This window comes from Heptranchias perlo, chromosome 25, assembly GCF_035084215.1.
Source record: "Heptranchias perlo isolate sHepPer1 chromosome 25, sHepPer1.hap1, whole genome shotgun sequence".
NCBI lineage: Eukaryota > Metazoa > Chordata > Chondrichthyes > Hexanchiformes > Hexanchidae > Heptranchias > Heptranchias perlo.
Window position 1 is genome coordinate 20966511 of NC_090349.1, and position 60948 is coordinate 21027458.

General features: G+C 42.1%; 1 protein-coding gene across 2 annotated transcripts; it reads right to left on the reverse strand.

Annotated features, from left to right (window-relative positions):
• Positions 1-13633: 13633 nt before the first annotated feature.
• sdsl (serine dehydratase-like) lies at positions 13634-59199 on the reverse strand. Of its 2 annotated transcripts, none has more exons than XM_068005709.1 (8): positions 58758-59199; positions 48317-48471; positions 48168-48207; positions 43155-43294; positions 37443-37531; positions 29565-29792; positions 25633-25757; positions 13634-22851 (listed from the first exon to the last, which is right to left on the reverse strand). In XM_068005709.1, the coding sequence occupies exons 2-8, from the start codon at positions 48467-48469 to the stop codon at positions 22658-22660; spliced, it is 969 nt and encodes a 322-aa protein (XP_067861810.1). In that variant the 5' UTR covers positions 48470-48471; positions 58758-59199; the 3' UTR covers positions 13634-22657. The 2 variants fall into 2 exon arrangements, with proteins under 2 accessions (XP_067861810.1, XP_067861812.1); XM_068005711.1 differs by lacking the exon at positions 58758-59199 and adding an exon at positions 57800-57854.
• Between the last annotated feature and the right edge of the window lie 1749 nt (positions 59200-60948).

A 60948-nucleotide genomic window follows, 5' to 3' on the forward strand; every position in this document is an offset into this window, starting at 1 on the left:
GCTGCCGGAGGATCTTGCTTTAATGAAAGTTGACTCACACTGCCCTCTATCTAGCATAACCCAGGGATGTAACAATAGCACCCCCTTGTGATCTGGACTGAATATTTGTGCCTTTTGCATTAATACTTCTTTGAATCCAAGGCTTGACATGAATCATTAAGCTGCTTTATTTCATGGCAAGTGAACATACAGCGCAACAATTATGGTCAAATTCACTCAGTTTCATCAGTACAACTTACCTTCATGTAATGATCCAAAATAAAGAACACTTCCCCACATCAGTGGGTTGTCTTATTTGACTTAAACAAGATGTCTTCCAACTGTCCCTCCAGAAATCCTGACTTCCTGAGCCTCCTTAAAGCTTTCACAGCTCTCTTTATAAAAGGCTGACTGCACCCACAGCCCTTCTGTTTCAGGAAGCTTGTCTGCCTAGTGCCCCCCTGTCTTTTTATCTCCCTCTTCACAAACAGACTGAGATCAAAGGACTTTCCAAAACAGTTAACCACCTTTAGTTTAGATGTCTTTTTTTAAATGTGGGAGTACACTTTGTTTAAAAAACATTAAAAGGAATTCAGTTGTTCAAATCCTTTCTGTGCAAAAATTGTCAAAAAAATCCTAAAATGTGACAAGTGGAAAGAGGAGATGCCATTGAAGAAAAGGTTTAGCAGTAAAATGCAAGAAAAAAAATTACGTTACTTATTTAAGATACCAATTAAATTGTGATAAAACAGTTAATTATAGGAATATGTTAGGATATATTGGACAGTAATTCAGAAACTGGCTGCTATACAAAAATTAAAGTGCTGAAGGGACTGACTGAGGTAGTGAAGAGAACAGACAAAACCTCCATCGGACAGTGGAGAAATCTTTATTAGAAAAAGATGTATGAGATTAAATAATGTTATATGATGTGTAGGAGTTGCAGTTAAGGAAAGGGTTGGAGTGCAGTGAAAAGTCAGAACTGAAATAATATGAGGATAACAGCTGCAAGGAGAGTACTTTCAGTTTCAGAGCAGGCTCATTGAAAATGAATGACAAGATAAAGGAGCAACATAAAAGAGCAGAATGTGCAGCACAGAGCTAGAAATTAAAAACAATCATTCATTGTATGCTGCTCTGTTCTATGTACAGTAGTCTACGTCTGGAACAAAATCTAATATAGAATGGGAGATGAAAGGGCAGCAAGGTGGGAGAACAATGAGTGCTATGAGAAGATAATCACGCTGTGCAAGAAAAGTGGAGGGGGCAAGGATGTACTGTGCTGTTTTAAAAGTGCTGGGAAGCTGGGTATAGCCAATACCAAGAACTTGTCTCAAAAGATAGCCCAATGTGACCAGCTGGTAACTATGGTGATTATTGTACATTTAAGTACAGAGAAGACTCACTTTCACTGCCTGCTATCTTTTGCAGTAGAAGAGATTCCAGCTGCCAATCAAAGAATTTAAAATTTAAAATTCAACCTCAACTGCCATACAAACATTCCTCCCCTTGTTGCTCAAACTTTATAACTTCTCAGCCAATCATTTGATGGAACAATGAAGCACTCGATCTCAAAATTGCAGCCAGTCCCACCCAACTTCCTGTTGGCTAGTCACATTGTTACATTGATGGGGGCCCAGAGATGTCCATGCTTCAGGTCACCCAACCCACTCAGAATAGTAGAATACAATGCTAGGAAACAAAAAGAAGCATATTAAAGGTTGAATAAATAAGCAAGAGGGGTACAAGGAAATTGGCCATTTATTTATTTTTATTAGACACAATGGGGGTGACTTTAAACCCCAAGAACGGGTGGCTTGGGGATGGGTGGGAGTTGAAAATAGTTGTTTTTTGGGTTGCGATCACAACCTGGCTTTATTTCCGGGTTTAATGTTGGCTTGGAAAAATACAGGCTTCCCACTGGGAATGCAAAGTCTGAAAATTTTGCGGTTGCAACCCAAGAAAACAACTATTTTTAACTCCCACCCGCCCCCAACCCATCCGTTCTTGGGGTTTAAAATCACCCCCAATGTGTTAGGATAAATATCTGAAATAAATAATGTAGATACATGAAGGGCCTACGTAGGCATATTCTAAGGTAATGACACTATCGCTCTTCCTGTGTGTGTGGGACAAACATCCATTCATGCACATGCACATATACACTGATGGAGTAAGAGGTATCATTGCTGTGTATCATCATCCAAGATTGACAGCCAACCCTAAAATTGCAATGTGAGCAGATGGTGAGCATATTTGTTTACAAATATTGAAATTTCAACTAGTTTTAACTACAAAACAGAACAGATTTGCATTACAACTTTTTTCAATAATCATATAATTTTGTGATTATTGTTGATTTTCATAAATCTCAAATCTTCCACAATTTTGATTAAGATCAAACTGAAAACAAAGTTTTATATTGCTAGTTTTGATCTTTTGTAATTCATTTGAATTATTTCATTCTGAAAACAATTCGACCCTACATCATTTAAAAAAAAACTCCCCTTTTCCCCCCCTCCTCTTCTGAAGGCAAATATTGGACACACCTGTTGAGTTCTGTAAGGGATGCGAGGGAGCAGAAGACCCTGAGTTTGAATCCTGGCCAGGTGCACTCATATTCTCAGCTTTTTGAGTTGGATAAAGTGATTACCACATCATAGGTTGTGAGAGGAGAGCCGAAGACTACAGGAAATGTGCATTGTGCTTGTTACTCTATGACAAGTAATGTCTTTGGATACTACTGGTTGTCAGTAACAGAAGCACAGATTAGCACTGCCTCATGCTACCATCTGGTGGTGACGAGATAAGTCACTCTCTGTCTTCTGAAGGTGCCATCTCCTACTCGGGGTACAATTCCACAAGCACCATCATCCCTTCTGTAGCTTGCATGAAGGGTACTGACGTCAATTTTATCACCCCAACTGAAATCAGTTAACTCATCACAGACCTGGAATCAAACCTGGGAACCCTCTGGTCTGTATACAACAAGCAGTGTCTTTACCAATGGTAAACTATGTAATTTTAAAAACTTTTTTGTATCTCTTTTTAATATATATTCTGGTGCCCTTTTAATGTTCGTGCATCCCTTGAACCAAACAGCAGTAGACCGCGTTTATGTTACGGTTGGAATGTGCAGTCTGGTTATGCAACCCCAAGCTGAAAATCCTAGAGCACAGGGTTTCACCTCAGCAGCTCAGTGCAATCCACTTTGAAACCACTTGTTCATGCACCAACATCTGCATTTCAGCAAAGTGGCTCAGACCTTCCATTGAAAGTGAGGTGGCGCTATTATACCTGAAATGCTGCAGTGGCTAATTGTTCTGATGTTGTATAAACTTGAACTCATCCAAAACTCTGCTGCCCGTATCCTAACTCACACCAAGTCCCGTTCACTCATCACCCCTGTGCTCGCTGACCTATATTGGCTCTCGGTCCAGCAACGCCTCGATTTTAAAATTCTCATCCTTGTTTTCGAATCCCTCCATGGCTCCCTCCCTATCTCTGTAACCTCCTCCAGTCCTATAATCTTCCAAGATCTCTGCGCTCCTCCAATTCTTGCCTCTTGCGCATCTCCGATTTTAATCGCTCCACCATTGGTGGCCGTGCATTCAGCTGCCTAGGCCTGAAGCTCTGGAATTCCCTCCCTAAACCTCTCCACCTCTCTCTCCTCCTTTAAGTCGCTCTTTAAAACCTACTTCTTTGACCAAGCTTTTGGTCACCTGTCCTAATATCCCCTTATGTGGCTCGGTGTCAAATTTTGTTTGATTATGCTCCTGTGAAGCGCCTCGGGACGTTTTAGTACATTAAAGGCGCTATATAACTGTAAGTTGTTGTCGTTGTTGTAAGTATATAAGCACAGTGGGGATCGCTTTATCTTTGGCTGATGGTATAAAATGGCACTGAAATCAATGAAATGGAAAATTGGACGGGCTGTATAACGGGCAGCTAATTCGATATTGCCCATTTTACACCATTGGCCAAAGTTAAAATTACCCCCAGTAAATGAAATCATTCCAATTACAGAACATTTACAGTAGGAGTATTAGTGAGATGATCTCAAAAACATTTTTTAAAAATTAAGTTACAATTTTCATTTTTGGGAATACTAAAAGTAAAACTGTTTTCCACCTTTTATAACCCTATAGCAGTGCCCCACTTTAGGATTTTCAATTTTATATTTGCAAACATGCATGAAAAATGTAGAAAAATTCAAAACAAAATCCTAGCCCAAAGTTATTCTAAAGGCGGGAAGTGATGCAAACCAACTTTCTGAGCACATCTGTCAAGAAGGCAACCTCCTATAACAATCAATATTAAGTCTAAGGTAACTGCTTGCAGTTTAACAGATGTTAGGTGATTATAATTGCGACTGATCTTTCAGTTTCTCCGCATATAAGTATAGCTATCTTTTAAATCAGTTTTAATAAACTTGTCCTTTTGATTTTGAATGAATGAAACTGATGACTAGATCTCTGATAGTTTTAAACCTTTCCCACTAGATGGCATTGAGTCAAACTAGTAAGAAAACCCAATAAGACAGTGAAGAGTATCAGCACTTCTCTACCAGCACTATGGAAAGATGACAGCTTATTTCAAGTTATTCAGATATATTTTGGACCTAAATGACAAAGAAATGTGAAAGACTCACAAATTATAACAATATGTTTTTACTGACTTTGTCAATATTCCTGCTAATATCTAATGTATTGTTTGCCACCTGTAGTGATAATCTAATAAGATTCACTCACTGGTAATATAACATTAATCAACAATATTAAATGTTATAGATGGATGATTAGATAAAAATGTACATATATGAACATATATCAGGAGCATTACTAGGCAAGGACTATTTTAGCACATGGTCAAGGTACATCTTTGACCTACTCTTGATATTAGATCAAGTTTATTGTCTTGTATATGAAACAATAATATTATATATGGGAAGATAATCGAGTTACATTGAAACTACAGCACAGAAACAGGCCATTCGGCCCAACAGCTCTATGTCAATGTTTATGCGCCACATGAACCTCCTCCCTCCCTACTTCATCTAATGCTTTCAGGATACCCTTCTATTCCTTTCTCCCTCATGTGCTAATCTAGCTTCCCCTTAAATGCATTCATGCTATTTGCCTCAACTACTCCTTGTGGTAGCGCGTTCCACATTCTTACCACTCTTTTGGTAAAGAAGTTTCTCCTGAATTCCCGATTGGTTTTATTAATGACTATTTTATATTTATGACCTCTAGTTTTGGACTCCCCCACAAGTGGAAACATTTTCTCTACGTCTACCCTATCAAACTTGTCTTAAAGATCTCTATCTGGTCACCCTACAGCCTTCTCTTTTTCTAGTGAAAAGAGCCCCAGCCTGTTCAACCTTTCCTGATAAGGATATCCTCTCAGTTCTGGTATCATCCTTGTGAATCTTTTTTGCGCTATCTCCAATGCCTCTAAATCCTCTCTATAATATGGAGACCAGAACTGTGTACAATACTCCAACTGTGGTGTAACCAAGGTTCTCAACAAGTTTAACATAACTTCTTTGCTACTCAATTCTATCCCTGTAGAAATGAATCCCAGTGCTTGATTTGCCTTTTTTATGGCCCTATTAACCCACGTCACTACTTTTAGCTCAGCTTGAGAGCGAGGATCTTGGGTCTGAAACTAAACTTAAATAAGGGCAATTATAAAGGAATGAGGGCGGAATTGGCTAAAGTGGACTGGGTAAACACATTAGATGGTATGATGGTGGATAAGCAGTGGCAAACATTTAAAAAGATATTTTATGACTCGCAACAAAAAAATATATTCCTGTGAGGAGGAAAGACTCCACAAAAAGGGTGAACCAACCATGGCTAACTAAGGAAATCAAGAATGGTATCAGGTTAAAAGAAAAAGCATACAACATGGCAAAGGTTACTGGTAAGGGCCCGAAGATTGGGAAAACTTTAAAAACCAGCAAAGGATGACTAAAAGAATAATAAAGAGGGAGAAAATAAATTATGAGAGTAAACTAGCAAGAAATATAAAAACTGACAGTAAATGCTTCTACAAGTATATAAAAAGGCAGAGGGTAGCTAAAGTAAACATTGGTCCCTTAGAGGATGAGACTGGGGAAATAATAGTGGAAAACAAGGAAATGGCAGAGGAATTGAACAGATATTTTGTATCTGTCTTCACAATAGAAGACATTAATAACATACCAATAATAGTAGAAAATCAAGGGGCAAAGTGGGGGGGAGGAACTAAAAATAATTACTATCACGAGAGAAAAAGTACTAGGTAAACTAATGGGTCTAAAGGCTGACAACTCCCCTGGACCTGATGGCTTGCATCCGAGGGTCTTAAAGGAAGTGGCTACAGAGATAGTGGATGCATTGGTTGTAATCTTCCAGAATTCACTAGATTCTGGAAAGGTCCCAGCAGATTGGAAAACCACAAACATAACACCCCTATTCAAGAAGGGAGTGAGACAGAAAGCAGGTAACTATAGACCAGTTAGCCTAACATCTGTCATTGGGAAAATGCTAGAATCCATTATTAAGGAAGTAATAGCAGGACATTTGGAGACTCATAATACAATCAAGGAGAGTCAACATGGTTTTATGAAGGGGAAATCATGTCTGACAAATTTATTAGAGTTCTTTGAGGGAGTAACGGGCAGGTTGGATAAAGGGGAACCAATGGATGCAGTATATTTGGATTTCCAAAAGGCATTCGATAAGGTGCCACATAAAAGATTACTGCACAAGATAAGAGCTTAAGGTGTTGGGGTTAATATACTGGCATGGGTAGAGGATTGGCTAACTAAAGAAAACAAAGAGTCGGGATAAAAGGGTCATTTTCAAAATGGCAATCTGTAACTAGTGGGGTGCCGCAGGGCTCAGTGCTGGGGCCTCAACTATTTACAATGTATATCAATTACTTGGATGAAGGAACAGAGTGTCTTGTGGCCAAATTTGCTGATGTTACAAAGATAAGTGGAAAAGCAAGTTGCGATGAGGACGCATAGGGCCCGATATTACCAGGGCGGCGGGTTCGCGGCAGGGGGGCGATTGGGCGCGTGGGTAACACGCCCGGTGAAATCAGTCTGCCCTGCGCGCAATCGCAGGCTGATTGGATCCACTTACCTGTTCTTCCGGGTTCCCCGCTGCTGAGCTGCGCGGCGGGCGGACTGCGCATGCGCAGTAAGGTCTGTCAGTTGGAGGAGCTCTATTTAAAGGGGCAGTCCTCCACTAACTGATGCTGCAAGAAATAGGAAAAATTACAGCATGGAGCAGCCCAGGGGGAAGGCTGCTCCCAGGTTTAATGATGCCTCACTCCAGGTATCATTGGATGGGGTGAGGAGGAGGGGGAGGACAGAGATCGTCCCCCCAGCGGGCGGGAGGAAGCGGCCTGCATCTGCCACCAAGAAGGCCTGGCTCGAGGTGGCAGAGGAGGTCACCTGCACCACCAACATATCGCCCACCTGCATACAGTGCAGGAGGCGTTGCAATGACCTAAGCAGGTCAGCCAAAGTGAGTACACTTACTCATTCCCCTACACTCCGTCTGCCACATCACCGCCCCCACCCCACATCTCCTTCTGCACTGCCAACACTACTCTGTCACATCACCCCTCACACCCACTCAAACCTCATCCTCATTTTACCTGCACCTACTCACCTCGCCAGTACTCATCCCGCCACTACCACTCAACCCAATCCTCATACAATCTCATGGCTCTATCTCATACTCACCCTCTCATGCATCTCTTTCACAGTCAGCCTCACTCAACCTGCCACTACCTGTGCTGCAGCCACTGGGCATGCATCACATATGTGCAGTAGGAAGCGTAAGGCAAACGCGTCATGAGCATGAAGGGGATGCACAAGGGTGTTTGAGGGTTTGTCGTGGTTTTTACTTAGATTTAATTTCTGAGCAACTCACATTACATATTATATTGGCACCACTACTGTCACGTCTTTGCGAATCTTGTCTGGTTTGTGCAATAATGCCCTTTCCTGAGGATCACAATGAAGACCCACACCTGATGCCACCCATTGTGTCACTGCAGAGTGGGTGTAGGTGTATTTGCAGGGCTCTTTTGTGCAGACGACTGAGAGACGTCGGCGATGTCCCCGGTGGCACCCTGGAAGGATGCGGAGGAGAAGTTGTTGAGGGCAGTGGTGACTTTGACAGTGACAGGTAAGAAGATGGTGCTCAAGCCAGCCGGGAGCAGCTCGGCATGAAGGAGGCTGCAGATGTCCACGACTACATGTCGAGTGACTCTGAGCCTCCGTGTGCACTGCTGCTCAGAGAGGTCCAGGAAGCTGAGCCTCGGTCTGTGGACCCTGTGGCGAGGGTAGTGCCCTGTGTGACGCATCTCTCTCTGCGGTTGCCCTCCCTCCTGCTGTGCAGGTGGATGTGTCACAGCACTGAGTTGTGGAGCTCCACGTGTCAGAGGTGGACGGCTTGGCTGGCGAGGCTGGTGATGCTGTTCGCCCTCTGAGGAGGTCATGACTGCAGCTACGGCGGCCCCCATCCGGAAGATGTACATCTGAGGGGGTCCGCAAGGTAGGTACTTGTGTCTGGACACCGGGGTAAGTGTGCAAGTTGGTGAATTTTGTTGTTAGGAGGAGGGTGGTGGAGGCGAAACTTTGTCCAAAGTGACAGAGTGGCCTCCTGCAATGGGTGAGGGTCTCCCCCACCGACCTGTCAAATGGACCTTTGCAGCTGCCACAGGCTGATGGCTGCAACATGTCCATTTGAACTGGGAGTGTTTCCCCCAGTACGGGAAACAGTCCCAGTTGTTTGTAAAATCCCAACCCTCCTAAAATATCACCTTAATCAGGTCTCTAAACGACCTGAAATACCTAAATAAATACCTTAAATGGCACCCCGCCGGCAATTAAAGCCGGCGGGAGTCCCACATGCGGGGGTTGCGTGGGCATGTCAGCGCGTCAGTGGGGAGCCCGGAAATGGGGCGGGTTGGAGCCGCGCTCCCGACCCGCCCCAGGAATCCCCGATTTTCATAGCTCCCACCCCGCCAGGAAAGCACCCGATCGCGGGTGCTAAAATCGAGCCCATAATGTCTGAAAAGGGATATTGACAGGCTAAGCGAATGGGCAAAAATTTGGCAGATGGAATATAATGTGGGAAAATGTGAAGTCATCCAGTTTGGGAGGAAAAATAAAAAAGCAAAATATTATTTGAATGGAGAAATACTACAAAATACATGAAACTCAAAAAGTCAATATACAGGTGCAGCAGATAATCCAGAAGACAAACGGAATATTGGCCTTTATTTCTAGGGGGATGGAGTATAAAAGCAGGGAAGTTATGCTACAACTGTACAGGGTGCTGGTGAGACCACACCTGGAGTACTGCATACAGTTCTGGTGCCCCTATTTAAGGAAGGACATACTTGCATTGGAAGCAGTTCAGAGAAGGTTCACTAGGTTGACTCTGGGTATGGAAGGGTTGTCTTATGAGGAAAGATTGAACAGGTTGGGTCTATACTCATTGGAGTTTAGAAGAATGAGAGGAGATCTTATTGAAACATACAAGATTCTGAGGGGACTCGATAGGGTAGATGCTGAGAGGATGTTACCCCTCATGGGGGAATCTAAAACTAGGAGGCATAGTCTCAGAATAAGGGGTCGCCCGTTTAAGACGGAAATGAGGAGGAATTTCTTCTCCCAGAGGGTCGTGAATCTTTGGAATTCTTTACCCCAAAAAGCTGTGGAGGCTGAGTCATTGAATACATTCAAGGCTGAGTTAAACAAATTTTTGATCAGCAAGGGAGTCAAAGGATATGGGGAAAGGGCAAGAAAGTGGAGTTGAGGTAAAAATCAGATCAGCCATCATCTCATTAAATGGCAGAGCAGGCTTGAGGGGCCGAATGGCCTACTCCTGCTCCTATCTCTTATGGCCTTATGGTCTTATAGCGATTTGTCTATCTGTACCCCTAGATCCCTTTGCTTCTGTATCCCGTTTAAACTCTTATTATCTAAGCAGTAGGTGGCCTCCTTATTCTTTCTACCAAAATGCACCACCTCACACTTTATCTATATTGAAATTCAGTTGCCAATTACATGCCTATCCTGCAAGTTTCTTAAAGTCCTCTTGCATTTTGATGCATTCTTCCTTTGCATTAACTACACCCACCAATTTGGTGTAGTTCACAAATTTTGAAATTGTACTTCCGGTTCCCAAATCCAAATCGTTAATGTAAATTGTGAACCACAGTGGTCCCAGCACTGATCCCTGTGGAACACCACTTCCTACCTTTTGCCAGTCTGAGCAGCACCATTAACCCATACTCTCTGTTTTCTGTTTTGTAACCAGCTTGCTATCCATTCTGCTACCGGTCCCCTGACTCCACATGCACTGACCTTAGTCATGAATCTACAATGTGTTACCTTATTGAAGGTCTTTTGAAAATCCAACTATATTACATCTAATGCATTACCGATGTCTATTCTTTCTGTTACTTCTTCAAAGAATTCAATAAGGTTGGTCAAGCATGACTATCCCTTCTGAAATCTCTGCTGACTATTCTTTATTATATTTTCATTCTCTAGATGTCTTTCTATTACATCTTTGAGTAAAGATTCCATTATCTTTCCTACGACTGACATTAAGCTAACTGGTCTATAGTTCCCTGGACTTGTTCTCTCTCCCTTTTTAAATATAGGAATCACATTAGCTGTCCACCAGTCCTCTGGCACTATTCCATTTTCTGTTGATTTTTTATTTTTATATATATATATATATATATATAAAATAGTGCCACTGCTATCTCCTCCCTAACTTCTTTTAATATTTGCGGATGCAATCCATCTGGACCAGGGGTCTTATCCTCCCTAAATTTGATTAGTTTATCAACTATCTCCCCCCTTTCTATCATAAATGTTGTAATATCTTTTTCGATCTCTTGTTCTAATGTCCTGCCCACCTTGTTAGTCTCCCTGGTAAATACGGAGGCAAAGTAGCTACACAAAACAATTGGAATTGAAATGAACATCTGTTTGTGTACTGGACAGATTGCAGTACTGTGGTGATGATCGCAGTACTGTCTCATTGGTGATCTAATGTACTTTAATATCATTTCATCTCTCATCTGTTTTAACAACAAAGCAATAATATATATGGAACATATATTCCATTATTAATTGCAAAACAAGCATTGATAACATAGAATTAAAGACACTAGCAATACATAATCAAAGTTAAAATGAGAGGTGGCAGAACCTTGTTACTAAACCCTAAAGTAAATGTAACACTTGATAGCAAGACTTCATTAATGAAAATTAAAAGAATATCTGTAAATTTGCTTTTTGATAATGTCAAGAATCAGAAAGGACATCACTTTGAGTTGTTTGAGTCCTCCAGAATAGGGAAATGTATTATGATTTTTCTTTCTTGTAGGTAATGTCGGCAACAATACCTTTTGGTACGTGACAGCAAAAAGAACAATCAAATCTTCTTTCAATAGATGATGAGACCTCAGTGCTGTTTGGAAGCAGATTTTTGCTGCCATCTCCTGGACAGAGGTTAAGGTAGACTGAAATAATTGCTCGCGTTCTGTCAAGGCTTCAAAAAAATAAAATAGAATAATTTTACATTTTCTTGTTAATTTAGACTTTTTTATGTTGGTCTTGACAAGGCCAACAGTTGTAATAATACAGCTGTATTATTCATTTTTTTTTTTGCAGGTGATGAAAACATCCTGTTTGGTTTTTCCTAACTAGTGGAAGAATTTGTAGTAAACCATCCCCAGGAGCTCCACTAATCCAAATCTGGCAGGTTTGAACTCATTTAGTGAGAACTGAATACTGGGCTCTAAATGATTGATTCTAACCCCAGGATCTGTGGAATTGAAAGTAAATTCAAGTTCAGAAAGTTTATATGCATATAAAGGGAGGATGCAAGTGTCGGCAAAAGCTTGGAATCAGATGTAGATCCTAGAGCTTAGACATTGCTGTTGGAGATATCTTCGGGCGAACACTCAACATATTCAAATCACATTCTTCTGTCTGCTATTTTAAGAGTAATGAATCCATTTATTTTAAATGTATTAATGCCTCCACTAAAATAGCAGAGAAAGTAACATCATAAAAGTGTTCATCTGGTTGTATTAATAATTTCTAGCATTAAAACTTTTGTGCAAGATTGCATTACTTCCAAGTGTATTGATCCCCATGTTACCGTCCAGATCAGTTCTGCCAACTAATTTAAATATAAAATTTCTCAGTTAACATTTTGGTGACTTCATCTTCAAGGTGACTGAAATCAGTACTAGCAAATGAACACTTTTTGAGCTCTTGTACTCCATGTCAGCATCAAACACTAGCCTATTGTAAAGCTCCTTCTACTCTCCCCACAAAAAGGTTTAGCTTCAGGCTCTGAAGGGCAACACTTTTATGTTTTAGATTTACTAATTTAGTTCCCATTTGCACTCAGTTGTGGACAGTTTCATGAACTGGGTTGAGGCTATCCAAACACATTTCACTGTGGAATCCTTATATCCAGCAGAGAAAGGATTTCATCTCATCTCTCTGACCACATTTGAACCCATTTTCACTCAGTTATGCACCAAACACCATTTCCCATCACTGCAAAAGTGGAAGTATAATTTCATCCTAAACTTAATTGTCTTTGCTTCTTGTCCTAAATTACGCTGTTCAACTGAAAAGATTAAACTTATACATATCGAGTACATGTGATTGCTAGTTCATGTGACCTTTAGAGACCCCAATATTATCCTCACTGTAGGAGGACATTTATTTTTAATACAGAAGCTACTAATTGAAAATTGTGACATGATTCATGCTGTTCCAGTCATTACTATGCTGAACATCAATGTTAATTAATTAGAAATTTTACGTTATTCACTCAATAAGTGTAATGTCTGCCAATGTACAGAGAAAGCAGTCCCGATGTGTTGTTAAAAAATTAAATAAGATGGTTGGCATTGTTTGTTAAAGTACTTTGAAAAATTAATATTCATAGAATTGTAGATTTATCAGTATATTGTACTGATTTATACAGTCTGAAAACTCAGTACAGATATTGTTCAGCTAAACTATCTTAATTGAAACAACGCTGGAGATAATTTCAGTCTTTCAAGGATCTAGTAAAAGTATTAATGAGGGAGGGAAATGCCACTTTTACTCTCTGCTTATTATTTTCACTCTATTATTTATTAAATAGCCCTTAGTGGAGCACCAACTACGGTGAGATGGACTTTTCTAACCTGATTTGCAAACTGCATCATTGGATCAAAACTGACAACGGGCAGCAGCGTACTGTCTAGATATATTACTCTGCATAACTTGAGCAGTTCAGAATAAGGAAGTTCAACTAGTACAAAAAGAATTACGTTATCAGCCTCCAATTCCTGTCCACCGCTGCTCTTTATTTTTTAAAACACATTTTATATTGTCAGATTTGGTCATTTATTCCTCTCTCCCTTTTAGGTTATGCTCCCCAAATACTCACGTACTATGTATCATACCTAAGTCAAGAGGGCTAGCAGGCAACATATTCCAAGGTTCTATCAATACCATTGCATAATTTAGTTGCAAGGTGGAGGTGTAAGAGAGTAGAAAGAACCATCACAAATTTGCTTCATTTCCTTTTTTATCAAAAAATCAGACGATGTCTTTTGACCCAAAATTTCAAAGTACTTTATTTCAATGATTGATCGATCAGAAATTGCTACTGGTGATAATCCACCTTTCTGCAAACACAAATGTTATTATCCCATTTATTGGATTGTTTGAATTCTGTCCAGTTTCCCTCTGTATGATGTATATTTTGGGGTATTTATGTGCAGCCTAGTCCATTGCATATTCATGTGTAATATTAAGTTTGTCTGATAATCTGACTTCAAATGAAGTGAGTCTTTTAAACAGGATACTAAAAATATTGGAGATCTTGCAACATTTGGCAATAGATCAGATGCAAGGCTTATTTTTAAACTTACTGATATCAAAAGTGACGCGTGAATGCTGAGCTGATTGAACTTTTCTTGCCAGTAACCAGAGGACTTTGTTTTTGAAGGCTAAAGAGCATTTATGTTTATATCCAAAGACATTTCTTTATCAAGGGCAATTTATCCACTTTGTTCTTTTTTTTAATATTTTGTGTTATCCACTTTAGTGCGTGCCAAATATTTGGTATCTCTGTTTTAAATAATGTTTTAGCTGTTACAGTATTTTTTAAAACTCTAATCTTTGGTTGATATTTGCCAATCTGAAGTGTAGTAATATGGCATGGGATTATGCATAATCCAGTCATGCATAACTCTGGCCATGATTTCAAAGGGGGTAAATGGATATAGCTTGAAATCCAGGGCAAGATACAAGTAGACATGTCCATAATAAATCACCCAAAAATATTTTGGGGGATTATTATGTACAGAGATCAAACGACCTTTCTCATTGGTTGTTTTCTTCTCTGTGTCTCAAAGTTTTGACTACCCACCTAGAAAATTACCCATGAGATTTCTTTATGGTCACTCCATCAGTACAGGCCGAAAGAACGTCAAAAGTAATAGTAGCAATTATAAATTCAGACACTGAATTTATAACTAAGTAGCAACTACCAATGAAAGTATCAAAGATCGGTGAAGAAAGCTCAGAGACAATAGATATTTCAAAATATACAGAAATGTGCACACACACATTTCCTATGCCACCCTTTCTTATCGGATTTATGAATGAGATTACAAATTTAATGCCAGTGCTCCAACTGGAAACTTATGCTATTGGGAGCAGGACTACCCAAACTCATTACATTGAAGAGCATTACAACCAGAAGGAACCTTTCATCCCACCCACCTGGGCTAAGTTTAAACAAAGTGACATCACAATGGTTTAACCCACTATACTACCTAGTCCATGGACAGAATGTACTTTGAAGCTGAACTGGAGTAAGTTTCAAGAGTAGGCTTAACCAGTTGATTGCGCTGTCTTTCCTCCCCTTCTCTCTAGGGAAGTTGAGGCCAATTGTAGCACATCAACTGCTGCCCTGTTTAGATCAGTTAGTGCAGTATACACTGGGAATTGAACCTGGAGTATTATAATCTGTGTGGTTTTGTGCTACAATGGGCAGTGCATTAATCTACAAGGGGCTCAATATCAAAATTAGAGCTAGGTCATTCAGGTAGCACTTTTTCAGACAAAGGGTAGTGGAAATCTGGAACTCTCTCCAAAAGACTATGGATGCTGGGTCGATTGAAATTTTCAAGACTGAGATCAATAGATTTTAGTTAGGAAAGAGTATCAAGGAATACAAATCAAAAGTGGGTCAATGGAGTTGAGATGCAGATCAGTTATGATCTGATTGAACGGCTGAACAGGCTGGAGGGGCTGAATGGCCTACTCTTGTTTCTATGTAATAGGGAGGGGGTTGACTTCGCTGTTTTAACTGATATTACCTTTGCCATTGATCTGAAACAAAATGGGTTTAATTTAGTATAGAAGTCATTCATAGCAATGGCCAAGTAGACTCTATAGCTTTCTAAAAGACAGTTTCCAGTGTTTCAGAATCAAGTTCAATCATAGTCATACCTTAATTAAAACGGAATCCAAGTTATAATGTTGCTTATGACAGATTATGAACTGATTTAGAAGCTGCCTTTCTGACTTTATACCTGTAGGTGGCATTATTGTTTCAGTAAATGGCAACTCAAACTTCAATATCAAAGTGTGAACAGCACTACACCAAATGGGGCTGTATTAATACTGAACAGGTGCATAATTAGTACTGAACACAAATATTCAGCAATATGAAGAGAAACTCAATTTTTGATCAACAAGGGAGTCAAAGGATATGGGGAAATGGTGGGAAAGTGGAGTTAAGGTAAAAATCAGATCAGCCATGATCTCATTAAATGGCGGAACAGGCTCGAGGGGCCGAATGGCCCACTCCTGCTCCTATCTCTTATGGTCTTATAATACTTGCTGAATTGATTACCACTAAATAATCACTTACACCCATTTTTTAAAAATGGCTTGGAAAATGCATTTTGGATGAAATTTTGTGGTAGGGTTGATAGAAAATCAAATGCAAATAAAATACATGGCTATATGAAATATTCACAGGATCAAGGGACCTTTATTAAATTGGAAAATGTACTGACTCATTAACAACAGCATTTAAACTCTTCTCAGATTGTATCATTCTCTGTACAATATGCAGCTCAGGTGGTTAAACACTGCAACATATAGCACAAGCTGCATGAACCTCACAAGAAGCTATTTCCAGAGGGCTGTGTTCAAGGAGCGAAATTTGAGGGGGGGAAAGAATTTTTTTTTTTCATACTGACAACTGGGGCACTGTACCTATGCACTCTGTCATCACCTAGATGCCTTTAATCACCAAACATCAGTTTCTTGTTTTAATTCTTAAAAGAATGAGCTTTGTCTGCACTTCATGTGCAAAAGAAAAAAAAAATCCAAATTTATTATACTGTACTTAAGGTTTGTGCATGGTCCATTTGAATGGTTGCAGTTCCTATGAAGAGCATAGCAAATTTCTCACACACAAAAACCCTTGATAGTTGTTAGGAGGACTTAGCATTATTTTGATCCATTGCATAGAACACTAGTTAAATTGCTAATGAGTGTAAATTGCTCATACATGAAGCAACTGTTGCTTTAAAGGGGCATTCTGGTCATGGGGATGCAATTATGCTTTACTCCATTTTTAGAGGATGGTTTACTGATGCGATCAGCAATCAAAATGATAACATCACTAAACGCACAGTGCTCAATCTGTCAATATATAGCTCTGGAACAGAGAAAAGTTTTTTTAAAAACACTTTGGCTCAACATTCCAAATGTATACTGGCCTTGCAATAGTGAGCCAGGCTGTTCATACAAGTTGATCACATCATGTGCAAACTTAACAGTGCCTAGGGTTTCATAATGTTTGAGATTCCACAAAATACATCCCATATCCCATAAGCTATCCTCCTCAATCACCCTTTATTTTGAAACAAATTCCTGTTACAAAACAAAAATGATAGACAATCGACTGGGGCATTCCTCACTAAAGTGGGACATTTTTGACCTTAGTGTTGTGCCTGAAGCTTTATTTAAAATTGATGTACGTTAAAGCTTGGAAAAATCTTCAGGGGACCCTGTACTGAAATTCAGATTTTTTTTTTAAAAAAGTTATTTCTTTCACCAAAGGAGGCAAATGTATCCTTTGTAGGCTTAACACAGATATGGGAAATGTGTGCTTCAATAGTGAAAAATGGTTGGTTTCTATTTAATGGAGTTTTCTGAGCATTACACCGTGATAAGGGAAAAGACTAATATTTCCCTTATCCAGTGTTGCCACTTGCAGTAATCCACTGGTCAATCAGCTTTACATTCACTTGGTCACTCTGGAGCAAGTTATTGAAAACAGAATTACTGTATTGCTACCTTAAATCACCATTTCAGTGGTGAAAATTACCCTTACCATGCAAAACTGAAATCCCTATAGGGCATATGCATTCTGTGTTTAAAATTAATCCTGTGCAATAATACAGAAAAATCTTTTTCATGACACAAGTTCACATATGCACTTACCAGTACTTTGAAATGGCACTCAATTCACAGAAAAACACAAATACTGAGACATGGGAACGGCCCAGGATTAGAACAGATTTAATAGTAACTGGTGAGATTTTCACTCTGCATCATTGGAGTCTTAATATTGATATCTTAAAACAACTTTCGCATGTTTATTTCCCTCAACAAACAAACAGTAAAACTACAAATAATCGGTGTAATTAATGCTGATCAACAAAAGATAGAAAATCTGTATCTTCTTTCTAATTTAGTTTCCAATGATGTGTTATTGATTAATAAAACCTGATAACCAAATATGTTAAGCATAGTCCTAGCCTTTCTCTGAATCTTGTGGACTCAAGGAGGGGGGGAGGGGGAAGGGGGGAATTATTGTCCAGGAAGTCAGATAATATCACAAACTAGCAGAGGAAGGCTTGAGAAGTTTACAGTCATCTGATTTATGAGATTGTCGCACTGCATCCTAACTCTCACCCTTTGGATCTTTTCGTGTTTGTTTGCGTTCATCAAGGTTAGATGTGGGGGATGAAGTACCTTCCATTTTGGGAAGTCAGTGTCACCATCAAGTGCTCCCAGGTCAGGTATAGCATGGTTAGATAGTAAGTAAAGCTCTCTCCACACTACCCCAACAATGTGCCTCAGCCCCAACTCAGAAGAGCAGCCTCTGCTGCACAAGTGTTGCATTTTTCTGAGCAAGAATGCCAATTCAATGGCAGTTTTGTGCTGTAGGCCTGTTTGTACTAGGAATTAGCTTGAGACTGTCCAAACCCAACTCCCAAAATTAATTTCATGTAGTACCCTACATCTCGGGTACTACACCATCCCTGTTGTTTTATAAACATACTAGGCTCTCAGCTCAATTTTCTTAATTTTGTTTTATGATTTTAAACTTTTCATTACTGACTAAGAGTATGAGGAAATGGGAGTGCATCACAATGGCAGTTGTTTGTTTGGCCTTTCACTAGAGCATCTTTGCTGTAGAAATATCTGATCATGTAATTCATTATGAGGAACTGTGGGTAAAAGTGCAATTTGATAACATACTGACAAGAGTTTCAAGTGCATTTTGCTTGTTACTGGCTTGAAATTCCATCCCAGGCCAAGACACAGCTGGAGCAGATCTCTGGTCAGGGGACTGGAATACAGAGTGAAACCAGGTTGCGCCAGGATTCTGCCCTTTTTTTGTCAGCTCCCAGTCATTTTCTGTTTGGGAGGGTTGTGGGCAGATCTTCCACCCACCCCCATGTCATAGAATCATAGAAGTTTACAACATGGAAACAGGCCCTTCGGCCCAACATGTCCATGTCGCCCAGTTTATACCACTAAGCTAGTCCCAGTTGCCTGCACTTGGCCCATATCCCTCTATACCCATCTTACCCATGTAACTGTCCAAATGCTTTTTAAAAGACAAAATTGTACCCGCCTCTACTACTACCTCTGGCAGCTCGTTCCAGACACTCACCACCCTTTGAATGAAAAAATTGCCCCTCTGGACCCTTTTGTATCTCTCTCCTCTCACCTTAAATCTATGCCCCCTCGTTATAGACTCCCCTACCTTTGGGAAAAGATTGTGACTATCTACCTTATCTATGCCCCTCATTATTTTATAGGCTTCTATAAGATCACCCCTAAACCTCCTACTCTCCAGGGAAAAAAGTCTCAGCCTATCCAACCTCTCCCTATAAGTCAAACCATCAAGTCCCGGTAGCATCCTAGTAAATCTTTTCTGCACTCTTTCTAGTTTAATAATATCCTTTCTATAATAGGGTGACCAGAACTGTACACAGTATTCCAAGTGTGGCATAACTAATGTCTTGTACAACTTCAACAAGACATCCCAACTCAAGGGGGCACAACAGAGGGAGTTCCTAGGCTAACCCGGAAATTTCACCCTTCAAGTCCTTAAAAGGCCTTGGCAGAATGGAGGTCTTTTGAAAGGTCCCAAACCTTTACTAAACTAAGGTAATCAATCCCATAGAGGATTAATTACCATGTCTTGAAGCAAAACAGCTCCTTTTGGCACTGAAGACTGGTGAAGTTTATTTTTATTTTTGGTCTGGAAGGGCTAGGGGGAAACCAGCACCCTTGCAGGCACTGGTAGTCTGCTCCAACCATGGAAATGACCCCGTCCCCACAATTTGGGACAGGGTGGGGGAAGACAGCCTAGCACAGGGACAGACAGGGGTTCTGCTCTGTCATTCTTCCACCCAGTGGAGCAGCCCCCATAGAATTTTGGGCCCTACAACTTTACTGACTGGTTATATTATTAGAAACTGTGGATTAACCCTTTGATCGCCAATCCTGTTCAGCACTTGCACAGGTGAAAGTGAACTAGTAAAGGAACAGAGTAGAGGCCACATGGAGAGAAGATACACATTTGATCAAAAGATTATACAATAAAAAGTAATACAAAGCAGGTACAAATAACCTGCACGTTCACTTATTTGGAATCCACACATAACTCAGTCAGTTATTGGTGTCTGCATTAAAACAGCAAATAGTTTATCAGGGTATTAATTTGTTTCTGTACTTTTGAGTCTCTTTACAGAAACAAACACAAAAAACACAAAGAAACAATCACAAAGTTTCTAATTACATCCATTTCATGAAAACTAAAGTTCCCCAATAAATGAGTACGTACACGACCTGACCGGAATCTGCACTGCTTAAGGGGTAAAACAGGAGTACAAAGTAAACTATATTTACGAATTTAAGAAGTGCTTCAAGGAATGTATTTTGTATCATTGCAATAACAATGTAGTAAATCATCTATTAATATGTTAACATAACAGATGTTAGTTTGACAATTAATAGCATTAGTGTTAATAGTATTACAATATTTAACACTGCTCTGGTGTCCTCTTAAAAGAGTACATGGAATATTAATAACAATGTAGTAACATTAAAAAAAAATCATCCTACATGTTGGTTTATGTCCCCTTACATTTATGAGGAAATATATTTCATTAATAGAACAACTTCTTGTTAGTCCTCCATCCACTCCCACTGTCACACATTAGAGCAATTACAGCCCTAGAGAATAATAAAGTCACAGAATTACTATGCAATCATTTAAAACAATTACTGAGACACACACAGATTGTCTCCCCTACAATTGTGTAATCTTTTTGAATTTCCTCCCTTGCCCTCCCCCAGTATCTCATGCTGGGGATATTACTGTAACTGAATGCAAAGAAAGGAAATAGAAAATAGCTTTTGTACATAAAGATCTATTTGTTAACAGTGAAAATATATTTCAGGCATTAACATTTTCCCAAATTGTGCTGCATGTTTAGCATTGGTGTTCTTTAATGGTAGACCAACATCCAACGTGTGGCAATTCTACCAATAATGCAAGATTCAACAGTTTGGTGTTTAGCTGGGTCTACTGCATATAGGCTTCGAATGACAGAAGAGGTGCCTGCCCTGTCCTCTTTTGTAACTTTAGAAATTTCACTAGCTGGTGAACAGAGATCTCTGAATGCATTTCAGTTTGCACGTGTGCAGCTTTGCTTTCTCCAATTCAAGAGGTCTGTGACCAGGCAGCATAACCGGGCTGAGCATTCATATTTTGTTTGGGTATTCTGGTATTAAATGTGTTGCTCCAGGAGCACGGTGTTCAATTGCAGACCTATGACCTCCACATGCTATTCTCTCCAGTTTGTGTTTGCTGGTGCTGCTGCTCATAAGAAACTCTTTGTCATTAAGAGGCAAGTAGCGACTTGACAGCAGCTTGTTAAGAGTCATGATAATGTGGGTCTTTGATGTTGTCAGGTCTCTGGTGGTCACCAGCTTTATATTTGTGAGTATCACTGACTGCATGTATGGTATTGATAGCACTCTTAGTACAAAAGAACTTTTAGAAATACTCCTGCTGGATGACCACGTACTGCAGTGCAACTGGGACATTAAACACTGAACATCATTAACAGGAACTGACAGGGAGGAGTTAGTGTCAGATGGAATGAAAGAGCTAGAATAACACCAGTCAATACAGTCTTTAACCCAAAGTGCTTCACAGTCTTAACACGTCAACAGCAATCTGTACATTAACTCAGATACCTCACATCGTCAGCAATCCTCCTAGATGTCTTCAGAACTTTGTTTAAACAAACAAAAATAAACCTTAGGGAAAAAATTATAAGCACATTTTTCTCAATGATCTGATTTTCAGAAGACTTACTGATAGTGAGTTTCTCCCTTTGTCTGAAATCAACTTTGCTTCAAATTGATTTCCTCTGAATCCAATGTAGGAGTTTGGGCACTATCCTCATGAAAAAGCATTTGGCAAATCTTTCCTTTATCTGCTTAAAGCACTTGATGCAATGACGTAAATACGGTCAATATCACACTCCTTCTCATTATTAGGTACAGTGACAGTAGTGCCAACACAATCCCATCTGCCATTGAACAACAACTGAGAAAATAGGAGAAACTAGGCCTTCATGAAGGAATGAGCAACAACAACAACCTGCATTTATATAGCTCCTTTAACATAGTGTTATCAGAAGTAGAGGACTTCCTGAAAGAAAGATTGGAAACAGGACCTAAGCCTGAGGCATTTTATATACAACTTTATAGATATGTATATGTTGGTACTCATATTTTCTTCACAAAAAGTTGTAGAGCCAAAACAAAAATAACTTCCTTGGGTGCTTAGTTTCATTTTTTTTAAAAAAAAGAGATAGGAATACATTGATTCTGTCCATCCCAAAACATGGAGTGTGGGTAGGGTCGCAGCTGGGGGAAAGAGAGAGAGAGGAGGTAGAATCACAGCAAGAAAGAGGGGAAGCCAGGAAGTAATGGGAAAGAAATGAGAGCAACCTCACTGTGGAACTGCAATACACCTGCACTTTTTCAAGGATGGTTTTGAGATTTATGACAATACCGGAAATATTTGCAAGCTGCACAGTAGCACAGGGGAACAATACAGTAAAGGCCCAACCAGGATCTGGGAACTCTGCCATTCATTAAATTCACCAAGCATCAGTTATTTAAAAAAAGGACCAGTATTCCAACAATTCCAGTCATTTGATTTCACATGATCACTATTGGACAGACAGAAATGGTTTACAAGTGTTACATTCAGAAAAACTGCTTCATTTAGCTCTCCCCTAGCTGAGTTTTATATTCCTTAAGCTGTGCCATTGTGATGCTGCTTCCACCACAGACAATGACTACTATTGACTGCAGGTCCCGGGCCAGCCGTCCTTCCTTCTGCAGTCGCTGGATTATTCCGCTGTAAATGGCAGCCAGTGATGCACCACAGGCTGGTTCAACCAATATCCTTTCATCATCTGCAAAAAGAGGCAATTATTTGGGATCAGGTCACAAGTTCTGATTTAACTATCATCTCAGTCCTATGGCCTAATGTGAGACCTAGCCCAGAAGCCAGCATTGTGTCTAGTGTGGACCTTTTGGTTTTTCAGTAATGTATTCCGAAATATCTAAAATATAAACTGACACCAAAACTGATTTTTAAACTAGAAATCCATTTCCTCCACTTAATTCTATGGAGGCGGCACTCAGCATGGAGGCATTAGCTACTCAGGTTTCATAAGGTTTCAAAGAAAACAGGCATTAAAATTCAAACCATGTTCCTACCGCCTGCCCTGTCCCTATTATGTCTCTTGTTCGATTTTGGACATCAACAGAAGGTGGCAACCCTACTGGAATCTAAAGTGTACACAACAATATTTACAATGGGGGTGGCCAATTTATTCAAGCTCAATAAGCAAATCGAGATACTGTACACTAACAAGAGAGCCAGAAGTGTATTGGTATACGCACTGATATTCTCAATTAACAAGCATAGTATGCATGAAGTTATGAAATGTGATCCAATGTGATTTTTGTCATGCTTTGTTTCTGTTAATTGAAATCTAGATTTATTCTCTAATTCCCTCTCTCTGTTGTAGCCCTGGTCATGCCCCCTCGCTCATAACTGATTATCTCTGTCATTCCCTTCCTCTGCATCACTCATTCTTTCTATCCTAGTCTTTCTCACATATCTTTTCTTCCTATCTATTGTATTCACTCTCTATCTCTCATCCCCTCTCTCTTTAATTTCCTCTGTCTCTCTCATTACCACTATCCCTTTCTCTTTCATACCTCTTTCGCATTCTCTTTCCGGTCTCTGATTTCTCTTATTGCTTTGATTGATGGCTACTGCAAAACACCACCAATAATGTCCATGGTGATAGAACACCCAAGATTTTCTAATCTGGGTTTAGAAAACAGAATCAAAGGCTAAGCTGAATGAGCATTAACATTCAATAGGCCAACATGGATATTATAAAAAGTATTATTTCTTAATGCCTCCCCTACAACCAGTTCATGCAATCTTGCTGAAATCAGAAAAATGGCCAACTGCTTTTGAGATAAAATTATTGAAAAGTAAGATTATTTTTAACGACATAACTCAACAGTAACATTTGGGTGAGACAGTAGAATAGGAAGCACATAACATTTACTTCCTTAAAATATTCATTCACCATTAAAAAGGAAAGCTTTATTTTTCAGAAAGGTGAAGGCCAATTTTGGGATCCCGTTCTTCATTAGCGATGCAGTGTTGCTGAGAAAGGTCCTGGTTCTTACTGCGCAGCCAGCGATAAATACTTAAAGGGTCATAATTTGCGTCAAAATAACAGTGAGGCGAATGGCACTTGCCGTTATTTACGCGCAAATGTTGCAGCAACTTCAGGCACAGGGCAGATGCGCAGTTAAATGCGGTTATCCAAAAATGCTGTCCAAGATGTGCCCTTCCGCCATTAGCTTTGCGAAATCGGCATCTCGTTGTCTGCCTCACCATTGAAACGCAATGAATGGCAAAAGTTGCTACATTTGCACGATAAATACAAACTAAACTCACCACAGAAAGTCTTGTCCAATCCAGTCTAAGTACCCTTTTAATGGTGAGATAAGTGTCAATTACTGCCAATCAACCTCTCTGGCACTGAAAATTAACTATTACAAGTGTGGAGTCTCATTCCTTCAGGTTTTAATTGTTGTTGGAGATTTTAAAAATGTTAAATTTAAAACGTTTTAAAAAACGTTTCCTTTGTCTCTTTTCTCTCTCTCTCAATCCAATCTTTCTTTCCTTCTCTTTATTTCCCTCTCTGTACTTGATTGGACATTGAATTCACCCACTCTAATTTACACTTCCTTCTCAGTCCTTGCGCTGTTAATTTCATAATCCTTCAATCTGACTGGTTAAGGAGATACACAGTTGCTTGTCTGGTTCACTTAGATCCCAGATATCCCACTTCCCTTGCTGCGACGTTATCAACTCGCACTTTCAGCAATTTGCCACGCAAAAAACGTAAAAACCTAAACCTGCAAATGCTGTTGGATGCCCTACCACCGCCAAAATCTTATATTTCAACTCATTCAAAGTTTTTAGGTTAGCTAGGTCAGAGTGGAAGAAAAGATGTCTGTTTTCTTGATTGTGTCCTTTAATATTCTGCATTTCTCACATCGGAAATGAAAACATTCAAAGAGCTGGCATTTTAGCCACAGAAGAGCTGCATGGAGCACACGAGACTCTGGGGCGCCCCCAATCTACAATTAAACACTGACAATAATTTAACAATTTAAGTGAAGCATAAAACCTGGCATCAGTAATGATCCAGATTGGCTGTCAAGTATTCTTTCAGTTTAACAGTCCAAAAAAAAAGCAAGAGCCTAAATCATTTTAATGTAGTTGATATTTATAAGAGTAACAGAATTTTACAAAAAGAAAACTGCTCCACATTCGCACATCTGCATAAAGAGCAGCTCTCATTATTGTGGTGAGAAACTCTTAAACCAATTCACTGAGTTCTTCCTTGTGGAAGAGAAACTGATTTAATTTTACGTCTGATGCCTTCATTTAATCAGAATGTACTACAGAAGGTTTCTGCTACAAATGGGATGTGTAAGGAAAGAATCCAAATCTTAATCCATTATTCATCTTACTGCAGAGCAGAATTCTTATTTTACACTGATTAAAACAAAACATAAAATTAAACAGCTTTGTGCATATTTGGAATGATGCCTGATTCTCAACAATGTGTGTATGTGAAAATAAAAAGTCTCACCTAGGAATCTCTCCACTGCTTGCACAGCCTCATGGTCACTGATTACCTCAGAGAGAACAATGTGCTCCTCTGTATTCTGAAGTGCCTTCTCACACACGGTTTTAGCTCCCAGGGTTTTAGCTACACTAATGTACAAAGGACAGCAAGTTAGAAGAAACAGCTCATGCTCCACACACACCAGCAGACTCTACAACACACAGATACAGCAACAACTTGCATTTATATAGTAGCTTTAATGTAGAAAAATGTCCCAAGCCACTTCACAGAAGTGCAATCAGGCAAAAATGGATGCCGAGCCAAAAGAGTAGATGTTAGGAGGGGTGACCAAAAGCTTCGTCAAAGAAGTAGGTTTTAAAGAGAGTCTTAAAAGGAGAGCGAGGTGGAAAGGCAAAGGTTTATGGATGGAACTGGAGAGCTTAAGGCCTAGACAGCTGAAGGCATAGCAGCTAATGGTGGGGCAAAAGGAGTGGGGTTGCAACGCGCACACAAGCACGCACACACACACACGCACGCACACGCCCTGGTGAGCATAGAGTCCAACCTGATCAACAAATAAACAAAAACAATTTCTCTCGTCAGACCTCCAACAAAAGAAAATTGAATAAATCAATCTAGCGACCATAATCAGCAATAATGAAAAGAAAAACTATGAAAGCTGAAATGAAAACAGAAAATGCACAGTCAGCATCGGAAAGAAAATCCAGGTTACCGTTCTGATGGGCACCCTGCTGTTATGGTTCAGGCTTTTTCCAATATTTTTTTCTCATGGCCTGACTACAGTTTGTGTAAGCAGATCACAGCTCTCACAAACTGACACCTGTGTTTACACTCTGTGGCACAATGAGGTACTATTGTTTTTAAAATATATTTAGATATTCAAAGCTACCAAGACTAAAAAGTGCTACTTTTGTCACACTCTTATCAGAATTCATGGCTTCTAGTGAAGGGTACCCATCCGAAAGTTAACCTATTCCATGTCCGGCATTTCCTATTCTTTTAGTTAGCACTTACCCAACTGAATAGTGTTAATGGAATTCATTTTCTTTGGTCTAATGTTACAGAAATTTGAGATAATTATGGTTATGGGAAGGTTATAGAAACCGCAAATTGCATAAATGTCTCTTTCAAATCCTGTATCATCACTCAGTGACAATACACTCAAGGGTTACTGGTGTAGATCACTAGAAAATTAGTCACAATACATCACTTCAATATTGGCTTCCGTGAAGTTGTTAAGTCTCTCTGTTTGACGTCCATTTGTTTTCTCACATATGCTCAGGAATTACTGAGATCCAATGCTGTCAAATTATTTACAGAAATTCCCTTTTAACCAAGCTGCGTGATGCAACTGGCTACATCACTGACACTGAGCTTCATCGCAAAAGGTATAATGTCTATGGATGTTGTTTATATGGACTTCCAGAAGGCATTTGTTTCGATAAAGTTCCTCATAAAAGGCTGTTACTTAAAGTTGAAGCTCGTGGAATTGAGGGCAAATTATTAAACTGGTTAGGAAACTGGCTGAGCGGCAGAAGGTAGAGAGTAGGGCCTAATGGGTAGGTACACAAATTGGCAGGAAGTGACCAGTGGTGCCCAGAGGGGTCTGTGCTGGGGACTTAACTATTCACTGTATTTATTAACGGCTTAGATGACAGGATAGAGAGCCACATATCCAAGTTTGCCAATGACACAAAGATAGGCAGCATTGTAAGCAGTGTAGATGGAAGCATAAAATTACAGAGCAATATTAATAGATTAAGTGAATGGGCAAAACTGTGGCAAAGGGATTTCAATGTAGGCAGGTGTGAGGTCATCCACTTTGGACCTAAAAAGGATAGATCAGAGTACTTTCTAAATGGTGAAAAGCTCAAAACAGGGGAGATCCAAAGAGACTTAGGGGTCCATGTATATAGATCATTAAAATGTCATGGAAAGATACAGAAAATAATCAAAAAGGCTAAGGAAATGCTGGCCTTTATATCTAGAGGACTAGAATACAAGGGGGTAGAAGTTATGCTACAGTTATACAAATTCCTGGTTAGACCACACCTGGAGTACTGTGTTCAGTTCTGGGCACCGCACCTTAGGAAGCATATAATGGCCTTGGAGGGAGTGCAGCGTAGATTTACTAGAATTATACCTGGACTCTAGGGGTTAAATTACTAGGAGAAATTATACAAATTAGGGTTGTATTCCATGGAATTTAGAAGATTACAAGATATTAAGGGGAACTGATGGGTTGGTAGAGAGAAACTATTTCCATTGATTGGGGAATCTAGGACATGGGGACATAGACTAAAAATTAAAGCCAGGACTTCCAGGAGTGAAGTTAGGAAACACTTCTACACCGAAAGGGTGGTAGAAGTTTGGAACTCTCTTCCGCAAACGGCAGTTGATGCTAGCTCAATTGTTAATTTTAAATCTGAGATTGATAGATCTTTGTTAACCAAAGGTATTAAAGGATATGGGGCTAAGGCGGGTGTATGGAGTTAGGTCACAGATCAGCTATGATCTCACTGAATGGCGGAACAGGCTCGAGGGGTGAAATGGCCTACTCCTGTTCCTAATCCTGGTCCAATCAGTCGTCTTTACAGATGGTAGAGTAGTCTCACAGTCAATTGAATTCTTCCAGTCTTAGGACAGCTGAGGGCACATACTAACAAGGTTTTAATATACCTGCACTGCTTCAACTGCCAGCACCAAGAGTGAATAACTGCCTGCAGCAAATGCAGGTTAGGAGAGGGGCCCAAAACCATGAACTTTTCTAATTGTGAAAAGTATTTTTTTGATCAAACATACAACCATTACTGGAATGAAAATGAAGCAGTTTCTATAATGGCAGCCTAACTGCAATGGTGGTTTTATGCCCGGGCAGTATGTTGAAAATCTACCCTGTAGTATTAGCACATCTCCCAGAGGTAAGGTGACAATTTCAACATATAATGCCACTATCCTGGAGGGGAATCATTATTCTTCAGCCACTGGGGATGACATGCAAACAGAATTTCTTGCTTTTAGCAAACAGTAATTGCATATCTTGGGAGGTACAACCCAATGCATCTCTGCAAAGATTTTGTTGAAGTATGCAATGCAATTAACAGTGGTCTTATTATTCCATGCACCGTTCTCAATAGTAACAGTACAATACAGTACTGGCTTGTGCCTCGAAGTCATGTGACCAGTGGACCACTTTTGATCCCAGTCACACAGGATTGGAAAAGTTAATGTGACTGGAATATACAGGAAATGATAGAACTCAATTCAACAGTTAATGGACCAAAGGAAAGGAGGCTGTCCAGAGAACTACCTACCTGCATGTGGGTCCCACAGCCTTTCTAACAATCTGAACTGCTACAAATTGACTGAGAGTCATCTTTTTATTTTTAAAGTAGTCCACACTGAGTTTTTCAGTTGAACAATATAAACACACTAACAGTACAAACTGTTAAACAATTCCTAATTGGTTTGTAAATAAGGAGATTAAGGAACTCCTACGCATGGTGTTGGTAGAGTGTTTTCATTGACCTGAAATACCATTCAACCCATTGGACTATATAAAGAAGTCCTTTCCAGGAGATTAATACTGAAAAGTAGGACTGGTTTCCACTAATGTTGCTCTACTACCGACTGCCAGGTGATTCTCCCACTGGATTCCTCCCTCTGGGAATCACCTGGCTCAATTTCATTGTTATTTATTCAGTGCGGCACTACAGAGAAAATCCACCAGTCCCTCAGTGCCAACGAGAGCTGCGTTTGAATGGAGCTAGGGTCAGAGGATCAGCACCACAATGTTGTAACCCATTCTCTGACCAACATCCCCATGACCATGGCTCCCCACAAAATTGGCAAATGCACCATTATATCTCTATACTCTTAATAAAAAGCTAAAATATAGATTTAAGAAGTTTTATGATTTAATGTTTTCACCATACCTTGTGATATCAGGGAGCGTGACTAACTTCCCAGCTTTCACTGCTGCATTCAGACTTTCAGCACCTTTAGTCTCCATGGCAATTATAGGCACGTCACTCCAACCCACTTTCTTCAGCCCTTCTACCACTCCACAGAGAAGGCCTCCACCCCCAACCGACAGAATAATAGCCCCAGGTTTGCACTGCAGTGAATTCCAAAGTTCCTTCACAATACTGGCATGTCCTTCCCTTAGGATTAAATTTTTAAACAGGAAAAATGTTTTAGCTCTAGCGTCCAACAGACAGTCTGCAGACTTCCAGGTTCTGAAAGAAACAATGTGACTTTTGGTGTTTTAATGTAATGGTGTCACAGATAGTTACAAGTTTGAGCAGACTTCGATTTGCCGATCCTTGTACATATACTGAACAAGGAAGACTCGAGTTATTCACTTTGGTAGGAAAAATAGAAAAAGTTTTTTTTTAAAAATGGTGAGAAACTATTAAATGTTGGTGTTCAAAGAGATTTGGATGTCCTCATACAAGAAACACAAAAAGTTAGCACGCAGATAAAGCAAGCAATTAGGAAGGCAAATGGCATGTTGGCCTTTATTGCAAGGGGATTGGAGTATAGAGGAAGGAAGCCATACTACAATTGTACAGGGCTTTGGTGAGACATCATCCAGAAAACTGTGTACAGTTTTGGTCTCCTTACCCAAGGAAGGATATACTTGCCTTGAGGCGGTGCAATGTAGGTTCACTAGATTGATTCCTGGAATGAGAGGGTTATCCTATGAGGAGAGATTGAGTAGAATAGGCCTGTACTCTCTGGAGTTTAGAAGAATGAGAGGTGATCTCATTGAAACATTCAAGATTCTGAGGGGGCTTGACAGGGTAAATGCTGAGAGGTTGTTTCCCATGGCTGGACCGTCTAGAACTAGGGGGCACAGTCTCAAGATAAGAGGTCGGCCATTTAGGACTGAAATGAGGATGAATTTCTTCACACAGAGCGTTGTGAATCTTTGGAATTCTCTACCCCAAAGGGCTGTGGATGCTGAGTCATTGAAAACATTCAAAGGCTGAGATATAGATCTTTGGACTCTAGGGGAATCAAGGGATATGGGGGTTTGGGCAGGAAAGTGGAGTTGAGGTCGAAGATCAGCCATGATCTTATTGAATGGCAGAGCAGGCTCGAGAGGCTATATGGCCTACTCCTACTCCTGTTTATGTTCTTACGAGTCTAAAGAAGCTGAAATGCCACTGACGAAGAATTGAGGGGAGGTTTTCCACTTTGACATGCACTCAACAACTTGCATTTATATAGTGCCTTTAACGTAGTAAAATGTCCCAAGGCGTTTAACAGGACTGTTATGTGGCAAAATTTGACACCGAGCTACATAACGAGATTTAGGACAGGTGACCAAAAGCTTGGTCAAAAGGGTAAGTTTTAAAGAGTGTCTTACAGGTCAGAGAGGTACACAGAAACAGGAGTAGGCCATTCAGCCCCTCGAGCCCGCTCTGCCATTTGATAAGATCATGGCTGATCTGTGATCTAATTCCATATACCTTTGGTTGGCAAAAAGCTATCTATCTCAGATTTAAAATTAGCAATTGAGCTAGCAGCAATTGTTGTTTGCGGAAGAGAGTTCCAAACTTCTACCACCCTTTGTGTGTAGAAGTGTTTTCTAATCTCACTCCTGAAAGGTCTAGCTCTAATTTTTAGACTGAGCCGTGGTCCTAGAATCCCCAACCAGCGGAAATAGTTTCTCTCTATCCACCCTATCTGTTCTCCTTAATATCTTAAACTTCGATCAGATCACCCCTTAACATTCTAAACTCTAAAGAATACAACCCCAATTTGTGTAATCTCTCCTCAGGTAGAGAAGTTTAAGAAGGGAATTCCAGAGCTTGGAGCCTAGACAGCTGAAGGCACGGCCGCCAGTGGTGGGGCGAAGGAAATCAAGGATGCACAAGAGGCCAGAATTGGAGGAACGTAAAGATCTTGGAGGGTTGTAGGGCTGGAGGAGATAGGGAGAGATGAGGCCATGGAGGGATTTGAACGCATGGCTGATATTTTTAAGTTTGAGGCTTTGCTGGACCGGGAGTCAATCTAGGTCAGTGAGCACAGGGGTGATGGGGGAACAGAACTTGGTGCGAGTTAGGATATGCGCAGAGATTTGGATAAGCTCAAGTTTACAGAGAGTGGAAGATGGGAGGCCAGCCAGGAGAGCATTTGAGTAATCAAGTCTGGAGGTAACAAAGGCACAGAAGAGGGTTTCAGCAGCAGATGAGTTGAGGCAGAGGTGGAGACGGGCAATGTTACGGAGATGGAAGTAGTACTCGGAATAAATGAATGGAAAGTCACAGGTTGGGAGTGCACAATTTTCTGATAAGGGCTCCCGGCACGTGCCAAGAATGCCACGGTGTAAAAATCTCCCCATTAGTACAAACAATGGGGGAAAGCTTATAAGCGTGCTTACAATTGCCTTACACCAAGTACACAGAGGATTTTGATTATGTTTACTTGTGACAAAACCCATCAACTACCTAATATTTGACTTTGTTAACATCGATCTGCCAGGTTCTACGTGAAATGTTAAGATCGCATTAGGACTAGATCTATCTGGTAGAGGTCTGGGTGGTGGTAATTGTTACCTGCACCTTGGTATTGCTGAAACTATTCTATAAACCCTATGGCGAGGCATGTGTGGTGTTCCAATCCAAATAGTGTTAGTTCTCACCCATGCATCTTAAAGCAAATTTACTTGCACAATGTGCTTCCTAGATTTTCGGCAGCTACAGCAAGCAGCACAGGTAACAACTATCACCATAAAGGGATGAAAAAAAAGGAAACATTCAATAGAATACAAAAGCTCCAGTTGGGTAAGATTTGAGTTATCAGGTCTATTGCTGTAAAAAAAAAGTAGCTTTGTAGAAATTCATTAAGTAACTGTACAAATAAAATTTCCACAAATTCCTTCACCCCTGAAACATGATTAATTTCTAGATCACTTTCTACAACGAAAAACCTAAAAGCACAAATCATACCCAGCTGGAAGTTTTGAACTTCATGATTGTTTCTGTTTCCACCAATCATTTTGTAAAATAGGTGATGCTCCATATTTCTTTGGTCTTCTCTGTGAAACTGTGTCAGCTCGTTTGATGTACCATCAAGCAGCAAGGCTGGGCTGAGCACCTTGCATGTTGATGGTGAGCATTCTGGTGTATGGCACACACAAGATTATAAACTGCACAAAACTACCAAGAGTCATAAAATCAGAACAACATACCCTAACCTCAAAAGAACAATTCCTTGTGCCCCAATTTGACATTTTCTATTTCCCACACCAGCCATCATGTGGCTCTTCGAATTATATTTCAATTTAATGTCAATTAAGGATGGTTTTGAACAATGGACCAGTTTCGGGCTTCCCAAATTCAAGGCATGCAAGACCCTTACAGCTAAAGGACAGAGGAGATACTCATTAGTGTGGGTTGGAGTTGAACCCAGATCCATCGATTACAATTGGCAGAACTGATATTGTAAACAAAAATAGCAAACATTTGTTTCTTTTTTTTTTAGTAGTAATCATTTTAAATCACTGCACTTACGATGGGAGAGGGATTTTATTCATTTAGATATGTTTAACATCAGTTGAATCCTATGGACATGGATTCAGGATTTATTCAGGAGGATCCCAGATTCCATTTCCCAACTTTCAACGTTGCCAGCAAATCTACCACTGAATCTTTCTATTGCCTTGCCTGAAGCTGTGCAGTCCAGAAAGTTTGTTAGCAACATCGAGAGTCAAAAGCTGGCTCACGTGGCCCATTATTCTCTTGGATGACTTGTAAGGGATACTCCTAATCACTGATCACTATCTGTTAATATTGGTAATTCAATTTAGCATGCATCCTAGCCAGTGACGAGGCTCAGCTGCAACCTCATGGCTGTCACCCCTACCTTCTAGACATGCTACAATGTGGACATAGGGATAGTGCCAGAATGTGGAAAAAGGGATGACCCTCCTTGCAACCAACTTGTATAGCATGACCTCCACTTCAGCTGTCACAAATCATGGGGTCCAGTGCCAGGCTGCTCCATCACTGATCAGCAGATTCATGCCCTCACATGGGATTTTCTCTTGGTTCAGTTTTGTCTGTAACTTTTTAATTCCCTTACCCTTCAGCTTTTGCTGAGACTGCAAATCTGCTGAGATGCCATTTGACCCTTTCTAACAGCTTTCAGAAGTTTGTCACTCTACTGTGAGACTCCCCTTTAATTGTCCAAATTCCTTTAACTTTTCATTTCCATGCACTTTTCCATTCCCACCACTAGTGTACTCCTTAAACCTGCCCACATCTGCATCTGGACTAATGATGCAAAGGGACTGAGCCAGGATAATTTGAGATCTATTGGCACTTTATCATTATGGTGGGATTAGAACCAGTTCTTAAACATTCAGAACAGATTTATATCAGTGGACAAAATTCAGGCTCACAGGTGTGTAGTCATCAAATTAGCACAGGCAGGCCAAGTTGCGATGGCTCCCATGATCAAACAGCCCACTAAAATTGTCTGGGCTCACATATGGAGAATGCCATCATTGTGATGTACTGAAGTACTACTAGCACCTGTGGAATTGGAACCCAGCTAGAATCAACGTCTTCAGGAAAAGAGAGAATTGGAGTCGGACATGAAAAAGCCTTTGAATGGCAGAAACAGCACTATAAATACACAGTGCACAGAAATAGCACAATAAGTGCACAAAGGGTGCTCAAAACCAGCTCTACAACTACACAAATAGCACACTTTTGATAAATACCCCAGGTAACCATCTTTTTTGTTTTACTTTTGAAAAATTATTTGCTATTTTTCTCGTTTTCTTTTCTCTGAATCTCTGCATATCACATGTCACCAGCTCAGAACGCAACCAGCTACACCTCTACAATCAGTTATTGACAAAGACACAGGACCAGTCCAGGATGACTAGGCTAATTTTTCCCTTCCTACAAGGAAACATCTGGTCTGTGCGCGATGCTTACCTCTGACTGCACAGTTGAGATAGGAAACGCACTAATTTATTCATGTTCAATTTGAGGTCAGTTGTGTTCTCAGCGAGGTGAGGGATATCTCCACTGGGAAACAGAATACTTTTCTACTTTGGAGATCCAGTGGTAGGCATCAAGCACTTCAGGTGCAGCATGGGCTAGATGCAAAGATGTCCTCTACCCAACAATGTGCCTTAACTCTCAACTTCAGACATTTCTAGTTTCTCCACTGGAAATCATTATGCCTGCTCTGAATGAGATTAGCCAAATAGTACTAAATTGTGGACAGCTTTTCAGTGTAGATTCAAACCCAATAGGAACTGGGTTGAGGCGATCTAGCTCTAATCACTTAGAACAGATATAGCTGAAGAGAGACACTTTATCCTATCCATCTGGCCTGGACCCAAACCCATAGCCCAGAGTTAAACAGATGGTATCATAACCCACTGCTCCACCTACTTCCTCCTGGGCATTTCTGACCTAAATAACGTTCTGGTGTCAGTCTGATATGAAGAGGACGAGAGCTGTACCTTCCTACAACATAACTTAAAGGTGAAGTCATTGCCATGTATCTGCAGCAAGAGCTGGTAAAATCCTGCAATATCATAATTTCACAATTTTAACTTTTCAATTCAATTTACAATTTTCTTTTAAATTTTCAAATTAAAAATTACCTTACTAACTGCAACATGCAAGCCTTCAGGTGAACTCAAAAGTATCGATTTTTCATTTTGGAGTGAACACTAAAAAAAATCTTCAGCTTTAATGTCTCTACAATTATAAGTGTAATAAAATGGTAAAATAAAGCTTATGAATCATAACAGGTGTTGGTGCCAAATGCACAGATGTTCCACCCAGTAGGTTTCCTAAGGAAGATCAGCAATAATAAGCATTAAATCAGGTGAGGTGGCCGTCACGCTGGGTATGAGAATAATTAAGGAAGGAGGGGTCTCAATTAGGTTGAATTTGTCATGTTTATTTAGTAGTCTACATGGCTGCAATTCAGCAGCAAAACAGTCCATGGTAGTAATTGATCAAACCCTGAATGGAAAGAGAAGTTAATGGACTGCAGTCAGCTTGTGTACTGCCATCGATCACCAATGGTGTTTGCCTTTACTGGGTGAGTAAGCAAATACTGGAGACCAAGACGTGCCAAGTGGATGATTGATTACATCAAACAGCAGGAGTTGGAGCAGGGTACCTCACACAGCACAAAAATATTGTGAAAAACCAATATGTGCAGATCCCTCCTTCAAAATCACAGCTATGGCATTTTGCAGCCATGTATGCTGAATGGGGTTAAAAGTGTTTTCTTGTCTTAGGTTTCTGTCTTGCAAGCAAGAAATTCAGGATTTATATAACCTGCAGGATCAGTAGTGACCAACATGGTAGCAAATGATAAATTCACCAAGATTTTTTCAACATGGCTATTTTGAGGGGCTTAAACAGCATTATATGCACCTAGAAGCTTCATTATATAGATAGATGGGACTATTAACCCTTCAAAATGGACTTGCAGTCCATGGCTATATCGGATTAGCAACACCACTGAAAACAACTTTGGGTGTTGTAACCTGTTACCAAAATCACATCCTGCTCTGGCAAAAATTCCCCTATAAATGAAAATAACCAGACTGTGTTTGGTACAGAAGTATAGCTTCTCTTCCAGAATATACACTATGCAGGATAGCATATTAGTGCCATTCAAAATCACCTTCAAATAAGTATTTTAAAGAGTTTGATTTGCATAGGTAAATTTATTTGTGCTAATCCATATATGGCTACAATGCAGCTGTATACACAATGCCCTTTGGATGAGTGCCAAGGCACATTATTTGATATTTTGTCTGGGTTGACATATTTGTAATCTGTCAAACGCACGCACAATTTAAACGGGGTGGAAATAAAATGGAATGTTTATGACATGGGACAATAAAAAGCAGTATCATTCCCTGTATAAGATTCTGATTTTGTGTCACTCCCTGTAACCGTTTCCTGACTATGTGTCACTTCCTTTATAACATTCTGACTGTGTCACTTTCTGTAACTGATTCCAGACTCTGTTACTCCCTTTAAGATTCTTTCTGTCACTCCCTGTAACTTATTCCTGACTGTTGTTACTCCCTGTAATCGATTCCTGACTGTGCATCACTCCCTTTATTACATTCTGACTGTGCCACTGCCTGTAACCGATTCATGACTATATGTGTTACTCAGCTTATAAGATTCTGACTGGTCACTTCCTTTGTACAAGACCTTAGTTAGATCTCAGTTAGAATAGTGTCCAGTTTTGGTCTCTTCACATGGTAGGGGACATTGAGGTTTTGGTAAGGGTGCAGAGGAGGGCCACGAGATTAATTCCCAGTGTAAATCACCTTAGTTACCCAGCTGGGCTTAAAGAGCTGGGACTGTATACTTTAGAAAACCATAGACTTGGGTGATTTGATTGTGTAGTATTCCCTGTAAATGATTCCTGACTGTGTGTCTCTCCCCGTATAAGATTCCTTGCTACATGACACTCACAGTACCTGATTCATTACAGTGTGTTGCTTGTTATATACGATTTCTGACTATCATTCACAGAATCTTTTCATAACACTCTGTTACAAGGGTTTAAAACTGATCAAAATATATGTATCTCTCTTAAATCATGATCAGAAAAATGATATAAAAATAAATCATATTCTCAACTGCAAGTACCCATTCTTCAATGGCTTTTGAATTATTTAAGTCCTGATGGGTCTTTTAAGAGGACAATATAAAGAGTTGAACGAACAATATTTTGACATGACTGTTCCATTATCTTTGAATTAACTAACTGAATTTTCTGATTTTTTGACGATTCCTTACCAGAGCAAGGGGTGGTCGAAGGGGGAAACGTACACCCAGCCATCATTTTCAGATAGTTTTAATGCTTGCTCATTAGCATCATCCCAAACCTAGCAAAGCATTTAGGGAAGACGTATTAGTGTCCAGTATTATTTATCAAAGAGCTCTCCATTGTTACATCCTTTTGACAAACCAGCAGCAATGTTTGCTCTTAACAGTAGCTTTGCCTGGATTGCATCTAACATCCATCGTACTTGATAGAATGAACAGATATGACCCCACAGTTCTATTGTGTCAGAGGGAGTCTTGAGCACAGTCTCAAAATGGAGGCAAACACTTATATGTGACATTAGAAAGTATATGTGCCAATACTTTCACCTTTCATTGAGATTACCTTCATGTATTATCACTGCGTTTCTCTAAAGCTCTTAGTTTTCAGGTTCATAGATTTATAAATATCTTTGTATTCTACATAAAAGCATAAAGCCAACCAATGAAGTAAAGTCTCTTCTACAACAGTGGTCAGCAGCTGAAAGTTCATTTTGAACTTTCTGATCCATTGTCGGCACATGCCAGAAAGGTCAATTATCACATTGAAACGCCTCAAAGCATTTCATGCAATGAATTACAGTGACGTCTATCATGCTGTTATCACAGATGCCAACCATCAGCTTTTTAAGCTGACAGTCAATTTATCAACTGACCAGGAAACATCAAAACTTTTTTTTTGGTGGGGACAAGAGGAGCAGGAGCACTCCTCCTGGGCCCACATAACAATACAAGCTGCTATCAGCCTGGGAATCGGGCAATTTCCTGCCCTTCCCGAACCAGCTGCATTGGGTGCCTGTTTGGCGCCTGCAGTTCGCAAACGGAATGGAAACGAGGCTTAGATCTCTAAATAGCACATCCTCCCACCAGCAAGATCAGGCGGGCAGCAGGCACACTCCCCCGCTGCTCACTCGTTCTCTGCTGGTATTTAAAAATCAGACCCACACTTTCTAACAACCATTCCCTGGCCAAAAGAGACAAGAATTGTTCCCAACCATCTGCCAATACTCCTCTGCAATGGCCATGTACTGAAGTGATACATTTTGGGAGGAAGAATGAGGAGAGGAATTATAAACTAAAGGGTACAATTCTAAAGGGGGTTTGGAACAGAGAGACATGAGGCTATATGTGCACAAATCATTGAAGGTGGTCGGGCAGGTTGAGAAAGCAGTTTAAAAGGGATCCTAGGCTTTATAAATAAATAGAGGCATAAAGTACAAAAGCAAGGAAGTTATGATGAACCTTTATAAAATACTGGTTCAGCCACAACTGGAATATTGTGTCCAATTCTAGGCATCGCACTTTAGGAAGAATGGGAAGGCCTTAAATGAGAGCGCAGTAAAGATTTACTAGAAGGATTCCAGGAATGAAGGACTTCAGTTATGCGGATAGACTAGAGAAGTTAGGGTTATTCTCCTTAGAGCAGAGAAGGTTGAGAGGAGATTTGATAGAGGTATTCAAAATAGTGGCTTATGCCTTCAAGAGGGAGCTGGACCGGTTCTTGGTTGGACTAGGGCAGAGATCGCATCATATAGAAGGCAAGTCGATTAAGAGATAACACTTGGTCGATGTGATCTCCTGGACAGATTTCAATTGCCTGAGGGGGTCAGAGAGGAATTTTCTATAGTATCTTTTTCCTTTATTGGCCCTGAGTTTTTCTTTGTTTTTTGCCTCTTCAAGGAGGTTACATGGTTGTGGGGGCGTGGGAGGAGGGAAAGGGAGGTAGGAAGTGTCTAGTCCTGATGCTCCAGCCATCATGAGTGTGGGGCAGGCGGTCTTTTCCTACCAGTCATTTTCGTATGTTCATTCATATGTATTTTAATCCCAACCTCGCAAGCGTTACCCCTACTGCTCCAGCATCAATTCTTCCATTTTTCACACAAAACCAAGTATGAACTCAGTGAAACTGCCAAATTACAGGCAGTTTTATGTTGTTAACCTCCGCTCACATGGAATTCAGTTGATATGTTCAAACTCATTTCACATAGGCCCTTTACAGTCAGCAGAGACTTTTGCCTCCTCCATTTATCCTGGATGTGAGCCTAAGGCCCCAGAACCTAATTACTAAAGCCAAACTCCACTTAAGTTCTGAATCAAAACTGTGGTTCAGATATGTCTCCCTACATCTTTGTTAGTCAAACAAGCAGTGACTGAACAATAATTTTTTCTCCTTTAACTAGTGTAGTGAAAGGGATAGACATCATAGCAAAATTCCTTAGAAGCAAATAGTAAATAATACTTTGAAGCGAAAGTCAGTGTTTGCTTTATTTCAGCCAGAGTTCTGCTTTCCCACCATTTTAAAGAAAACCAACTGATCACCATAATAATGGCAAGGTCACGACATGGATGCAGTATGAAGTGGGCTTGAAGGCAAAATGGGCTTGTCTCACTGCAGATTTTACTATGTTCTCAAGTGTGCACGTGGGGATGTTGTGTGAGATAAAATAGAGTTCAGTTATGATGTCCACATGGATGAATAGTTCACTGCTCCTCACTGGCCAGACTTGTGACTAAATAATACGTGGGTAAGGTAACTAAGGGCTGCCAATATTCATGCAACTGTAACCCAGCATAAGGCAACAACTTCAAGAAAGGATTTGGGGGGGGGGGGGGGGGGGGAGGGGCGGGGAATGAAAATAACATCAGTACATGCACAACTAACCAGCACCTTTACCAGTGCCAACCATCCATTCAGCTTTTGGCTGCAAATCCTGACTAGCACAATTGTCCTCATGCTGCCAAACATTGTTCTCTCCCTGGGCCGTGCAGGCCAAATTGAGACTGGAGTGTCTCGCAAACACTGGCAGACGTGGTCAGATTTCAGCTGCACATCACCAAATATTCAACTGTTCTTCGGCTCTTATAAATTATGAAAAAAAAATGGCTACCTGGCTCAGAAACTGTGGCTGTGAGACAATTGGATTCTTCGTCCTTTTTCAAACATTATTTTAGCATAGATAAACAGAGCTCAAGCAGATTGGCTTTATTCCCCTCTATCTCCTCTCCAAGTTTTTTGCATATAAAAGATGCCATGGATGCCATCCTTAGGAACCACCATGATTTTAGTTACACATCGTCACCGACAATGATTGCTTCCAACAATGTTACACACTCAAAAAAAATTATATCCTACATGGGCAGAAACATAGAACGAAAGTTAGATTTAGTTCATGATTTATTATGTGCTTTAATGCTGTCATCACTCAGGACATAATTCTCTCACAACAAAATGTGCCAGTTTGCAAATAAACGAGAGGTCATTTATGTAAATAAGATTTGTTGTCATGGAAATGAGGTGCATTAATATGTAAATGAGTGGCCTGTTATATTGGTCTCAACATTCAAGGCTATGACACGTCTGCAGCATGGAGACAAGCCACAGATGATTGTGGGACTAGAAGGAGTAGCAGTGAAAGGGTTAAAACTTGACCTTCACACTTCACTCATTTCATCTAAAATCAATGATGTATTTTACTTCACAACTCTACTGCCAAAATCGGGACCTCTGCCAGTGACAGTACTGGAGTTTAAATGAGGCGGAGCAACAGCCTCCAGTGGCACTGAGAACCACTTCAAGAGGAGAACCAGGTCAAAGGGTAGCTTTTCCCCATTCCAAAGGCAACAGAGCCACAGCAGCAATCTGCTACCTGTATTCCGGCCAGTGATGGAGTTTTCATACTCCAAGGGCCTTCCCAATCCATCAGGGAAGGTCTGGCAACCAGAAAATTGTAACTTACGAAATTGTGTAGTACCAGGAGCCAAGACATAAGCCCTTCAAAACTAATATAATTTGATCATTAACATCTTTGTATTTTGGATGGGTTGACGTTTTCCTGAAAGGGCTTAACTTTATAAAACTAAAGATGATGCTGCTTAAGCGTGGATTTTCTGATCCTCGCACATGGCAAGCATGCACTGGAAAACCGGGAGCAGCAGGCCTAAGATTTTCCGATGTGCACTTACGGCGTGCCACGTGAGGACTCGTAAAATCCACTCTTATGTGCAATTCAATTTTTTCTTATTTTCCCACCTGTTTGGCTGTCTTGATGCTCTAATTATATTATTTATGTATGCAACAGTATCTGTCTGCTTACACTGTCTATATTAGTGTTTCAAATTTGGAGGTAAATATTTTAAAATTTCAAAAATCAAACTCTGAATGGAACAAGTTTACTCCTGGAGATGATCCTTTCTTCCCATCATTCTCACTCCCTTCCCTTTCCGTCAGGTCTATCCTGGTGACCTATAGATATGCTTATCCAGACAGCACTGGGATGTCACAGAATCAGCCTGTACTAACTGCTCTTGCAGCTACTGTGCTATCAATGACTGAGAGTAGCCAAAATCAAGACAGACAGGGATTTTGCATTCCCTACCGAGGCAAGCTTTAAGCCAATTCTTTACTAAATAGGCGAGTTATTTGAACCTGTTTCAAACACAGTGACAAACAGATGGACAGGGACAATTCAGTACTGATTCCTCGCAGGGTTTACTAAAAATATACTGAAGTAAATGAAAGCAAGACAGTCAATATGTTCTCATTTGCTTTTTTGCAAACCTTTTTCTTCTTGTCAAAACTTTCTCCTATGTCCATTTCTACCTAAATGTCACTTTTACATTCATTTATAGTCTACTGTAGCAATGATCCTCATTGTCATAACAGTTCTCATGTATAATACCTAGGGAACAGAACTGTACATGGTTAATATCTGCCTCAATCAGGCAAAACTTTGAGTGGCATGTAAGGTTCATTCAGTTCATTGAGCCAGAAAATTCAAAGCTACCCAAATGATAGGCAAAGACAGCAAAACCCAATGAACAGAGTGGGCTGGGCTCCTGTGAACCAATTCCAAGCATCGTCTGAATTGGAATTGTGGCTAACAGCAGGTCTCAGCAGGTTTAACAGCAGACTCATTGAATCTGAGCTGGCTGTTTCAAGCCACTAACTTTAGAGTGCTTTTGAAATGCCTCAGACTGCTGGCACAGCTGTTGAGCTAAACTACCAAGAGCAATGTACGGAACAAGAAAAACAACACTGTCTGTTCCAACGTCAGCAGAGAATTATCAAATTACATATTCATTTCATTCATCTTTCAGTAAGTTGTTTTTGTGTTCAGATATTTTGAAGTGCTCTTATTACCATAAAGACAAAAAAAAAAGTACAGGGCTACACTTGGGAGATATTTTCACAAACACACGATCCACCTTCACTCAGCCAAATATTTTTGATGCATGTCAAGAGGAGTGGCATCTATAACTCCTCACCAAGTTTGCTCCCGATTTGGCACTACACATCCTACTGCAATTTTGGTACTGGATTCTGGGCACATCATTTTACTTGTGCAACAAGCTGAATGCTTCTGGCTTCTGGGGGTCTTGTGTTGCTTGAAAATACAAGATCCATATATGGCAATATTGCACCATGTACAATATTTACACACTGGTCCCAATTTTGTGAAAATGGCAAAAATGGGATGGAAATGAAAGACCTTGTCCAAAGGTGTGAAATTCAGCATGTGACATAATTTTAATATTTAAATGAGGCTGGCATATGCCTGTAAAACAGCCTCATTATCTCTCTCCTCTTTCTCCACCATCCCCCCCACACCCTGCCCCCCGCAACTGCCACCAGCAAGGCTCCACGCAATTGATGGAGTCTCACGAAATTTTCTGACTTGGACCTACCTTACCGACCACTTCCACAAAGGCGCCATGTTCTTTCAATTTCTGAATGGTGAAGGCTGGTGTGCTACTAGGAACCAGAATGGTGGCAGGAATCTGGAGCTTCTGAGCAGCAAAGGCAGCAGCCAGGCCGGCATTTCCTCCTGTAAGGTCAAGACACCTACAACTATTACAACAATATTGCCAACTGATGAGTGTCACCAAATAGGTGAATTTGGCATTTTCTGCATACAGTTCAAAAAAGGTTTTTCACTATGAACTACAGCATCATTCACATCACAAGAACAATTTTTTAAAAATTGGTTGCAGTTCAATTGGACTATAACCCAGCAAGAGCCAGTGCCTTCAGGAGAGGAAAGAAAATTGTCACTATCTCTTAAATACATCAGTCAATTTCCTTGTAGCTGGTATAAACTTTGTACCTTTACCCATTTTCTTGTTCATTAAACTATTAAATGATTCTATTCTGTAAAATGGAGGAGCATTCAGGCATCTGGAGGTGCATAGTGTATTAATGCACCAAATTCCCAGAACTATTCACAGTAAGAGTTTCTATTACTAAGGCGAATCGTGTGTTGGCCACGCATTCACAACGAATAACGTTGGATTTGGGGATTTGAGTGATAGCTCAACTATAGAGATTGAAAACCAAGAGATTAGTAACAAAATAAAATAGAATTTAGTTCAAATTAGCAGGCACTGAACATAGACAGAGAGGAGCCTGTGGTGTTCTTAAAGGAAGAGCAAGGTGAGTGGAATGGTTCCTTCACAATAAGAATACAACCGGACGGACCACCCGGCATCAGACCACTAGGCACCGGACACGACAACGGCAAAACACCAAGCCCAGTCGACCCTGCAAGGTCCTCCTTACTAACATCTGGGGACTTGTGCCAAAATTGGGAGAGCTGTCCCAACAGACCAGTCAAGCAACAGCCTGACCTAGCCATACTTACAGAATCATACCTTTCAGCCAACGTCCCAGACTCTTCCATCACCATCCCTGGGTATGTCCTGTCCCACCGGCAGGACAGACCCACCAGAGGTGGCGGTACAGTGATATACAGTCAGGAGGGAGTGGCCCTGGGAGTCCTCAACATTGACTCTGGACCCCATGAAATCTCATGGCATCAGGTCAAACATGGGCAAGGAAACCTCCTGCTGATTACCACCTACCGTCCTCCCTCAGCTGATGAATCAGTCCTCCTCCATGTTGAGCACCACTTGGAGGAAGCACTGAGGGTAGCAAGGGCACATAATGTACTCTGGGTGGGGGACTTCAATGTCCACAACCAAGAGTGGCTCGGCAGCACCACTACTGACCGAGCTGGCCGAGTCCTGAAGGACATAGCTGCTAGACTGGGCCTGCGACAGGTGGTGAGCGAACCAACACGAGGGAAAAACTTACTTGACCTCGTCCTCACCAATCTACCTGTCGCAAATGCATCTGTCCATGACAGTATTGGTAGGAGTGACCACCGCACAGTCCTCGTGGAGATGAAGTCCCGTCTTCGCACTGAGGACACCATCCAACGTGTTGTGTGGCACTACCACCGTGCTAAATGGGATAGATTCAGAACGGATCCAGCAGCTCAAAACTGGGCATCCATGAGGCGCTGTGGGCCATCAGCAGCAGCAGAATTGTATTCCAGCACAATCTGTAACCTCATGGCCCGGCATATTCCTCACTCTACCATTACCAACAAGCCAGGGGATCAACCCTGGTTCAATGAGGAGTGTAGAAGAGCATGCCAGGAGCAGCACCAGGCGTACCTAAAAATGAGGTGCCAACCTGGTGAAGCTACAACTCAGGACTACATGCATGCTAAACAGCGGAAGCAACATGCTATAGACAGAGCTAAGCGATTCCACAACCAACGGATCAGATCAAAGCTCTGCAGTCCTGCCACATCCAGTCGTGAATGGTGGTGGACAATTAAACAACTAACAGGAGGAGGAGGCTCTGCAAACATCCCCATCCTCAATGATGGCGGAGTCCAGCACGTGAGTGCAAAAGACAAGGCTGAAGCGTTTGCAACCATCTTCAGCCAGAAGTGCCGAGTGGATGATCCATCTCAGCCTCCTCCCGATATCCCCACCATCACAGAAGCCAGTCTTCAGCCTATTCGATTCACTCCACGTGATATCAAGAAACGGCTGAGTGCACTGGATACAGCAAAGGCTATGGGCCCCGACAACATCCCAGCTGTAGTGCTGAAGACTTGTGCTCCAGAACTAGCTGCGCCTCTAGCCAAGCTGTTCCAGTACAGCTACAACACTGGCATCTACCCGACAATGTGGAAAATTGCCCAGGTATGTCCTGTCCACAAAAAGCAGGACAAATCCAATCCGGCCAACTACCGCCCCATCAGTCTACTCTCAATCATCAGCAAAGTGATGGAAGGTGTCGTCGACAGTGCTATCAAGCGACACTTACTCACCAATAACCTGCTCACTGATGCTCAGTTTGGGTTCCGCCAGGACCACTCGGCTCCAGACCTCATTACAGCGTTGGTCCAAACATGGACAAAAGAGCTGAATTCCAGAGGTGAGGTGAGAGTGACTGCCCTTGACATCAAGGCAGCATTTGACCGAGTGTGGCACCAAGGAGCCCTAGTAAAATTGAAGTCAATGGGAATCAGGGGAAAAACTCTCCAGTGGCTGGAGTCATACCTAGCACAAAGGAAGATGGTAGTGGTTGTTGGAGGCCAATCATCTCAGCCCCAGGACATTGCTGCAGGAGTTCCTCAGGGCAGTGTCCTAGGCCCAACCATCTTCAGCTGCTTCATCAATGACCTTCCCTCCATCATAAGGTCAGAAATGGGGATGTTCGCTGATGACTGCAGTGTTTAGTTCCATTCGCAACCCCTCAAATAATGAAGCAGTCCGAGCCCGCATGCAGCAAGACCTGGACAACATCCAGGCTTGGGCTCATAAGTGGCAAGTAACATTCGCACCAGATAAGTGCCAGGCAATGACCATCTCCAACAAGAGAGAGTCTAACCACCTCCCCTTGACATTCAACGGCATTACCATCGCCGAATCCCCCATCATCAACATCCTGGGGGTCACCATTGACCAGAAACTTAACTGGACCAGCCATATAAATACTGTGGCTACTAGAGCAGGTCAGAGGCTGGGTATTCTGCGGCGAGTGATTCACCTCCTGACTCCCCAAAGCCTTTCCACCATCTACAAGGCACAAGTCAGGAGTGTGATGGAATACTCTCCACTTGCCTGGATGAGTGCAGCTCCAACAACACTCAAGAAGCTCGACACCATCCAAGATAAAGCAGCCCGCTTGATTGGCACCCCATCCACCACCCTGAACATTCACTCCCTTCACCACCGGCGCACCGTGGCTGCAGTGTGCACTATCCACAGGATGCACTGCAGCAACTCGCCAAGGCTTCTCCGACAGCACCTCCCAAACCCGCGACCTCTACCACCTAGAAGGACAAGAGCAGCAGGCACATGGGAACAACACCACCTGCACGTTCCCCTCCAAGTCACACACCATCCCGACTTGGAAATATATCGCCGTTCCTTCATTGTCGCTGGGTCAAAATCCTGGAACTCCCTTCCTAACAGCACCGTGGGAGAACAGTCACCACACGGACTGCAGCGGTTCAAGAAGGCGGCTGACCACCACCTTCTCAAGGGCAATTAGGGATGGGCAATAAATGCTGGTCTCGCCAGCGACGCCCACATCCCGTGAACGAATAAAAAAAAACCTGTACTTTGTCACCTTTGTGACAAATGTGAAACAGCTGTGGAGTGTTAAAATGAGTCTTGGTGTCCCCAGGCTAGGGAGGGGAGAAAAAAAACTTGGGGTTTTCACTGCAACTCACAGTTTAGTGATTCCTGTTGGAAAGTGCATGGATATCAGGGATCACAGGAATGGGATTGCCTGCAATGCTCCCCACAGCTAAATACCCTGCTGATATTCAATAGACAAGCGATTGAACTCAAGGCCTTCCTGGTCTGCATGATTCAATATCATGCATCATGGAGCATATACCAAGTAAGCCATCAGGAAAGCCCTGTGTATTTCTATAGTTGTCTTAAAAAGCAGAATTATGGAGAGGCACAGAGCCACAGGACATTTCTTAATTCACAGCAATTTTGCTTTATGGACCTGTTGTTCTGTTGATGTCAATTTTGAATCTTCCACCAAAAGTAAAATCTCTTGAAATGTCAACAATATCCCCATTATGCAGGGTTTCAAGGGCCAGGCTGCAGTGACTTGAAATTAATTTCCACTTGCAATTCAGCAACACCCAAATGGGATCAATTTTGTACGAGCATCTTGCTGTTTTCATTAGTCCACTGGAGCACAATGAAGAGAGAAGATTTCATCCCTCAGTGCATCTGCTATACGGAAAAACCAAGTCACAGTCAAAAAATAAAATATAGATCCAGTGATCAGAGGAGTACCCAGTCACAAAACTTTTCACTTTCACATTGACACTGACTGAACTGATTCTAGATTAAAACTGAACTCATTATTGTGCCAATGGAATTCCCCCACTACCAACTTTATACATAGTGATTATCAATGTTGATTAACTATTAACCACACCTTAGAGTTCTATTGTAAATTGGGCTCTGAATTGACTAATTTCATTTCTATGTCCTCCCACCCCCATTTACATGCTATCTTGGGTAAATGAGGATTTCAGCTAGTGTCTGGTTTGAGTATATTATTTCCATATACTTGTCACCATTACATGTTGCATGTGATGTAGTGAATCGTGGAATTAGTAAATTGATTTCTTTAGACTTCCCATTGTCTCAGGCCGAATCCAAGCTAGGGCTTCTATAGAGTTACTAAACCTGAATAAACATTGAACATACTCATCAGCATTCAGTTTGAATCCCACTAATCAACAACATCTACACAACACATTAAAAGCAATTCTTAAATCAGACTGAACTCAATTTAGTTTTGATCAGGTAAACAGGCCTTGGTGCAATTTCACAGAATGAAGTACTCACCAGTAAGTTATTACTTACCTGAAGAACATACAAAATGTTGGCAGCCTTCCTCTGCAGCCTGAAAAAGTGATGTACAGTTTTTTTTTGCATGCCAGACATGAATATAAATTCCAAGTACCTTTTTAATATAAAGCAAGAATGAATTTGCATATTTACTTGCTGCTTACCTTTTGACAGAAATGTCCTATTCCTCTTATCTTATAGGAGCCAGTTGGCTGCACATTGTCAAGTTTGATGTAGACTGTTGTTCCTGCCACCTTGGAGAGCGCCAGACTTTCATGCAGCGGTGTGCAGATATGAAACCTTTTTTGCTCTGTCATTGCTGTCAATTGAGGATTAAAATCAATTAATCAGTTTGACCTTTTTTAAAAAAAAATTGTACCCGATTTGTTTTTTTATTCTTCCACCTCTCTACCTGTGTTTTTACATATCTGCCTTCAGCTGCGAGGGCAAGCGAAAGCCCTCCCCAACCTCTGGTGCAAGAAATGGACTGAGCACAGCCTCTAGGAGGCACATGGTTTAGGCCACATACACTCTACCAGGAGAGACAATTCAACTATTGTGAACAATCCAATTCTCCATTTTTATTTAAAAGGAACAAATAAATCAGCAATAAGACACCACAATTACGAACTATTAGACATTTCAAAGAAAGTAAACCCAAAGGGAGGATGGATGATTGATAGGTTAAAAACAAAAAACTATAGCATCACTACATTGAGATGTTCATTCATAGAATCATAGAAAATTTACAGCACAGAAGGTGGCCATTCGGCCCATCGTGTCCGCGACGGCCGAAAATGAACCACCCAGCCTAATCCCACTTTCCAGCACTGGTCCGTAGCCATGTAGGTTACAGGACTTCAGGTGCATATCCAGGTACTTTTTAAATGAGTTGAGGGTTTCTGCCTCTACCACCCTTTTCAGGCAGTGAGTTCCAGACCCCCACCACCCTCAGTGAAAAAAATTTTCCTCAGCTCCCCTCTAATCCTTCTACCAATTACATCAAATCTATGCCCCCTGGTTATTGACCTCTCTGCTAAGGGAAATAGGTCCTTCCTATCCACGGTATCTGGGCCCCTCATAATTTTATACACCTCAATTAAATCTCCCCTCAGCCTCCTCTGTTCCAAGGAAAACAACCCCAGCCTATCCAATCTTTCCTCATAGCTAAAATTCTCCAGTCCTGGCAACACCCTCGTAAATCTTCTCTGTACCCTCTCTAGTGCAATCACATCTTTCCTGTAATGTGATGACCAGAACTATACACAGTACTCAAGTTGTGGCCCAGCTAGTGTTTTATACAGTTCCAGCATTACCACCCTGCTCTTATATTCTATGCCTCGGCTAATAAAGGAAAGTATTCCATATGCCTTCTTAATCACCTTATCTACCTGTCCTACTATCTTCAGGGACCTATGGACATGCACTCCAAGATCCCTCACCTCTCCGTATCCTCCCATTTATTGTGTATTCCCTTGCCTTGTTAGCCCTCAAATACATTACCTCACACTTCTCTGGATTGAATTCCATTTGCCACTTTTCTGCCCACCTGACCAGTCCATTGATATTTTCCTGCAGTCTACAGCTTTTCTCCTCACTATCAACCACACGGCCAATTTTTGTATCATCTGCAAACTTCTTAATCATGCCCCCTATATTTAAGTCTAAATCATTAATATATACCACAAAAAGCAAGGGACCTAGTACTAAGTCCTGCAGAACTCCACTGGAAACATCCTTCCAGTTACAAAAACACCTGTCAACCATTACCCTTTGCTTCCTGCCACTGAACCAATTTTGGATCCAACTTGCCACTTTCCCTTGGATCCCATGGGCTTGTACTTTTTTGACCAGACTGCCATGAGGGACATTGTCAAAAGCCTTGCTAAAATCCATGTAGACTACATCAAACGCACTACTCTCATCTACCCTCCTTGTTACCTCCTCAAAAAATTCAATCAAGTTAGACCTTCCCTTAACTAATCCATGCTGACTGTCCTTGATTACTCCGTGCCTTTCTAAGTGACAGTTTATCCTGTCCCTCAGAATTGATTCCAATAATTTGCCCACCACCGAGGTTAGGCTGACTGGCCTGTAATTACTCAGTCTATTTTTTAAAAATTCGTTCATGGGATGTGGGTGTCGCTGGCAAGGCCGGCATTTATTGCCCATCCCTAATTGCCCTCAAGAAGGTGGTGGTGAGCCGCCTTCTTGAACCGCTACAGTCCGTGTGGTGAAGGTTCTCCCACAGTGCTGTTAGGAAGGGAGTTCCAGGATTTTGACCCAGCGACAATGAAGGAACGGCGATATATTTCCAAGTCGAGATGGTGTGTGACTTGGAGGGGAACGTGCAGGTGGTGTTGTTCCCATGTATCTGCTGCTCTTGTCCTTTTAGGTGGTAGAGGTCATGGGTTTGGGAGGTGCTGTCGAAGAAGCCTTGGCAAGTTGCTGCAGTGCATCCTGTGGATGGTGCACACTGCAGCCACTGTGCGCCGATTGTGAAGGGAGTGAATGTTTAGGGTGGTGGATGGGGTGCCAATCAAGCGGGCTGCTTTGTCCTGGATGGTGTCGAGCTTCTTGAGTGTTGTTGGAGCTGCACTCATCCAGGCCAGTGGAGAGTATTCATCACACTCCTGACTTGTGCCTCGTAGATGGTGGAAAGGCTTTGGGGAGTCAGGAGGTGAGTCACTCGCCACAGAATACCCAGCCTCTGACCTGCTCTTGTAACCACAGTATTTATATGGCTGGTCCAGTTAAGTTTCTGGTTAATGGTGACCCCCAGGATGTTGATGGTGGGGGAATTCGGCGATGGTAATGCCGTTGAATGTGAAGGGGAGGTGGTTAGAATCTCTCTTGTTGGAGATGGTCATTGCCTAGCACTTGTCTGGCGCGAATGTTACTTGCCACTTATCAGCCCAAGCCTGGATGTTGTCCAGGTCTTGCTGCATGCGGGCTCGGACTGCTTCGTTATCTGAGGGGTTACGAATGCAACTGAACACTGTGCAATCATCAGCGAACATCCCCATTTCTGACCTTATGATGGAGGGAAGGTCATTGATGAAGCAGCTGAAGATGGTTGGGCCTAGGACACTGCCCTGAGGAACTCCTGCAGAAATAAAAAAAAGGAACTCCTGCAGCACTGCCCTGGGGCTGAGATGATTGGCCTCCAACAACCACTCCCATCTTCCTATCCCTTTTTAAACAATGGCACAACGTTAGCAGTCCTCCACTCCTCCAGCACCACGCCTGTATCCAGAGAGGATTGGAAAATGATGCTCAGAGCATCCGCTATTTCCTCTCTCACTTCTTTTAACAGCCTGGGATACATTTTATCCAGCCCTGGTGATTTATCTACTTTCAAAGATGCTAATCCCCTTAATACTTCCTCTCTCACTATGTTTATCCCATCCAATATTTCACATTCCTCTTCCTTAACTACAATGTCTGCATCGTCCCCCTCTTTTGTGAAGACAGACACAAAGCATTCATTAAGAACCATACCAACGTCTTCCACCTCCACATATAGGTTACCTTTTTGGTCTCTAATAGGCCCTACTCTTTCCTTAGTTATCCTCTTGCTCTTTATGTATTAATAAAACATCTTTTGGTTTTCCTTGCCAATATTTTTTCATGCCCTCTCTTTGCTTTCCTAATTTCCTTTTTAATTTCACCCCTGTACTTTCTATACTCCTCTAGGTTTTCTGCAGTATTGAGTTCTTGATGTCTGGCATAAGCTTTCCTTTTCGGCCTTATCTTACCCTGTATGCTCCTTGAATTGGCAGTCCCACCATTCTTCTTTGTGGGAACATGTTTACTCTGAACTCCTTGAATGCCTCCCACAGCTCTGACATTGATTTATCTTCAAGTGTAAACAATTTTACAACACCAAGTTATAGTCCAGCAATTTTATTTTAAATTCACAAGCTTTCGGAGATTTTCTCCTTCCTCAGGCAAATGTTTCAAGATCTCCTTGAAGCCTACGCATTTATACATATTGAACAATAATACATGGTGTTTACAGACTGCCCCTGCAACTGCCCGTTGCCAAGGCAATCACCGTGTTCAGACAGAGAGGTGTTACCTGCAGAACCTCCGAATACACATTCAATAAAAAAACAAACAGGGAAAAAAAACAGAGAAAAAAAAACACAGAGAGAGGCAGAAACATCCGGAAGGCAGAGAGAGCCAGCAAATGACCCATTATATTAAAAACAGATAACATTTGTTCGCTGGTGGGGTAACGTGTAGCGTGACATGAACCCAAGATCCCGGTTGAGGCCGTCCTCATGGGTGCGGAACTTGGCTATCAATTTCTGCTCGACGATTTTGCGTTGTCGTGTGTCTCGAAGGCCGCCTTGGAGTACGCTTACCCGAAGGTCGGTGGATGAATGTCCATGACTGCTGAAGTGTTCCCCGACTGGGAGGGAACCCTCCTGTTTGGCGATTGTTGCGCGGTGTCCGTTCATCCGTTGTCGCAGCGTCTGCATGGTCTCGCCAATGTACCATGCTCTGGGGCATCCTTTCCTGCAACGTATGAGGTAGACAACGTTGGTTGAGTCACAGGAGTATGAACCATGCACCTGGTGGGTGGTGTCATCTCGTGTGATGGTGGTATCTGTGTCGATGATCTGGCATGTCTTGCAGAGGTTACCGTGGCAGGGTTGTGTGGCGTCGTGGACGCTGTTCTCTTGAAAGCTAGGTAGTTTGCTGCGAACGATGGTCTGTTTGAGGTTGGGTGGCTGTTTAAAGGCGAGTAGTGGAGGTGTGGGGATGGCCATAGCGAGGTGTTTGTCCTCATTGATGACATGTTGAAGGCTGCGGAGAACATGGCGTAGTTTCTCCGCTCCGGGGAAGTACTGGACGACAAAGGGTACTCTGTTGGTTGCGTCCCGTGTTAGTCTCCTGAGGAGGTCTATGCGATTTTTTGCTGTGGCCCGTCGGAACTGTCGATCGATGAGTCGAGCGTCATATCCCGTTCTTACTAGGGCGTCTTTCAGCGTCTGTAGGTGTCCATCGCGTTCCTCCTCGTCTGAGCAGACCCTGTGTATTCGCAGGGCCTGTCCATAGGGGATGGCCTCTTTGACGTGGTTGGGGTGGAAGCTGGAAAAGTGGAGCATCGTGAGGTTGTCCGTGGGCTTGCGGTAGAGTGAGGTGCTGAGGTGCCCGTCTTTGATGGAGATTCGTGTGTCCAAGAAAGAAACTGATTCTGAGGAGTAGTCCATGGTGAGCTTGATGGTGGGATGGAACTTGTTGATGTTATCGTGTAGTCTCTTTAGTGATTCCTTGCCGTGGGTCCATAGAAAGAAAATGTCGTCGATGTATCTGGTGTATAGTGTTGGTTGGAGGTCTTGTGCAGTGAAGAAGTCCTGCTCGAACTTGTGCATGAAAATGTTGGCGTATTGGGGTGCGAATTTGGTCCCCATGGCTGTTCCGTGTGTTTGGGTAAAGAACTGGTTATCGAAGGTGAAGACATTGTGATCCAGGATGAAGCGGATGAGTTGTAGGATGGCTTCCGGAGATTGGCTGTTGTTGGTGTTGAGTATTGATGCTGTCGCAGCGATGCCGTCATCGTGGGGGATACTGGTGTATAGTGCCGAGACGTCCATCGTGGTGAGAAGTGTTCCTGGTTCAACTGGTCCGTGGGTACTGAGTTTTTGTAGGAAGTCTGTAGTGTCACGACAGAAGCTGGGGGTTCCCTGTACGATGGGTTTCAGGATGCCCTCGATGTATCCAGAGAGGTTCTCACACAGGGTTCCGTTGCCTGATACGATGGGACGTCCGGGTGTGTTGGCTTTGTGTATCTTTGAGTACCTTTGAGTATCTTTGTGTACCTTCAAAGCATCCTACGCATTCTCATCCCACGTAATCCCCGCGTGGGAGACTTCTACTGCCTCCCAAAGATACACAAAGCCAACACACCCGGACGTCCCATCGTATCAGGCAACGGAACCCTGTGTGAGAACCTCTCTGGATACATCGAGGGCATCCTGAAACCCATCGTACAGGGAACCCCCAGCTTCTGTCGTGACACTACAGACTTCCTACAAAAACTCAGTACCCACGGACCAGTTGAACCAGGAACACTTCTCACCACGATGGACGTCTCGGCACTATACACCAGTATCCCCCTCGATGACGGCATCGCTGCGACAGCATCAATACTCAACACCAACAACAGCCAATCTCCGGAAGCCATCCTACAACTCATCCGCTTCATCCTGGATCACAATGTCTTCACCTTCGATAACCAGTTCTTTACCTAAACACACGGAACAGCCATGGGGACCAAATTCGCACCCCAATACGCCAACATTTTCATGCACAAGTTCGAGCAGGACTTCTTCACTGCACAAGACCTCCAACCAACACTATACACCAGATACATCGACGACATTTTCTTTCTATGGACCCACGGCAAGGAATCACTAAAGAGACTACACGATAACATCAACAAGTTCCATCCCACCATCAAGCTCACCATGGACTACTCCTCAGAATCAGTTTCTTTCTTGGACACACGAATCTCCATCAAAGACGGGCACCTCAGCACCTCACTCTACCGCAAGCCCACGGACAACCTCACGATGCTCCACTTTTCCAGCTTCCACCCCAACCACGTCAAAGAGGCCATCCCCTATGGACAGGCCCTGCGAATACACAGGGTCTGCTCAGACGAGGAGGAACGCGATGGACACCTACAGACGCTGAAAGACGCCCTAGTAAGAACGGGATATGACGCTCGACTCATCGATCGACAGTTCCGACGGGCCACAGCAAAAAATCGCATAGACCTCCTCAGGAGACTAACACGGGACGCAACCAACAGAGTACCCTTTGTCGTCCAGTACTTCCCCGGAGCGGAGAAACTACGCCATGTTCTCCGCAGCCTTCAACATGTCATCAATGAGGACAAACACCTCGCTATGGCCATCCCCACACCTCCACTACTCGCCTTTAAACAGCCACCCAACCTCAAACAGACCATCGTTCGCAGCAAACTACCTAGCTTTCAAGAGAACAGCGTCCACGACGCCACACAACCCTGCCACGGTAACCTCTGCAAGACATGCCAGATCATCGACACAGATACCACCATCACACGAGATGACACCACCCACCAGGTGCATGGTTCATACTCCTGTGACTCAACCAACGTTGTCTACCTCATACGTTGCAGGAAAGGATGCCCCAGAGCATGGTACATTGGCGAGACCATGCAGACGCTGCGACAACGGATGAACGGACACCGCGCAACAATCGCCAAACAGGAGGGTTCCCTCCCAGTCGGGGAACACTTCAGCAGTCATGGACATTCATCCACCGACCTTCGGGTAAGCGTACTCCAAGGCGGCCTTCGAGACACACGACAACGCAAAATCGTCGAGCAGAAATTGATAGCCAAGTCCCGCACCCATGAGGACGGCCTCAACCGGGATCTTGGGTTCATGTCACGCTACACGTTACCCCACCAGCGAACAAATGTTATCTGTTTTTAATATAATGGGTCATTTGCTGGCTCTCTCTGCCTTCCGGATGTTTCTGCCTCTCTCTGTGTTTTTTTTTTTCTCTGTTTTTTTTCCCTGTTTGTTTTTTTATTGAATGTGTATTCGGAGGTTCTGCAGGTAACACCTCTCTGTCTGAACACGGTGATTGCCTTGGCAACGGGCAGTTGCAGGGGCAGTCTGTAAACACCATGTATTATTGTTCAATATGTATAAATGCGTAGGCTTCAAGGAGATCTTGAAACATTTGCCTGAGGAAGGAGAAAATCTCCGAAAGCTTGTGAATTTAAAATAAAATTGCTGGACTATAACTTGGTGTTGTAAAATTGTTTACAATTGTCAACCCCAGTCCATCACCGGCATCTCCACATCTTATCTTCAAGTAGCTGTTTCCAGTCCATTTTTTGCTAAATCACTTCTCAGCTTAGTAAAATTTGCCTTTCCCCAATTGAGAACTTTAACTCTTGTTCTATCTTTGTCCTTTTCCATAACTGTGTTAAAACTGAATCATGATCACTACCACCAAAATGCTCTCCCACAGCTATGCCTTCATTTCCTAAAACTAAATCCAGAACTGCCCCATCTCTTGTTGGGCTTGCTACGAACTTGCTAAAAAAGTTCTCCTGAATGCAATTTAAGAATTTTGTGCCCTCTATGCCCTTCACACTGTTTGTATCCAGTTAATATTAGGGTAGTTGAAATCCCCTACTATTACTGCTCTATTGTTTTGCACTTCTTAGAAATTTGCCTACACATTTGCTCTTCTATCTCCCTCTGACTGTTTGGGGGTTTCTAGTACACAGTAGTGTGACTGCCCCTTTTTTGTTCTTTAGCTCAACCCATATGGCCTCATTTGATGATCCTTCTAACATATCATCCCTCCTCACAGTTGTGCTTGTCTTGTCCACATGTATAAGTTTACCTTCTCGTTAGATACATGGATAAGAGTTAAAGAAGAGTAGGAGTCTATCAATTTGATACTGCTAATTATATTTTAAACAGCATTGTGTGTACTAGTACAGATACAACAAGTTTATCACAAGTGCTCTGGAAGGAGCGGACAAAGGAAAATACAACACACACAGTGCACCCAGAGCCATCAAATGACGTCCTATTACTTCTTCTGCAACACAGCTCGGAGGCAGTGTAAAAGCCATTTAGTCAGTTTGAAATTATTTTAAAACAACATAAATATGATTTCCTGTCCAACTGACCATATAATCTGCTTTTGGTAGTGTTCGTTAAGGGAGGAATGTTGCCCTGGACACAAGGAGAATGTCCTGATGTTCTTCAAATAGTGCCATATGATCTTTTAAGTCCATTTCACCAGACAGATGAGGTCTTATTAAACATCTTATCCAAAATACAGTCCCTCTAACAATGCTACACTCCCTCGAAACAGCACTATAGTGTCAACCAATTGAGTACTTTTGAAGTGTAGTCACTGTTTCAGATGAAAGAAAGACTAGCATTTATATCATGCCGTGCATGACCTCAGGGAGATCCCAAAGTGTTTTGCAGCCAATTAAATACTTTTGTAGTGTAGTCACTGTTGTAATGCAGCAGCCAATTTGCACACAGCAAAGTACCATAAACAGCAATATGATAATGAACAGATACTCTGTTATAGGTGTTGGTTGAGAGATAAATATGGGCCAGGATACCAAGAAAACCCTCCCTGCTCTTCGTCAAAATTATGCCATGGGATCTTTTACATCCACCTGAGGGGGCAGACAGGACCTCGGTCTAACGGCTCATCCGAAAGACTGCACCTCCAACAGCGCAGCCATGATCTTACTGGTGGAGTAGGGTCAAGGGGACATATGGCCTACTCCTGCTCCTGTTTCTTATGTTCTCTTATAGCAGTCCCTCAGTACTGCAATAGAGTGTCGGCCTAGATTTTGTGCTGGAGTGGGGCTTGAACCCACAACATTATGACTCAGACAAGAATGCATATTGCTGTTCTTCTATGCAACAACAAGACATGGCTTTGTGATCACAATTCTCCAGACAGGAAGTTTGCAATCTCAAACAGCTAGCAGAAGGCAATAAGCAAAGGCCTTTAAAAAGGAGTTTTCAAAAGAACAGAAATAATATGACACTCTGGGTTGCTAAAATACACTTCCAATTACTGAGTAGCATTACCTGGGACTTGGTCACCCTCCCACCCTCTTGTCCAGGTTGTGGCATGTGACAGGGCGAGTGGAGTGGGGGAGACTTGAGAACGAGAGAACAAAATGAACTCAATTAATAATAATTTTAAAATCACTGTAAATTCCTATGGACTTGAGTAAATCTTCCAAGCAGCGAAGTTTGCATAGGAACACAGAACACTCGTATTACATTTCTCTGTGCAGTTTTAGACTCGTTGGTTTTAAGCAAACAGAAGAATGTAGTATGAGCCTTCATGTGTGAACTTCACTGATGCAAAATATACCCTGAGTTGCAGTTAAGCTGCATGTACTGTTATTTTATGTTGCGGTATGCAGTGGTCACAGAGACCATGACTGTTCTACATTCGGATTTCTTGTTTCGCCCCCCCAGTGATTTGAAAGTCAGTTCCAGACACCAAGGTGTGCACACACTATGGGTAATGGGCCACATTTATGTGCCCCTGCACACATACCAGAAGCAAGCACTGAAACTGCAAACGTAAGGATGAAACTTTGGCCGAGGTTTCGGTACAAAAAAGCAGTTTTGAGTAGATTTTTGTTGGCGGGCGACAGCATTAGGTGTCTGTCCCAAGTCCTGATTGATCGGTGCCTGTGCATTGCAAAAGGGATGATCCTGGATCGGAACGACGGTCGCACTCGAACACACAAGTGTTTGAAATGGACAGAGGTGGACGTTATAAAACGGTTAGCCGTCTCTATAGTGGCCGGAGAACGCTGACCAGTTACCGAATGTTCAAGTCTGTCCATTTCAAATACTTCCCGGGGTCTGGTTACTGGGATTTCGCTAAATCAACGAACTTTTCCTCTGTTCCTGACACCGTACAATCTGTTAACAGCCTTTTTGCGATTCCTTTGCAGGCCAACAGTAGGTTTCATATTATTTTCCCTTCGTGCAAAAGTAAAGTTCTTGTTTTGAGTAAAATATTTACCTGTATTTGAGATTTATCCAGTGGAGGTCCGACGATTGCTGACCACCTGGGCCGTTTCCTAATTTTCCGAAGTCTGAGGAGAGAAGCCTTTGCAATCGAGTGGGTTCAGTCGGAGCCTTGGTTAAAGTCTGACTGAGTTAATGGTCGAGGTTAAAGTCTGACTGAGTTAATGGTCGAGGTTAAAGTCTGACTGAGTTAATGGTCGAGGTTAAAGTCTGACTGAGTTAATGGTCGAAGTTAAAGTCTGACTGAGTTAGTGGTCGAGGTTAAAGTCTGACTGAGTTAATGGTCGAGGTTAAAGTCTGACTGAGTTAGTGGTCGACGTTAAAGTCTGACTGAGTTAATGGTCGAGGTTAAAGTCTGACTGAGTTAATGGTCGAGGTTAAAGTCTGACTGAACTAACGGTCGAGGCTGCGGTATTAACCGTAGTCCTGGAAACAGTCGCCCACCGCAGCATCAGTCAGTTCCGGGTTGTCCCCTCCCCCGGTCTGGGAACATTCAGGACAAAGTCGCCAATTTATATTATCAGCCATCCCACAGGAATAACATTTCCGTCTGAGTCCCGCGGCAGAGCGGTTAGAATTGCTGCCCGTGAGTGTTCGCAGCTCGCCGGGATCACCGTCATGAGGCTCGGGCGGGGGGCACGGCCTGCCGCTCGCCCGATATCCGCCCGGGGTTAAAATCCGGGGAATTTTTTTAAATTGGACTAGAAAAGTTTAAGAGGCGTTCTGAGGGGTTTTAGTATCATAAATGTTGAAAAGCTACTTCCACTGGTCGATGAATCAGTTTTTGGCATTTCTACAATTTTTTTTACCACCAAGTTTCTGCCCAGTGATTTTTCAAACCTTTCCCCAGCATTAACTGCTAGTTATGTGCATTACTGCTCCTGGCAGACAGGAGACTGGCATTTTGGCAGGGATGATATCAAGCTTTCCTGCCCTCTATCTGACTTTAGAAAAGACTGATTCTAACTGGATGTGACTTATGCAAAAGAAAAGAGTTTAGTGTGCAACTACTGAATGAAAGCAATCCTGCCCATAAATTCCAGCCTGTTGCAAAGTTGCATTTTAAAACTCCACATCCTGGACACTTTTTAAACTTACTTTTCAATGTTCTTAATGTCATGAGAGAGCACCAGACCTGCCATGCATTGTTCTAACAGTAAAATGTAGCCACCCTGAGAGCAGAACTCCATGGGGGTGATTTTAGGAGACAATTGCAGGTGCGTTGGGGGCGGGGGGGCTCCGAAATCCCGTTCGGGTTCACAAGCCGGCTCCAACCCGCTGACTGCCGAGTTTCCCAGGGTCCTACCTGTGCGTGAGCAACCCAAAAACGGAAGTCCCACCGGCAATTAAAGCCAGTGGGATGACCATTAAAGAGCCAAATATACCTCACTGAGGTACTTAAGGCACTTTACCTGTGACAGATGAAGGGATTAGAAAGATTTTTAACTTACCTGGGTGGCTTGCCCACCGCTTCTGATTCATGCCCGGTGAAACAATCGCACGTTGATAGTGATTAACGACTTCTCCGGGTTTCGCGCCCGGCAGCTGGCCTGATTGACAGGCTGGCTGCCATCAGGAGTTGCAACGCGAGGGGGGGTCGGCGAGAAAGAGAGAGAGCGAGATGTCATCCAGCACTGGAATGGAAGATCCGGGGAGGGGGGGGAGAATGGAAGATCCGGCACTGGATTGGAAGACCGGGTGGGGTGGGGGAGGGGAGAATGGAAGATCCGGCGCTGGACTGGAAGATTGGGGGGGTTTCCAGTCCATCAGTCAACGTGCGATCGCGTTGGAAACGGTAAGTTTGGTTCATGCGGGTTTGCCACGTGCACCTTCACCCCCCCCCCCCCCCGCCCCTGCTGCCAACCCGCCATCATGGTAAAATTGAGCCCCATGTGTGCACAGTACTCCTTTGTCTGATCTCAATGCAAACCCTTAGTAGCAGTCTAACTGTGTTCTGAAAACCCTCAGTCAGCAGTAAAAATTCAGTCTACAGGCTGGGTTTCATACTTCACATATACTGGACTCGGATCAATAACTGCAGCCTTATTTAATATCAAAATATTCTACTTCCCAGTGTGTCTGCTCCTAAATCCTTGTTGTCTGGAGCTATAGAAACAACATAATCATTAGCATAGCCAGTAATCTGGATAACTGTAGACACACCACTGCTGATAGAACGATCCAGT

What these genes read in the sequence shown, in the direction of transcription:
- sdsl (XM_068005709.1), bottom strand. Translation starts at nt 48,469, where the DNA reads ATGACAGAGCAAAAAAGGTTTCATATCTGCACACCGCTGCATGAAAGT. An exon ending in TTGTGGAAGTGGTCGGTAAG is followed by an intron (nt 37,532 to 43,154) that starts GTAGGTCCAAGT and finishes ATGCTTTGCTAG; the next exon opens with GTTTGGGATGATGCTAATGA. An exon ending in AGCAGTGGAGAGATTCCTAG is followed by an intron (nt 22,852 to 25,632) that starts GTGAGACTTTTT and finishes CTCTTTTTGCAG; the next exon opens with ATGATGAAAGGATATTGGTT.